The following is a 71,675-nucleotide window of genomic DNA, read 5'->3' as shown; positions in this document are numbered from 1 at the left end:
GCATTGTCAAGGCTGTGGCCCAGGCTCGATCCCTGGACCTGGAACTTCCACATGACCCAAGTGCAGCCAAAAAAAAAACAAAAAACAAAAAACAAACATACCCAGGCTGAATTACCAGAGGAAGATGGGTTCTCAGTGGATACTTTAATTGAGGCACGTGGAAAGATGAAGGATCTGTTGGCTCTGGGGTATGTTGGTGGCTCACACCCCTTCCTGATTCCCCATTACAGCCCTACGGGACTAGAGGCACACCCCTTGGTGAAGTGTACATTCTCCGGCACCAGAAGATGCTGGCAGGAGACGGCAAAGAGGGGTGAATGCTCCTAACTTTTGAATATTGTGCCATGTGATATTTACATATTAAAAATATGAATCAGAAGAAAAGCAGTGCTCCCAAGATTTTTTTTTTTTCCCTTTCTGTTTCGGCCACCTAGAGGTCTATGGAGTCCCTGGCCAGGGGTCAGACCTCAGCTACAGTCATGACCTACGCCACAGCTGCGGCAACTCCAAATCTTTAACTCACTGTGCCGGGCCGGGTATGGAACCTGTGTCCCAGCACTCCCAAGTCGCTGCCCATCCCATTGCACCACAGCAGGAACTCTGAAGAAAAGAAGATATGTTTGAAGGGTGAGGATTCCAATATACTTATTGTATGTGTTGAAAAGAAAAATTCAGGCAATTAGTATACATTAAATCTGTGGGGCTGACACATGGCTATCTGTTAAAATAATCTCTGTAATTTCCTAGGACTTTTTAAAAGATTCTGATGTGGTGAGGAGGGAGCGGATGTAGCAGTGGCAGTGGATGGGGAGGAGAAGGTGGTGATACCAGAGGCATAAACCAGCTGCCCTTGGTGATTGCTTCTAATCAGAGGTTAGGAGGCATGAGTGTGGCTGATTTTGCCATGGAGACCTCAGCAATCTGGCTCGGGCGGTGGTTCCCAGGATTGAGAAGAGGAACTCAGGAGACGTAGTCTGAAAGGAGACGGGGATGTGTTTAGTTCAAGTATGCCGAATTTATGGTGCCCGAGGGCCGAGGGCCGTGGACACAGTCCTTTTTTTGTTGTTGAATCATCATCATCATCATTATTATTATTATTGCTTTTTTTTTTAGGGCCACACCTGTGGCATATGGAGGTTCCCAGGCTAGGGGTCAAATCAGAGCTACAGCTGCCAGCCTACACCATAGCCACAGCAATGCGGGATCCGAGCCACGTCTGTGACCTATACCACAGCTCGTGGCAACGCCGGATCCTTAACCCACTGAGCCACAGGCCAGGGATCGAACCCACAACCTCATGGTTCCTAGTCGAATTCACTTCCGCTGCACATGGGAACTCTATGTTGTTGAATTATAATTGACCTAAAATGTGATATTAGTTGCAGGTGTACAATGTAGTGATTCAGTATTTTTATATGTCGCACAATGATCACCACGGTAAGTCTAGTTACCACCTGTCACCGTACAGAGTTATTACAGTGCTATTGACTATGTTTCCCAGGCTGTAGATTGCATCCCTGTGACTTATTTAATTTAGAGCTGGAAGCTTGTACCTCTTCGTCCCCTTTCCCTTTGTGCCTGTCCTCCTCCCCCTTGTCCCCCCTCAGAGAGCCACCAGGGTGTTCTCTGTATCTACAATGTCTGTGTTTTTGTTTGGTTTATTAATTTTTTAGTTTTTCAGATTCTACATATACGCAAATGCATAGGGTATTTGTCTTGGTCTGACTTATTTCACTGAGCATAATACCTTCAAGTTCCATAAAACTCCTAGAAGAAAACCTAGGCAGTTGGCTTTTGGACCTCAGTCTTAGCAATATTGTTTGGGTACATCTCCTCAGGCAAGGGCGGCAAAACACAAAAGAAACAAATGAAAACTACATCAATGGAAAGGCTTTTGCACAGTGATGAAATAAAGTTTATATTTTAAGGCAGGACAAGAAAAATTAGGGAGTTCCCATTGTGGCACAGAGGAAACAAACCAGACTAGGATCCATGAGGATGTGGGTTCGATCCCTGGCCTCACTCAGTGGGTTAAGGATTCGGCATTGCCGTGAGCTGTGGTGTAGGTCACAGATGAGGCTCGGATCCTGTGTTGCTGTGGCTGTGGTGTAGGCTGGCAGCTACAGCTCCAATTTGACCCCTAACCTGGGAATATCCATATGCCATGGGTGAAACCCTCAAAAGCAGAAAGAAAAATTAAACATAAAATTCTCTCTTGTTGTTCCATTTGAGCTTCTTCCCTCCCTAGTGTGCAGTGTGCATCTGCGTTAACATTAACAAAACCTCCTCAAAAAGATGGGAGTGCCTGCTCTGCTGGACCATGAAACTCAATTCTTTTCCTTTCTCCTGACCCCAGCACTGTAACTTCTGAAAAGAGCAGCTTTCTTTCCCAGCTCTGTAGGGGGTCACGGTTCCTTGCTGCTGGCTTTGTACACGCTTACCTGGACTATGCGTCTTTGGTGAACTTTATGTAAGTATCAGTATGTCATCTTGACGAATGATCCTTTGTTTCAAAAACATATATGTCTGTGCTTTTGACTTTTAATAGGGGAAACAGTTCTTAGCTCTTCTAAAGGTCTGTCTCCTGGCTTATAATCTTCAGTTTGGCCTGAATACATTTCCCATTTTTATGTCAAGACTTGATTGTTAATTGAATTTTCCTTGACAACAGGGAAGGAAACTGTCAACCAGACAAAAAGGTGCCCCCCCCCCCAAAAAAAAGCAGAGTTCCCATTGTGACTCAGCGGAAATGAATTTGACTAGGATCCATGAGGATGGAGGTTCGATCCCTGGCCCCACTCAGAGGGTTAAGGATGTGGTGTTGCCATGCCCTGTGGTGTAGGTCGCAGACTCATCTCGGATGTGGTGTTGCAGTGGCTGTGGTGCAGGCCGGCGGCTACAGCTCTGATTCAACCCCTAGCCTGGGAACCTCCATGTGCCACAGGTGAAGCCCTAAAAAAAAAAAAAAAAAAAAAAGACAAGAAGGTGACCTACTGAATGGGAACAGATATTGATAGCCAAAATATATAAAGAATTCATACAACTCAGTATCAAGAAAAAAACAAAGTGGGTTAAGGATCTGGCTTTGTCATTGCTGTGCCTCGGATGACTGCAGTGGCGCAGGTTTAATCCCCTAGCCCAGGAACTTCGGCATGCTTCAGACAAAGCCAAAAAAAAAAAAAAAAAGAAAAAAAGAAAATTCAAAGCGTTTGGCATTTCTTCCAAGACTCCCCTTGTGCCCCCCTCTGCTGCATGCTGTCCCTCCCCTAGCCAGATCCTCCTCCACCCAGTACTAAGCCCTCGTGTCCCCAGGTTTGTCCACAACCCCCTCCACAGTCTATGCTCTCTTGCAGGCAGTCCACGCTGGTGCACGACTTCAGTCACCCACACATTCCCCCTGCTCCCCGTTTTACCTCTCTTCTGGGCTCCAATCCCTACATCTAACTGTACCTGTGAAATCCTAACTTGAATATACCACAGACATCTCAAGTCTGAACTAATGCTCTACTGTCCCCCAGATCCACTCTTGATCTCAGCAAATGATTCCGCTCCTCCTGCCCCCCACCCCCCCCTTCAGCTAAAACCCTGAGCTCTGTCTCTGACCAACCCCTCCTCTGAAACCCCCCAAACCAGTTCCCCACCTCGTCCCCTTAGCTCTACCTACGCTCCAGCATATCTGGAGGTCCTCCTTCTGGGCCACCTGTCCCCGCCACCACACTGGTCCAGGCCCATCTTCTGATGCTTCTGCCTGGACCCCGGCATCCACCCTGCTGCCCTCTAGTACGCTCTCCCGCGTGACTTCCAAGATGCAAATCTGACCATGTCCCTCTCTTAGAATCATTCTCAAGCCACGCATTGTTCTTAGAATGAGGGCCAAGTCTTGATGGAGGCCTTCAAGTCATGCATGTCTGACTCTGCTCACGCTCTGGCTTTATATCCTGCCACTTCCCCCTCCACCCCTGTCCTCTTTCACCTCCTCCTTTACTATATGGCTCAGTACTCAGGGCCTTTGCACATGATGCCATCGCAGTCTGCTCTCTCCCCATGCTTTGCCTGCCTAGCTCCTTCTCACTGTAAGTCCCCGCATGTCACCTCCTCTGGAAAGTGTTCCCAAGTGCCCGCATCCTATTACATTCTCCATGGGTACCTTCCGCCTCTGCATCATGACAATGCAATTGTAACCAGGTGCCGTGTACACAGTTCTTGAATATAACTCTAACCCACTGGATTATGAATTTTGTGAGAACAGAGACTGTTTTCTTTATTCACTGAACCTACGGTGGGAACTCCGTAGATACTTGTTAAACAACATGTGTGTGGTGGGGGCAGGAGAGAAGTGGGGGGAGAGGCATCTATGTGTATGGATGGGGACGAGGGAGAGACTGACAGCGTGAGAGGATTATTTGTCATCCTACATTATGTAGGCTCTGGGGCATATGAATTACCAGGCTCAGGATAAGAGAAGAGCGGACACCAACAGTTGGGGTCCCCTCCCCCTTCCACAGTCAGAGATGTCAGGTCATTGCCCTGCAGTCTGAACAGCCAGGCCCTCTTGAGGCAGGTCATCCAAGGAACATTAGCAGTGGCCGTGGCAGGGCAATTATGGTAAAGGATACCCAGGACTCTCGCCCCACCACTGCCTGGCTGACCCTTTCCAATGAAAAATTCATCAGCCTTCGGGGAGAAGACAAGATGGATCACAGACAGAGACTGAGTGGCCTGAGATTTAATATCAGTCTCTCTCCCTTCCTATCACAAGCTCAAAGCTTTTAAAAAGTCTTAGAGCGCTCAGCCTTTCCTCTCTTTTGTCTGCTCTTCCCATCATGGGGGGCACAGCTTACTTACATTAGAAGCGCATCCCATCTGGCAGACAATGCTGAGGTTTGGAGCTGGGAGTTAGAGGATGTTGGGTGATAACAGCAGTGCTGGGATCTGCACCCTCAAACCCAACCCTGAGGGGGATGGACATGCCCAGGGAGAAAACAGGGGAGTGAAGAGTCCTTCTCAGAGTCGGGGTTCCTTATGGCTCTAGGGGACCCTGGGCTCCTGGGAAGCATCCTTGCTAACCCACTCAGGACGGGGGAGAATCAGGAACCACAGACCCAGGATCGAGACTGTGAGAACGCTGTGAAGTTCCAGAAACTCTGCACTCCGCCCGCGCCCAGCCATTTGTCACTGCCTTATGCTTGCCCAGAGCATCTGAGGAAGTTCCTTACATCAACAGGAAACGCTTGTGTCTGGACGTAAAGCAGGACGGAAGCTAAGGATCAGTCCTGTTCCAAGAGAAAACCCAAGAGGCAAAATTAAGGTGAGGAGGCCAAGTTCCAAAGGAGAAGTAACTCCAGACTCCAGCAAGGATGGAAAAGAGGGGCCTTGGCAGACGACGGCTCTGTGGTACCCGGGCTCCTGTGGGGCATCGCCAAGTAGAACCGAATGTTCCGAGAGTAGGTTCGTCTCAACAGCTCCTCTCAACAGACCCCCCTCCATACACACACACACACACACACACACACACACACACACACACACACACCACACACACACACACGGGGGTGGGTGCTGAAGGAGGAGCCCAGGGGCCCAGGGCTTAGAGCGATCTCTATACTGGATGATGCAGTCCGGAGAAATCAGACTCTCCCGGGCTGAACTTTTAAACTCAGTGGTCCTCAAATTGGCAGGGACCGTGCTTGAACAAAGATAGCTGGGGCCCTTATGCAGAGTTTCGGATTCAGCACATCTGGGATAGGGCCTGATAAATGTGCACATCTAACAAAAATGAGAATTCCCAGGTGATGCTGATGTGGGGGTCCTGGGCCCACCCTTTGGGCTCTTGGGGACTGCTACGGTTGGGCTGCAGGAAGATCAATGTGGGAATGTGGACAGATGAGAATAGCCTTGGGAAAGCCTGGGATAAGGAGGAGGAGTCATGGAAATTGGTGTGTGGCATCCTGCTGGGGGCCCAGATGAAGGTTGTGACCCCAGCAGAGAATGGAAAAGGGTCGGATGGAGAACAATTTCCTCTGTTCGGAGAATCCTAAACAGCCCCTAAGGCTCCACGAGGCACAGGCTGTTTTGTGCTCCCTGAGAACCTGCTCGAATACCTCAGAAAGTTAAACATAGAATGACTCTGTGACCCAGAAATTCACCTTCTGGGGAGGCCCCTGAGGAAACTGAGAACACAAGCCCACACAGAAACTTATCTAAGCTAATGTTCATGGTAGCGGAATAGTCAAACAGTGGGAACAACACGAGTATCCATCATCTGGTGAATAGATTTTTAAAAGGGACTAAAAAAGCCCTAAAAAAGAATGAAATGTTGATACATGCTACAACATGGGTGAACTTGAAGGCATGCGAAGTGAAAGCAGCCAGCCGCAATAGGCTCGTGTTTTGTCCTCCCAGTCCTATACCATGTCTAGAATAAGCATTTCCATGGCAACAGAATGCAGATTCATGGCTGGTGGGGCTAGGGACACAAAGGAATAAGAACTATCCGTTTAATGGGCACGGGGTTTCATTTTGGAGGGATGCAAATATTCTGGAATTAGAAAGTGGGAATGATTGTATGATACTATAAAGACACTAAAAGCCACTGCACTGTACATTTTTAAATGCTTTAAATGGTGTGTTTTATGTTATGGCTATGTTGATGAAAAAAATATGTAATAACCTGCTTACATTTTCTATCTATCTATATCCCCTTTGGGAGGGCGAGGCTTGAATTGAGGACTTAGGAACGTTCACATAGGGAAGAGCGGAATTTGAGAGAAACGGCTCAGAGTGAGTGCTCTGTCTTCACTTTCCACAGCTCAGTAATGCCTGTAACTTTAGGGCATGGAGAACCATTGCTTCCATTCCATATGATACTGCTCCTATCACACAACAGGAAAATGCAAACTTTCTCTCCAGCCTCTTATGTTGGAAGCAAACATATCTTACAAACAGCAGCCTTGCTCCCAGCGGCAAAAATCAGCCCAGGAGACCATGGCTGCCTGACTTGACTATGAAATCAGCAGGAGGGGTAGGCAGCTGGCCGCAGGCATCATTGAGACCGCAACCCAACACAGGCTTGACACAGACAACATAGCCTTCCCTTCACCCTGATCTCACCCCTGCCAAGGTGCTGGGTCCCTGGGCTTAGCACGGGCACCCTGAAAGGGACCACACCCTTCCCTCATGTGCTGGTTCCTTCATTCACCTTTTCCTAAGCAACTTCCAATGTCAGGGGCTGTCCTGGGTGCTGTTCCAGGAATAAATGAGAAAGGGGCTCTGCCCTCTTGAGTCAAGTCAGGGAACCCTCTTCAATTCCTGGATACTAGAGAATGAAAACAAGGGGCTACAGTGGCTATTTCATCATTCGTTATTCCTATGGTCCAGTAAACCAGAGGACACAGCTCCTAGATGAAGTTTCATACCTGTTTAGCACCACGTCCTGGGGAGGTTGCTTATCTCGCTGTGTCTGGGGTACTTTATATGAATTTGAAAGTGCTTTGTGACCGTACGATTTCATTTAACTCAACCTTATGTTGCACTAGGATATTGTTGAGTTCTCCAATAATATGGCCACTTTTAAAGGTCATTCTAAGCAATTTTTATAAATTTGGCTTATTGGTAGTTATTCTAACGAGGGGATGACCTCTTGAGGCAGAACAATAGTGATTCTAGAGATCTTAGAAATGTTCTCTTTGGAGTTCCCGTCGTGGCACAGTGGTTAAAGAATCCGACTAGGAACCATGAGGTTGCGGGTTCGGTCCCTGCCCTTGCTCGGTGCGTTAACAATCCGGTGTTGCCGTGAGCTGCGGTGTAGGTTGCAGACTCGGTTTGGATCCCACGTTGCTTTGGCTCTGGCATAGGCCAGTGGATACAGCTCCGATTCAACCCCTAGCCTGGGAACCTCCATATGCCGTGAGAGCGGCCCAAGAAATAGCAAAAAGACAAAAAAAAAAAAAAAAAAAAAGAAATGTTCTCTTTGTTTTTGCTCATATCCCTCTGGACATCAAAAATAACCTGAAGTTAATTATACTTTCAAAAGAATCTCAGGGATATAAGATGAGAGATTCAGGAATGGACAGGTCCAGGCATATTTGGTTTCAGCACCCAAGATTCTGGACAGCAATCCCCTCACTCTCTACCACTGAAAAAGCCTCTGTTAAGGTTAATTTAGCACCTCTTTTTAACACAAAATAATCTCAGTTTTAGGAAGGTGACTGTGCCCTTGACTTCGGCAAGCCAGTGAGGGTTGAAGAGCAGGGAGAATGAGGTACTCAGAGGACAAGGCTGGAAGGAGGGGGTGCACTTCGGGCAACAGGACAGCTGGACCCACATCAAGGCCAGCAGCAAACATTCACGCCATAGCTCTTGAATTCCCAGCTTGCAGGAAGACCCTAACTTCCTCAGCACCCCACAGTGAGGCTGACTCTCTGGGCAAGGCTGGACCCTGCTATGCATTCTCTCCCTTTCTTTTTCACACCATTTCCGCCAAAGCCTGAGTATCAGGCAGGGAGGGGGAGTTCTTTAAACCATAGGCTGAAGATAGAAAATTTTTAAATTTTTTTCAGTCCAGAGGAATATGGAAGAGCGAGAGGTAGGAGCCAGGAAGAAGTGAGGACCAGGTTTGGGTCAGGTCCTCTGCCTCTGTTAAGATACAGGGAGACTTGGGTCAGGCATCTGCCTGCCCACTTCCATCTCAGGAAAGCACTTCTGCATACATTTTTGCAGGCAGCAGAGACTGGGACACAGTACAGGCTGGGTTGCGCTGTGCAAAATTTTAACCAACCAATCTCAGGGGTTGAATGCTGCAAAATCTGTTTCTTGCTCAAGTTGTCCATGACCAGTAGGGGTCAGCAGAGGGCTCTGCCCTGCGCGGTCCTTCAAGAACCCTGATTGATGGAGGGTGTATCACACTGGGGCTGTACTATTTGGCGTCCATGGCTTTCCCCATCGCTTGGCAAAAGAAGCAGGTGCTAAGAAGGCTTTGCACTGGCAATTAAAGGCCTCGTCATGTCCACAACGCATTAACCAGAAAGACTGAAATATAATCTTCCCATGTGCCCAGAAGGGGAGAATCACTGTGGATGAGCACGAGAACGTTCTATCACCATTGCCTCCAGGGGAGAGCACCTGGAAGACCCCCCATTTTCTGTGTACTCATTGTACACAATTATAATGACAATTTAGGAAGTGAAAACTGGGATCTCCCATTATGGCTCAGCAGAAACTAACTCAACTAGTATCCATGAGGATGTGAGTTTAAGCCCTGGCCTCACTCGGTGGGTTAAGGATCCGGCGTTGCTGTGAGCTGTGGTGTAGGTCACAGATGCGGCTCAGATCTGGCATTGTGGTGCTGTGGTGTAGACCAGCAGCTATAGCTCCAACTGGACCCCTAGTCTGGGAACCTCCATGTGCCGCAGGTGTGGCCCTAAAAAAATAAATTAAAAAGACATGAAAAATGGAAAAGAAATCAACCATTTTTTCTCTCCCATTCTCTATCCATCTGTATAAATAATTGCACATTGTTTAGTGTTTTTCTTCATGTTTTCCTCATCAGATGACAAACATTTTCCCACGTTGCCCCATAATCTTCATCAACCTTTTACTCTGATAACTGGCAGCCATTTCCATGTCTGAGTCCCTTTTTGATGACTTGACTGCTCTCTCGCTCTTGACATTGAGCCCTCACTCTACACCAGGCTCAGCACTCATGCTTTACATGTGTAACCTGGTTCAGTTCTCACAGTGCCCTAAAACGCACATACCCATTATCCTATGTCCAGGCGAGGAACCTGGGACATGGAGACGGTGAATAAAAAGCCCCAAAACCTCTCAGTGAGGAGGTAGCAAACCCAGGATTTGAACCCATGCCTCTGACCCCAAAGTCCACCCATGATGACAACCAGGTAATCTCTATTGTGGATCTTGCTGCTAGAAGCCTGCCCAACGTCTCGTGCCACCGGCGTCTTTGCTCTTGCCCTGTACCCCCACAGGACCCTGCCCCCATTTTGGCCAGCACTGTAAGACCATCTGCAAAGCAGGTGCCCAAGGCATTCCGGGTAAATGTGGGTCTTTACCAAAGATTTTCCCCAGTAGGTTACAATGGATACCACGCAACAAGGCTGTCTAAACGTTTGTTTTAAACGTGTCTTTCTGGAGTTCCCATCTTGGCTCCTGTCTTTCTGGAGTTCCCATCTTGGCTCCTGTCTTTCTGGAGTTCCCATCTTGGCTCCTGTCTTTCTGGTGTTCCCATCTTGGCTCAACACTAATGAACCCAACTAGTATCCATGAGGATGCAGGTTTGATCCCTGGCCCTGCTAAGTGGATTAAGTATCCAGCATTGCCGTGAGCTGTAGTGTAGGTCACAGACATGGCTCAGATCAGACATTGCTGTGGCTGTGGGGTAGGCTGGCAGCTGTAGCTCCGATTCGACCCCTAGCCTGGGAACCTCCATATGTCGCAGGTGCGGCCCTAAAATAAATACATAAATACATAAATAAATACATAAATACATAAATAAATGGCTTTCTCTCTTCACAAAATATCAGCTGTTTAATATTCCGTCCCTCCACCCCCTCCCTGTCACTCAGCTCTAGCTGCAGCTCCACAACCTCCTTAAGAGTCACCTCCCTCCTGACCAACTGGTCCTCTGCTTCCCACTCCTCTCCCAGATGGAGTCCTCCGGCTGCGTCTCTTTCTGGGGTGGGATGTCGCACCACTCTCCTGACCCTCCAGTTCTCCCCACCTCCCACCCCCACCTCCTAAAGGAAGAGGCCATCCTCGGTGCTCACCCCAGATGCAGGCTGGCTACAAGGCCTTCCCCGGCAAAAGGTAACCACAGGGAGGGCCCCATAGTCATGGGGGGGGGGCTTCACGCCATACCCTGCCCCCAACCCATCAGCGTATTTCCTGAGGGCATCTGGGTACCGTCTGGAAACAGGCTGCAGAAGAGCCACGCCTCCCTCTCTGGCGGACCATGAGTACAAGGGAGAGGGCCGTGGGCTGAGCAGGAACTTCTCTCCTGCATCTCCTCCGACGGCACTCTGTTCCCTTCTCTGCACCTTGGGCCCTGAGGGACACCACACTGTGACACCCTTGAGTCTTCCCCTTCCAGCTAACTGCCCTGAATCCTTGGTTTGCAGAACCTAGGGATGCAATAGACCAGGTGCCTGCCACTCGGCCACACAGTAGCAATTACAATTGAAGAGTGCAAATGTGGCCCTGTGGCAGGTGAGGCAGTTGGACACGGCAGAAACTGTATTAGACAAAGACTCAGGAGACAGATTCTAGTTCCGGGATTTTTTTTTTTTTTTTTTATTAAGGCCGCACCTACAGCACATGGAAGTTCCCAGGCTAGGGGTTGAATTGGGGCTGCAGCTGCCAGCCTGTACCACAGCCACAGCAACATGGGATCCAAGCCACGTCTGTGACCTACACCACAGCTCAGGGCAACACCGAATCCTTAACTCACTGAGCAAGGCTAGGGATGGACCCTGCGTCCTCATGGATACTAGTCAGGTTCATTACTGCTGAGCCATGATGGGAACTTCCCATTCTGGGGTTTTAGACTGAAGTCTCCTGACGTTGGACCGGCTGCTTCATCTCTCTGTTCTCCGTTTCCTCATCTGCAAAATAGTTACCACTTCCTGTCTCCTCCACCCAGTCTGTGTGCATGGTTACAGTACAGATGGTGTATGAGAAAGGACCCTGCACTCCCTGAGCTGGTCCAGCTGGCAGGCACCATCTCCTTCCCCGGAGCCTCTTCATGGAGGACTGGGTCATCCATCAGCCTTCTGCAAAATGCAAAGCAGGTTTTGGCTGTCACCAAAACCCGCTGCCTGCTGCCCTTCTAGTTCACTGAGAGCGTGAATCAGCCTGAAGTTTCTGGCCCTGAAGCTCTGGGTATGGGGAGAGCAAGGGTGAGCTGACCCCACGGCAGGGCTGCATCATCAGCAGAGGCAGGGAGCCCAGAGCAGAGGCAGAAATGGCATCATGGAGCCAACAACAACCAAGAGCTGTGGATTTTCCAAAGCTTTCCTTCAAAAGCTGCATCCTCAGCCTTTGCACGGATAGCACGCCAGAGCCGATGGGAAGCTTGGGGTGCTTCTGTGCTCTGGTCCAGTGGAGAAAAGGTGACCAGAGAGAGCAAAGGGCTGGTCCAAAGTTGTGTGCAGAATCCTGTCTGGTGTGTCCTTTCTATGCTGCCTTCTCAGGTTCCCTCCCGAGGGTCTTTGGGTCTCCTCTTTCTGGGTCTATCAGGCAACCCAGGGCTAGGACACGGCCAGACAGGGAGATGCCCATGGCTGAGCTTTCACAGGCAGACCCTCCCTCAGCACCTAACACCCAGCAGGCAGGGGATCTCCCATCCTGCCCAGCCTGCAGGCTCACTTCCTGCACCAGGCACCCCACCTGAGCATCCATGTTCTCAACTTGGGCCCATCATTAAAGACACAGAATCTAACCAAACACTGTCCTGCTCTCATGGACATGCACTCCAATGAAGAGAGCTGGACCACAAGCCAATATACAGGTAAGGACCATGGGGGATAAATGCTACAAATAAACAAAGCAAGGTAAGCGAGACAGTTTCTGTTGTGTAGAGAATGATCATGGAACTTAATGGACAGTTGAATGAAGGAAAAAGGGAGGGAGCTGTCATTGTTGATTTCTGGTGGGAAAAAATGGTCCTAGCAGAAGGAGCTGGATATGCAAAGGCCCTGGGGCAGGAATGAACCAGAGATGCTGGAGAAGAGCAAGTGGACTCATGCTGGAGAAAAATGAGCAAGGAGGAAGAGGCCACAGAGGAGGGTGAAGAAGGACCAGCGTGATCTCCCAGGGCTTGTAAGCATCAAAAGACTTTGTATTTCACTCTGAGTAAAATTGAAAACCAGGGAAGATTTCTGTAGGTTTTCAAAGAGAGTAGCTCTGGGTATTTCCCTTGTGGCACAGCGGGTTAAGGATCTGGCATTGCCACAGCTGTGGTGCAGGTCGCAACTTCAGTGCAGGTTCAATTCCAGGCCCAGAAAATTCCACGTGTTCTGGGTGCGGCCAAAAAAAACCCCTGAGAAAACAAAGAAATTTTTGTTTTGGAAGCATGGTCAAATTCTGAATATTTTCAGCAGATAGAACCAACTTACTTAACTAGTAAGTGGACAGTAGGAGAAAGAGCCTCAAAAATGACTTGAGGATTTGAGGCAGCGTAGAAGCTGCTGCCTGAATCTCCTTACCCATGACAGAGCTGGTTTCTCTGGCTATGCTTCCCTCTGTGGGACTCAAGAGGAAGCCACAGTTGACTGGGACCACGAGGCTACCCTGCCAGAGAGAGCAAACTGTCCCTCCGGGGCCCAGGGCAATCAGGACCCTTGGGCCAGCAACAAGTCTTGGAGACTGACCCGCACAACCTTCCCCAGCCTCAGCTAGAGCTCAGACCCCTTGGCAGCCCTCCAGGCAATGGCTGTCCACTGTGCTGTGCTGAAACTATCATGGGTGATTGCAAGCCCCCAGTGGCTTATACACTGGCTTGAAAATTCCTGAAATTTTTAAATTTTATGTATGTATTATTTGGGGGTTTTTTAGGGCCACATCCTCAGCATATGGAAATTCCCAGGCTAGGGGTCGAATTGGAGCTGCAGTTGCCAGCGTACATCACAGCCACAGCAACTCGGGATCTGAGCCTCATCTGGGACCTAATCCACAGCTCACAGCAACACTGGATCCTTAACCCACTGAGTGGGGCCAAGGATCAAACCCTCATCCTCGTGGATACTAGTCGGATTCGTTACTGCTGAGCCACAACAGGAACTCCCAAAATTCCTGAAAATTTTAAATTGGCTCTTGCAAGCTAATACAGACTGGCTCTAGGGCACCACCATCTTCCACTCTCTTGCTGAATATCTCCTCATGCGGAAAACCTATTGCTTTCCTCCATAATCCTTCCCATGCTGAGTTTGAGCCAAAGCCTTTGGAGATGCTTTTCCCCAGCTGTCACCTTATGAATCCCATCATTGAAATAAAGGAATTCCCGGGGCCATCAATAGAAATTGGCCATGGCTATATGTCTAGTGAGTTGCAGAGCCAGAACTTGTACCCAGAGTGGTCTGATTCCAAGTCCAGAATTCCTTCAGGTGCACCCCAACGTCCCCCGGGGGACCATTTAACCCACTGCCAGCATCACAGAGTGTTAATGACCACTGCAGTCAAGAGGTATCTAATTGACTGCTTCATGTTCTCACCCCCTTTTCTCTGGACGGAGATGTGTCAGAACGTGGCATCACTGTCTGTTCCATCCAATAGTCATGATGATTAATGCCGTATTCTGTTATGGCCCCATCCCCTTGGGTTTACTGGCTATGGGGGTGCTGTATTATTGCTCTGGAGGATCTAGAGACTTCTTCCTCCACTGTCGTTAGGCTTGGCCATGTGACTTGCTCCTGCAGCAGGTTTAAGAGCTGTGTCCTCTCTTTCCCTCTGTTATCAAGCCAGAATACTCCATATAGAAACTGCTTTTTCAGCCTGGGTTCCCAGCTGGACTTCCCAACATGGTACCAAGCCACAGCCCACCCATAGCAGACATGCAGCATGAAAGCTAAACTCTGCTGTGGAGAGACACTGAGATTTAGGGTTGGTTTGTAACCACAGCATAGCCTCATCTACCTTAACTGATGCCCCAGCTAGCTGGCCTTTGTCCCAATCTGGGTTAATGAAGCCATGACTTGGAAATTTAATAACTGAGAACCAAGAAAATTCGTCTTTTTGGGTGATGGTTACATACAACTCAAGAGACTGCTGTGTTTTCCTGGATGGAGGAGGAATGGAAGCAAGGGTCAGATGAAGAAGGAGAAGAAGCGGAGATGGTGAGGAGAGAGAGAGAAGCCCTAGAAGCTGAGGTTGTCCAGCAGCTCTTGAAGCTAATTTGCGTCTCAGTCCTTACTCTGCCTTGGCTGTCTTACTCTCCTTGCATTCTCTAATCCTTCCAGGGAATATGCCTTTTTTTTTCAAGCTAGTTTAAGTTGATTTCTGTCCCTTGCAATCGGAACCCTACCTTATCTATTCTCATTTCACAGAGGAGAGGCTGGGGCCCAGAAAAAGGGTGGGACGTCCCCAGGTTCTCAGCATCCTTTGCGGCAGTGCCTAGACTCTACCTGATGGAGTCACGGCACTATCCTCCTTATTCCACTAGAGGGCAGGCTGGAGGTGCACAAGTTGAGGCTTGGGCTTAAACTGAGGCTCAGCCTGGGATCTGAGCTCCCAGAATTTTCGGAGAGAGAAGCTTGGGAAAAGCCTAGAATATGAGGATGCCGAAGGACTGAATCATAAAATGGGAATTTTCCCCCAAGATTTTTTCTTTTTTTTTCTGAATGCTTAAGTAATATATGCTCATAATTTTAAAACCTGAGTCATTTTGTAAAGTATAAGAAGAGTTAAAAACTCACCTGAAATTCCATCATTCAGAAAAAAAGCCTGTTGATATACTAGTTGATTGCTCATCCAGTGATTTCTCTAAGCTTATATGTATAGCCATGTGTACATGGAATCAGTTGTACATGAATGAGATTATGTATGTGTGTTAGTTCATTCAGACTGATTCAACAAAGATACCATAAACTAAGAGGCTTGCAGGCAACAGAAATTTATTTCTCACAGTTCTAGAGGATGGATGTCCAAGATCAAGGCGCCAGCAGATTTGGTGTCTGGTGAGAGCCAGCTTCCCGCTTCACAGATGTGTTACTTTCCTGCTGGGTCCTCTCATGATGGAAGGGAGGGGGGACCTCTCTGGGGGGTCTCAGTGACAAGGGCATAATCCCATTCTTGAGGGCTCCACCTTTAAGACCTGAGCACCCCCCAAACCTCCCACCTCCTGTACTCTCACAGGGGTTAGGTTTCAAATTATGAATTTTTCGGGGACATGAAACATTTCGTCTATAGCAATGTGGTTTTCCAAACGAACTTCTTTTTTTCTTTTTGGTCTGCGCCCATGCGGAAGTTCCCAGCCAGGGATCCCACCCAGGGACTGAACCCATGCCATAGCTGTAACCAGAGCCATAACAGTGACAATGCCAGATCCTTAATCCACTGAGCCACAAGGGAACTCCTTGAAACTTTCTTTTTCACTTAACAATATGTCATGAACAGGAGTTCCCGTTGTGGCTCAGTGGTTAGCATCCATGAGGACGTGGATTCAATCCCTGGCCTTGCTCAGTGGGTTAAGGATCCAGCGTTGCCATGAGCTGCGGTGTAGGCCACATCTGTGGCTTGGATCCCGTGTTGCTGTGGCTCTGGCGTAGGCTGGCGGCTACAGCTCCAATTGGACCCCTAGCCTGGGAACCTCCATATGTCGCGGGTGCAGACACAATATGTCATGAACACTTTCTTTGCCAGTAAGTACAGAGTCACTTTATCATCATCCGAGGCTACAAAGTTCTCCTCGCTATGGATGGACTCATCCTGGCATGTCCTCTGTGAGCTGCCATTAAGTTCACAACATATCACCAGAGCTGAGAGCATGTCCTTTGGAGTTAAATTGCCTCTATTTAAATGCCGGTCCCCCATATTCCAGCTGTGAGACTTTGTCTAACCTCTCTGTCCTGTTTCCCCTTCTGTAAAATGGAGATGCTATCTTTCTATTCAGGTGGAGCCGGGTGAGAAAGGAGGGGTTTGTTTTGTTTCACTTTCGAGAATTAAGCAAATGAATACACAGGAAGTGCCTGGAACAGTGACTACATCACAGTAAATCTCAATACATGTCATTATTTAATTAACTTGCCCCCAGCTAGAGACATTTAGGTTGTTTCCCATCTTTCACCATTATAAATTATTTCTGCAAAGCAGTAAATGCTCACTGCCTGCATTTTGTTCACTTGTCAAATTATCTCTTTAGATAAATACTTGAAAATGGATTTGCTTGGTTTATTGCTATGCACATAAAGTATTCAATTTGATATTTGTTTTCAAACTTCTTTCTGGAAATATTGTACTAATTTACATTCTCCTCAACCATGAGAAGAGAATGCATTTTTTGAGGCCCCACACCAACACTGAATTTTGTCAGTATTTTAAAATTTGCCAGTCAAGAAGGTAAAAAAGCACAAAGTCCCAAACTTCTTATTGGTATTTATCTCATTGCAAGGAAGGATGGTATTTTGTCCTCTATATTGGATATTTGTGTTGCATCTCTTGTGAGTTGCCTGCTCGGCTCTTTAATTCCCTGTTTTATTGAGGTGATTGTCTTTTTTGGTAATGACTGTAAAAGTTCTTTGTAAATTATGTACATTAAAATGTTTCTGTAATATTAGGGCTTCCAGATAAAATACAGGACATCCAGTTAAATTTGACTTTCAGCTAAGCAGTTAATGGGTCACACTCATATGAAAAAATTATATGCTGTCTACCTGAACTTCAAATTCAACAGGGTGTTTGTATTTCTATCGGTCAAATTTAGCAATCTCTTATCTTTTCCATTTTGTCTTTTACAACTCATTTTATGGTGTCTTTTTGGGTTTTTAAAAATTAATTAATTAATTAATTTTTTTATTTCGCTTTTTATGGCTGCACCCATGGCACATGGAGGTTCCCAGGCTAGGGGTTGCCAGAGCTGCAGCTGCCGGCCTACATCACAACCACAGCAACATCAAATCTGAGCCCCATCTGCGACCTACACCACAGCTCGAAGCAACGCCAGATCCTTAACCCACTGAGCAAGGCCAGGGATCGAACCGACATCCTCATGGATACTACGCGGGTTCATGAATGCTGAGCCACAATGGGAACTCTGATGTCTTTTTTAGGAAAGAAATGTATTTGAATTTTTTATGAATCATATCTATCAGTCTTTCCTGTATGGTTTCATAATATTTTTGGAAAGAATTTCACAATCCCAGGTTTACAATAAATATTCATTTATATATTCATCATCTTGTTATTTTTTGGCTTTACTTTTTTTTGGAGGGGGTGGGGAATGCCTGCATCATATGGAAATTCCTGGGCCAGGGATTGAACCTGAGCCACAGCAGTGACGGTCCTGGCTCCTTAACCCACTAGCCCATCAGGGAACTCCCCAATATCAATTTTTTTTTAAAGTCTCCTATTCTATCACCTTGAAGTGCCACCTTCTTTGGTTTTTTGGGTTTGTTTGTTTGTTTTTGTTTTGCTTTTTAGGGCTGCACCTATGGCATATGGAGGTTCCCAGGCTAGGGGTCTATTCAGAGCTGCAGCTGCCAGCCCACACCACAGCTACAGCAACACGGTATCTGAGCCACGTCTGTGACCTGCACCACAGCTCACAGCAACACCAGATCATTAACCCACTGATCGAGGCCAGGGATCCATCCCTCACGAAGGGAACTCCCAGAAGTGCCACGAAGGGAACACCCAAAAGTGCCACCTTCTAACACAGAAATTTCCTGTACACTTCTAAATTTGGGCTTTTCATCCTGCTCCATTGAACAGTCATCTCTGGGGCAGTAGCATGCTGTTTTAATTACTGTTGCTTTGTGATAAAGGCGGTGTAGTGTGACAGAGGTTTAAGCACAGATGCATAGTCATGAAGGCACAATACTTGCATCAAATCCCTAATCCCCACGCTACCGGCTGTGTACTTAGGGTGCGATATGTATTCTACTGGGCCTCAAAGTGACAGCAATATTCATGTCTGCATCACAGGGTTGTTCTGAGGATCAAAATGTGTTAATACATGTAAAGCACTTCCTTACACAGTAAGCCCTCTATCAATGTTGCATTTTATTTATTCATTCATGCGTGCAGGCAGTCTTTCCTTTTAATATCCAACAGGGCTCCTTTTTCATACGCCTCTTTATCAACATTTTGTTGACTGTTCTCTCATTATTCTCCCACAGGAGGCCTCAAATCATTATGCCAAGTTAAAAAGAAGATTCTTCTTGGAAGTTGATGAAGATTGTATTGAATTTACAGATAAAGAGGATTTTAGAATTTGCAGACCAAGAGGTCACAACGTTTGCTTTCTTTTATCCAAGAATAAGGATTGTGTCTTAATAGATTCCAGTCTTAGGTGCCCTAGTAGACAGTAGAAGTTTTTGTTTGCAAAGTAGAAGATATTTCTGGTAAGTTTATACTCCTAGCTTTTTATGGTTTTGCTATTAGTAAGAACAAGACTTTTTTTCACTGGCATTTCTAACCGGTTAGTAGATCCACAAGTACACTGTTAATTTGGTATGTTTATTTTGTAACCGGCCAGTTCCTTGCTGTTTCACTCAATCTTCAGTTTGGATTTTCTAGCTAGGCAATTGCATCTGCTGTGTATAGTAATTGTTTTTCTTCTGTTTTCCAATTCTTTAAAAGGTCTCCCCAATTTTTTTGTTTTACAAAAGCACAACTTCAGTGTTTTTGCTTTTTTTTTTTTTTTTTCTGCCTTAACCAGAATTTCCAAACCAGCTTCCTGGTCTTGCTCCTAACTTTGATGGAAATGTTTGTCTCGCTATGAAGCATAATGCAGGCGGATGCGCTGAGAGAGGTATTTACTTGAGAAAAAGGAAATATCTGAAGGGAGCGCTTTGGAAGAACAGATCCGAAAAGCCCAGACTGGTTTGTTCACCGGCAAGGGGCTCTTGGCCCACGCTCTGGCCCGGGGGCTGAAGTTTCTCCCTGCGTTTCCGCTTGAACAGCATCCAGCTGCCTCGCCTTTAAAATGCCTGGGCGGCCGCGGCTCCGCTCAGAGCCCCCTCTCGGCGGCTGGCCCGGGCTCGCCCGCGCCGCCGGGGCGCTGACTCAGCCGCAGCCCGGCCGCTGCCCGCCGAGCCGGGCCTGGGCAGCGCCCCCCGCGCCCAGCGCCCCGCGCCGGCACGCGCCGCAGGGAGCGATCGGCTGCCGCCCCGGCCTCGGCGCCGGGCGGGCCGGGGCCCCGGGAGCGCACGGACGGCCTCGCCAGGTAAGGACTGCGGGAGCATCCTGGGACCCGTCGCAGCGGCGCCTGCGGGCTGGGGCGCAGCAGGGTCGGCAGTGCCGGGGCTTCGCTCGGGTGGGTCGCCGGCCGCGGAGACAGCCCGCCGGCCGCAGGCGGCGGATCTGCTGGCTGCGGTCCCGCCGAGCCCCGCCGAGCCCCGCCGCCGCCGCCGCGAGGGGATCCGCGGGGCCACCCGAGGCCGGGACCCCCTCCAGGGCGGCGCGGCGCCCCGGGCGCGCTTCGGTCGGCGGGAGAGGGCCGTGCGGGCGCCGGCAGGTAGCAGCAGCCTTGGGCTGCCCGGGTGGGAGCCGCGCCGGGCTCCGCGTTGCTGCAGCCCCAGTTATGCTGTGGGGCTCTGGGCTCTGAACCTGGACGAGCGGGGAGTTCAGGAGGTCGCTCTGCTGAGCCGTCCCCTCTCCATTTGGGGCCCTCGGCCCCTCTCCGCTGAGAGGGATTTAAGGCGTCTGAGTTGCAACTGAATCAAAGTTAGAAATTCTTTCTCGTCGAGTTCAGTGCCTAAAATTCAGTCTCTTGTGGCTCACCGTAACCTAGAGCAGATTTTTCTGTGTAGCTGACGAAGGTCACATTTCATGTAACTTCTGGGGAAAGTTCTGTTGGTGGCAGCCTTTCTAAAATGTCAAGCGTCATTGGGTTTTGTCCTGATCTGCTGCGAAAAGCCTAATACAACCTTTCAAATATTTTTTGCCCCATGTCAGCGAAGAAGTGCAGAAAGGCTCTGGGTGATATTTTGGGGAATGCATAATGGAAGGGAATTTGATAACAGTCTCTGTTGCCCATAGCGAAAGTTCTAGAAAGGAAAAACTGTCAGGAAAGACCAAGGTGAGACACCTTCTCACTAGCTGTTCAATAAAGGTCACAATGTGGCTTTGGACCCAGAAATGAAGTCCCAGGCAGGGCTTTCATTCTGTCTTCCCTTCTAACCCACTTTGGCATCTTGCAGGATCTTCTTAAGCACTGTGTGAGTTTCCCTGAGCCTCCCCAGAGTCCAGCCAGAAAATCAAAGTGTCTAGGATGTGGTCTTAACTCCTTTACATAATATACACATCCGGTGACCTAGGGGTGGATGCGCAGCTACGGGGGGAACATGGGTCTTCCCTCCCTTTCCTGAAGCCACCACTTGAGATGAACTGTAATACTCTCATCTGTGGTCTTTGGAAACCTGAAAAGTGTGTCTGGACATCAGAAAACCAAGCATCCAAGCCCTTAGATGTGATTGACAAACTGGATTTGAATTAAGGCTACCTTTTCAGGGATGGCTCAGCTTAAGACCCGTAGCAGCTTTGAGGACACACGAGAAGGGAAATTGCCAACCTGGAAAACTGTTCTGAAACCAATGACTTTACATTTCTCCAAAAGCAATATCATGGGTAGGCTGTTAGTTGCTTCTATATGATCTTTAATGTGTTCTTATTCCAGAGGATGAGTTTCCCAAGTCCCTTTTTTTTCCCAGTTGTATTTAATGTTTCTGAACAACATTCAAGTAATGAGTGCATGGAGTATAATGTGTCTCTGAGCTCATATATGTTTGGAAATGTGTAGCAAATTTCTGGTCATTAGATAAGATGTAAATTTGAAATAAACAAGGTTGTGGTAGACTAAAGGGGTTTGGGTTTTTTTTTTTTTTTTTGAAATCGTGTGAGCCTTAATTAGCCTGAAAAAAAAAAAGTTCTATTGATTGCTCATTGGTCGTGATTTTGAGGAGGGCATATCTCTCCCGTTTATTTCCTTACAGGGTTAATGCAAACGCAGCCATTCTGAATACACTGCCCTGCTAGTTAATCTTTCTCCAACAAATATTTACACTACCAGGCCACACTGTCACAGCACAGCCTCAAAATCTGCAGTCCTAAGGTGGTTGGTGTGTTGTATCATTCAAATCTGACCATCTTTCCATGATTTCAATGGAAAACAAAATGGTATCAAGGAAAATGTCCCTAAATTATCTTGTCCGGGCCACAATGGAAAGTACAGTGTTTATAAAATTGACAAGGTTCCAAGATTCTGAGGCCAATGCTTTAATAAGTCCTGATGCAGAGGAAGACCATAATGGCTCTGGATTTTGGCATCGAAGCCTCTGGAACTGGTCCACGTCAGGGAATTTTTTTAGATAACTGAAGTTCACATTCAAACATTGAAAGTGGCAACGTTTTCGAATATTTGACTTGTTTTGAAAGGAAATGTTCCTAAAGTGCGTTCAGTGTTTCCTACAATCAAGAGAACCAGCTCATGGGAATGAATGCATTTCCTGACTACAGGGAATTGGCCCTGTGAAAGTCAGTTATCTTGTGTCCATAGGGGAGAAAGAGCCCTGATGTTTGCACCTGACAGATCAGCGTTTAGCCCTGGCTCTGCCTCTGGTCAGATGACCTTAACTTCCTCAAGTTGCCTTTGTGAGCTTCCGTGCGCCCGTTTGTAAGACCCCAGGAGAACCGGGACCTAAAATCAGTACGATTTGCTAAGCACCTACTGCATGCTAAGCATTTTATACATGCTGTGATTTAATTCCTAGAGTAGCAATTACCATCCCCATTTTCCTGATGAGGAAGCTTTTGATCAGAGAAGCCACTTGAATCACCCAAGGGTAATTCAGGGCAGGAGAGCTGATCTTCTAAACTGGGATCATCTGATTTTGAAACCTATGTTCTTCTCACCTATGAAGCTGCTGAAAGGAAAATATCTCTGATGTAGAGGCAGCACGCAGAAAAAAAAAAAAAAGTGGCTGCACTTGACTGTGATGACAAGATCCACTTTGTGAGGATGAAAGTATGTGAAATAATCCATGTTTGATCTAGGGGATGGTCCCTCTGTAATTGGTCGCTTATTTCATGGAAGCTTCTGACTCCTTCTGAGACTCAGTTTCCCCCTTTTAAATTTAGGAAACTATTGCCTTCTTTGCTGGGTTGTTGTGAAAATCTTTGTTGGTGAGGTATAGGAAAGAGCTTAGCATATAGTATGTGTTTTTACAAGCAAAGTCCTCGTGGGCCTCTCCTTCTGGAGTCTGCCCCATCTTCACCAAGGACATTGGTACTCAGTAGATTTCCTCTGTGTGTGTGTGTGTGTGTGTGTGTGTGTGTGTGTGTGTGTGTGTGGTTTTTTTGTTTTTTTGTTTTTTTTGTTTTTTTTTTGTCTTTTTAGGGCCGCAGCTGCAGCATATGGAGGTTCCCAGGCTAGGGTTCCAATCGGAGTCATAGCCACCAGCCTACACCACAGCCACAGCAACTCAAGATCTGAGCCACGTCTGCGACCACAGTTCACGGCAATGCCAGATCCTTAACCCTCTGAGCAAGGCCAGGGATCAGACCCGTGTCCTCATGGTTGCTAGTCGGGTTCATTAACTGCTGAACCATGACGGGAACTCCTTCTCTGTGTGTATTTGAGCACATGCCCCTATGCTGGCCATTCCTGGAGCTGGTTCCCCCCAAAGATCATGACACCTTGGGCCCTCCTGATGGAGACCCCTTGGAAAACTTATTTCAAGGGAACAGAGAAGGACAGCATCCTAGACAAGAAGAGGTTGGCTTGGGATCTCTAATCCCAGAATCCTCAGCCTGCCACAGATGTCTCAGAGGCCCCTGTAGTACAGAGGGGCTTCCATACAAACCAGCATCCTTCAATGTGCCCTCAGCTTTGGCCTCAAGCCCCTTTAGTCACATCCTGCCCACTTGCTAACCCAATGACAAAAGAGAGAATGTGACCCTGGGTCTCAGGAAATGACTGGCCTCAAGGCACACATGTCATGTTCAGTGTATAGTTGACACTGTTCTTATGGGAAATAAATTTTTTTTTACATTCTTAAATATTTTATTCTACTTCTTTTTTCTTTCTTTCTTTCTTTTTTTTTTTTTTTTTTTTTGGCCACATCCTTGGCTGGTGGATGTTCCTGGGCTGGGAATTGACCCCAAGCCATAGCAGTGACCTGAGCCATAGCAGTGACAATGCCAGATCATTAGCCTTCTGAGCCACCAGGGAACTCCTTGTTCCACTTCTTCATACCACTTTGTTTTAATATAAAACAAGGCCGCCCACCACCACCACTGCTCTGGGGGGGGGGTTGCCCTTCTACCCCAGGCTACACTCTTGTACCCTATGTGGTTGGCATACCCCAGGTGGGGAGGCCAGGCCCTGGGGTGTTCCGACCCTTCCTCTGAAAGGTCTGACGCCTAGTGCCTAGGCCCATAGAAACCCACAGACTCCAGAATGGCATTTCATCCTTGTCCTTGGGGTGGCGAGACAGAAAGGAACTTGAGTTTCCCCGACAGATTGAGCTGGGTCAGAAAAGCAGGCAATCCTGCCACCACTCCTGCAATCTAGGCTTGTGGCCGAGGTTGGGGATTGCAATGTGATGTTCTTTCCATAGGTATGAATAGGGACATGGATTTCTATGCTCAGGTGGCCGTGACAAGTTGACCAGAGGTGGCAGGTGTGATGACATCTATTTGTCATGCAACAGTGGCATTGATAGCCAAATGTGCTGGAAGTGTATGGCCATCTCTGTCACATCCTGCTCTCTCTGGAGACACTGTCTTCTCCTTGGTGCAGGTGGAGCTCCCTGTGTTCCAGAAGACCGCAAATCGACTGGACGTATCTGTCATGCCTCCCCCACTTGCCCAGAGCAGATACGGCTGATCAATCCTGACATTCTTTCCCACGCAGTCAGAATCCTCAATAATTGCCTGGAGTGGGCTCATGAAATGGTGTTTTGTTGGGTGTGTAGACAGTAAGAAGATGAGGTGTTTTAAGCCACAGGAGTAAGATGACGGCCCCCTCACCTTTCTGCATGCCCCTCCTACAAGCCATAGGGACACTGATAAAATCTGTCCTGTGCAGCCCAACGTGTCCCCAGACTTGCTAAAGACAGTAGTGCAAGCAAGCTCTTTGTTGTGACCTCCAGGTTGTCCCGATGCAGTGTTGCCAGTGGGCCTCGGGAGCTCACCTGTGCCCACCTGGGGCTGCCTACATTGAATCAGGTGGAACTTGTACAACCAGGTCATCTGTATTAGTCTCTTGGGGCATCGAAACAAAGTATTATAAGCTGAGTGGGTTAAACACAGAAACTTATTTTCACACAGTTCTGGAGGCAAAAGTCAGATAAAGGTGTCAGCAGGGTTGGTTTCCTCGGAGGCATCGCTCCTTGGCATGTAGACGGCTGCCTTCTCCCTGTGTGCTCACGTGGTCTTCCCTCTAATTGCGCTTGTGTCCTAATCTCCTCTTTTATTTATTTATTTATTTTTTTGTTCTTTGTTTTTGCTTTTTAGGGCTACACCCTCGGAATATGAAGGTTCCCAGGCTAGGAGTCCAGTCAGAGCTGTAGCTGCCAGTCTATGCCAGAGCCACAGCAATGCCAGATCCAAGCAGCATCTGCAACCTACAACACAGCCTATGGCAATGCCAGATCCTTAACCCACTTAACCCATCAGGGATCGAACCTGCATCCTCAGGGATGCTAGTCAGATTCCTTAACCACTGAGCCACAAGGGAACTCCCTAATCTCCTCTTCTTACAAGAACTCTAGCCATTTTGGGTTAGGGCCACCCTTTGACTTCCTTTTACCTTGGTTACCTCTTAAAAGGCCCAATCTCCAAATATGGGCATATTCGAGGTACTGGGAGTTAGGTCCTGAACATATGAATTGAGGGGAGTGGGAGACACAATGAAGTCTGTAGCAACAACTGCAGGAATGAGACTTGAACTTGGCCTGTTTGAGGGGGTATGGTCCTCCTTTGCAATGAGGCCTCATGCAAAGGAACAGCCATGAGCACCAGGTCCCTGAAATGGATGGTACTGCCATCCACTTGCTAGGATGGATGGACCTGCCATGCAAACTTCCATCAGTAGTACAGCTGTTCAGGAGTTCCCATCATGGCTCAGCACTGACTAGTATCCATGGACGCAGGTTTGATCCCTGGCCTTGCTCAGTGGGTTAAGGATCCAGTGTTGCCATGAGCTGTGGTGTAGGTCACAGATGCCGCTGGATCTGTGGCTGTGGTGTAGGTTGGCAGCTGCAGCTCCAATTTGACCCCTAGCCTGGGAACCTCCATATGCCACGGATGCGGCCCTAAAAAGCAAAAAAAATGAAAGGGGGGGGAGGGCTACCTCTGTGGGACTGTGGCCAGGATGCTGGAAGGATGGTAAAGAAAGGTGACCCAGTTATCAATACCTTGGCTCGTTAGACTCACAAATTAGGGGATCTTAGAGATATTCTCCCAGTGGGGGCCAGGGGAGGGGGGACATGAGAGCCTCTGGGTTGTCCAATCCCCCTTTCTTGGCTCTAACTCTTAACTCTACCGCTTATGGCTGTGTGACTGCTGATAAATCACTCCAACACTCTGAGCTCCAGTTTTCCCATGGGTAAAGTGGAGGTGGGAAGGCTGACCCCCAAAGCTTTAGGAGGATCTTACAGAAGCAAACATGGGAAATTAACTAGTGCCATGCTTATTTCACACCAGGCCTACAGCGATGTGTGAGGGATCTGAATCTGATTCTAGAAGCATACCTTATGTTGCAAGAATGAAACAGAGAAATTCCCAAAGCATCATCTGGGAGGCTCACAGTAATATTGAGATTCAAAGGCCCAACCCTGAACTCCTGAGCCAGCACTTCCTGGCACAGAGCTGGCAATGCACTTTTTTTTTTTTTTAAGCTTTTTAGGGCCGCAACTGCAGCATATGGGAGTTCCCAGGCTAGGGATCGAATTGGAGTGGTAGCCACTGGCCTACACCACAGCCACAGCAATGCCAGACAGATCCGAGCCACGTCTTTGACCTACACCACAGCTCATGGCAACGCCGGATCCTTAACCTACTGAGCAAGGCCAGGGATCAAACCCGCATCCTCATGGATACTAGCCAGTTTCGTTTCCACTGCGCCACAACAGGAACCTCCCAGTGCACATTTCAACAAGCCCTGAGAGATGGCTGGTACACTCAACTAAAGTTTGAGAATCACAGACCCGGCTTGGGGAAATGAGCATCATTGGCGCCCTTGCAAACTGTGGACTCATCCAAGTCCACAGCTCCTTCTGTCTGGACAGGAACACAAATGCCCTCATTCTCCTTCTAGACCTGGAGAGACACACCGTCACTCCCACAGCGGGCTTCACTCAAGGGTGTCTTGTAATTTCCTGGTTTCCACAAAAGTCACGATGCAGGCAGCTGTCAGCACTGCCTGTAGCCAAAGCTCTGCTGTCCAGGCTGATGTGGCCTTGATCTCCATTGCACCAGCCCTGGAAAATCACAGAAGGACAAACAGCCAAGGCCGTGTCTGGAAAGAAACCTGTGCTTCCAGGTCTAAGGCGACTGTCTTTAACCACTACGTTTTTTACCACGAAAGTTCAGAAGTGCTCCAGTTTCCATCTATATGGTCACCTTTGGTATGTCTTATGGTGATTTTTTTTTTTTTACCTTTACATAGAGTGAACCTTGTGTGGGAGGAAAAAGATGCTAATAGCATAATAGCTGAGTCCTTTGGGTTCAGAGCAAGAAAGGTTTACTATCTATTTTCGATGGTTATTTGTTCCGAAAAAAATTTTTTTTCTGATTATTCAAGTTACAGATACACTTTGTAGAAATTTGGGGAAATTCTGAAACATCCTAAAAAGGGAGGAGTTTCCATCGTGGCACAGCGGAAATGAATCTGACTAGGAACCATAAGGTTGCAGGTTCGATCCCTGGCCTCGCTCAGTGGATTAAGGATCTGGCATTGCTGTGAGCTGTGGTGTAGGTCACAGTTGCAGCTTGGATCCCGCATTGCTGTGGCTGTGGCGGAGACCGGCAGCTGTAGCTCCAATTTGACCCCTAGCCTGGGAACCTTCATATGCTGTGGGAAGCAGCCCTCAAAAAAAAAAAAAAAAAAAAAAAAAAAAAAAAAAAAAAAAAAGGCAAAAGACAAAAAAAAAGAAAGGGGGGAGGGAAATAACAACTACATATGCTCCTGGCCATATATTATCATTTTGGTAGCTCCTCCTGTACATACCTTATTTCCCCTAGACATACCTTTTTGGTGCTACTGTTTATTTGTTTGTTTACATAACTGGAATTTGTGAGCACAAAACCCAACGACTGTGATCATGAACTGAGGCTGTCATGGGGTTTGGCAGTGCCCTGGGGCCGGGACAGGAGATGGTCGTGGATGAGGAGTCTGATGAGGGCTTTGGGCAGGATTTGAGCAGCACACGTGGGTGGAGTGGCATCTCAGGTAGAGAGAGTGGTGGCAGAAATAAACAGGGGCAGAAGGGAGAGACCTTTGCAGTGGTTTTAAAACATATCTGCAAGATAAAAGACCCTTCTTATAGGTGCAGTAAGAATGTAAATCAGTGCAGCCACTATGGAAGCAGTATGGAGGTGCCTTAAAAACTGAAAAGAGAGTTACCGTATGATCCAACAATTCCACTCCTGGGCATGTATCTGGAAAAGACCAAAACTCTAATTTGAAAAGATACCTGCATTCCCAATGTGCATAGAAGCACTGTTTACAATAGCCAGGACATGGCTTGAGGTTACATAGAGAAGATGGGGTACATATATGTGATGGAATATTACTCAGCCATAAGCAAGAATGAAATAATGCCTTTTGCAGCAACATGGACAGACCTAGAGATTATCATCCTAAGTGAAATAAATCAGGCAGAGAAAGACATATATCACTTATATGTGGAATCTAAAAATATTAATACAAATGGACTTATATACAAAACAGAAATAGACCTACAGACATAGAAAACAATCTTTTGGTTACCAAAGGGGAAAGTGGGGGGTGGGAAGATAAATTAGGAGTTTGGGATTAATGTATATTATACATAAAATAGTTAAATAACAAGGACCTATTTATAGGGAACTATACTCAATATCTTGTAATAACCTATAGCGGAAAAGGATCTGAAAAAGTGATATTTATATGTAAGTATATAAGTATATATATATATGAACTTCATATATATATATATATATGTAATGAATCATTGTTGTGTGCCTGAACATTGTAAATCAACTATACTTCTATTTAAAAAGAGAGAAAAAGAGAGAGAATGACAATTGGAAATAGTAAAACAAAGCATGTCTACAAATTCTTTGACACTCATTCCGGCAAGAGTTGGGGTCCCCGGTCCCTCCCCTTGAGCCCATGTGGGCCCTTGTGGCTGCCTCAGGGAATGAAATTAGGTGGAAGGGACACTTTGTGACTTCTGGGCTGGGTTAGAAAAAGTCACTCACCTGTCCTCTGTTGGGACACTTGCTCTGAGATCCTTGAGCTGCTTGAGGTCACCATGTGGAGAGACCACGTCATTGAGATCTGATTAACACTTTCTTACAATCAGAACTGTGCACAGTTCCCCACTCCTTGCTGACCAGCCCACCTGCCTCACTCTTTGCTATGAGCCCTTCTGCACAGACTCAGAAGGGAATCTCTGGAACCTTCGACAAGGATGATCCTTTCCGTTTCCCCAAACAGAGCCCCCTTAATATGCTGCATGTCCTTCCAGGAGAGTGCGGTTTGGCTTTGCCCAGCCATGTCTCATCTGGGCAGCAAGCAGCTACAAGCCCAGCCTCCCACAGTCGACCCTGTGTTAGCTGCCCCTTTGCAAGCTTCAGTTTATCAAGAATAAGGCAAGGATGATTGCGGGGTCTACTGATTTTTTTTTTTTTTTTTTTTTTGTCTTTTTGCTATTTCTTTGGGCCGCTCCCGCGGCACATGGAGGTTCCCAGGCTAGGGGTCGAACTGGAGCTGCAGCCCCTGGCCCACGCCAGAGCCACAGCAACGAGGGATCCGAGCCGCGTCTGCAACCTACACCACAGCTCACGGCAACACCGGATCCTCAACCCACTGAGCAAGGGCAGGGACCGAACCCGCAACCTCATGGTTCCTAGTCGGATTCGTTAACCACTGCGCCACGACAGGAACTCCGGGTCTATTGATTTTAACACATCTTTTACCAGTGCATCCCCCACTGTCCTGAGCTTTCTCAGGCCTCGTCTCTGTTCACTTGCATCTGCCTTGCTGGGCTCTGAAAAAAGGAAGCATTCGCCAAGCATGAGAGGATTGCTTTATGTTCTGCAGAAAACAAGCCGACATTTTCAAGGACTTGAAACAGAGAAGGGTAATTAATAATAACGGGCTGGACAGATCTTCCCATTGGTAACAAGGATGTGACATTCAGCCAGGTGCTGCAGGACCATCTCTGCAGAGATGCAGAGACCCAGAAGACGTGCGCAGCGACGTACTCCAGCAGCGCCCGCTCTTCAGAGGGCCCAGAGCATCAGATGCCTCCATCAGCCACAGCTTCCCCCCAGGAGCTGCTAACACAGATCTTTCCATGTATGGGAAACGCTCTTCCATGTTTCCTGCTCCATCTAAGCCAAGAGCCCTGAGAGATGGGTATCACTGCCCCATTCTCATGAGGAAGCCCAGAGACACCCCTTCCCAAGCCACCTCTTGGCCACCAGTAGGCCACGCCCAGGTCGAGCCTGCTAAGTCTACACTCTGCCTCATCTCATGGGCTTCCAGTTGGGAGGTATTATTTTTCCATGGGGGTAAGAGAGAGATGGTTTTGCACTGGAATTTTGCAGGAAAGGCAGGAAGGGAGATGATGACGCGAAAGATTCTGTTGATGTGTCACTACATGCCTGGCCTTAGAAAATAGCTCCAGCCTTTTGTCCAGGGCGTTTGCTGCCACTCTTGGGCCCCAACCTGTGATGACTCTGCCTTTGCAGGACTGGTCCATCCCTTCTCCTCATCACTTACTTGCAGTGGCTACCCATGCCTTCCCTCCTAGGGTTCCCCGGGGCCTGGCCCAGAGAACCAGCCAGGGCGAGAGTGGACAGAGGGACTTCCTGGGGTGGTAAAGCATCTTGGTACCCATTGGAGGAGCCTGATGTGTAACTTTTCCAGCATACCTGGAGAAATCTCACTGTGCATTTACCAAGCTGGCAGGACTCACAACGCCCATGTCCCCCCTCAACGACCAAGCCACATAGGACACCCCCGAGACTTCCGAAGCCAGGCCTTGCTGGCTGCGCTGACCCACATCTGTTCTGGGTGGCAGGTCCAAGGAAACAGGTAAGTGCACTTTGTACAGCCTCCCTCCTGGGTGCAGAGGAGGTAGTTGAAAGGAATCTGAGGACTGGCAGATGGAAGCTGCAGCTCACGTGGTCACAGACGAAATCTGTAACAAGCCCAAGGTTCTTGACCCCCCTGTGTGACGAAGGTTGCATGTTCCAACTCACGGCCTGCTTCTTTAAAGCAACACCAGACTGGGAGAGCAAACTCAAATACCTACAGAGGCCAGGCAGGGGACACGAGTGCCTGAAGCAGGCTGGGCCTAAGACGATAGGGAGTGGTGGTGACTGTGGAAAATGAGACCCAGGAACAGTCTAACGGGGACACTGGCAACTTAGCTCCAACTACACATCAGACCAAGCAGAAGTGTAGGACCAGGGTAGCAGATCTGACAATCTTCCAAAAGCAGAAATTCTGAATCTTGTGTAAAAATCCCCCAATGGCAGATTCTGTAAAATTGAAACAAAATTAAACTCATAGCCCCCCTGCAGCCCAAGCATAACGTATCTTTGCCTAAATCTACAAAGGAAGGTCCATTTTGTGACCTTGGATGTAGACACTATGTTGGCATCGTCTAGCGGAGTGGAATATGAGGCCCGATTTAGAAAACAGACAAGTCAGAGCTGTTCTGGGGCAGAGCAGCCAGATGGGACCACATCTTGGCCGCCCTTTCCAGCTCCAAGGTGTTGGCCCCAGACTTTCTAAAGTGACAGTTCTTCCCCAGGCTCACGGGAGCCCCCTGGTGGGAAAGAGGTTTTCCTGCAGGTTGCAAACTTGCCACCAAGTCCCTGAAAGAGCAGAGTGAAGGGCATCTGGGGGGACAAGAACTCGGATTTCAGGACACCTCCGTCTCTCCTGTGTCTCCGCAGAATCAGGCACTCGAGTGACTGTGACACCAAGTGCAGCCTCTCTCTCTTTAGGGTGCCTCCAATCTTCTCAACCTATGTCATATAAGAGAGGTGTCTGCCTGGACCAATCTGAGCCTCGCTTTCCTCCTCTACAAAATAGGAAGAGGGGTCCGTGCTCTGCCCACCTCACAGGGGTGTTTGTCACAACAATGGAAACGGGGTATGGACGTGTGAGCGTTAGGTGTGGATCAAGGCAGAAGATAGGGCTTATTATCATTTGCCACATCTGGGTTCTGAACTAGCAAGACAGGAAGAACTTGACTTTGGCACGTCTCTCCTCATTCCCCAGGCTCTAGGCAGACGTCCAGGAGGTGGGCCCAGCGTTGTGGATTTCTGAACGTCCTGATGATCACGACGCCGTGGCTTTGCCAGCCCGCAGCGTGCGTCTGTCGTGCTGGGGGTAGAAGCAGGGCAGCCCACAGGCAGCTCTGCTTACTCCTGGGTGGGCTGGTGCAGAGAGTCTCAGCCACCTCTGCAGCCAGAGAACCCGTCCAGCCCTCCAGACCCAGGGCGATGGCAGAAGGCAGAGCAGGGCTGCCCCCCTCAATGTGCATGTCCACTGGGCACCCCCACTGCACCAGAACAGAGAAGCAGGGGTGAACGGGGGTCCCTGCCCTCAAACGAGGGGAGGAGGGGAAGATGGGCCCTCGGCTGTGGAAGCCTTTCCACATTCGAGTAGAGCAAACGCATCAAGAGTCCTAAGAAACCCTGTAGGAGATCTTCAGTTCAGATCAGAAGGGGTGGTTTTGAATTTGGCCTGAAAGATTTCTAAGGGGTGTGGGCTTTATAGACAGAAGTATCTGTGTGAACAAAGGCAGGAAAGTAGAGAAAACCCATAATGTGTTCGAGAACCTCGGTGATTGGAGTAGAATATATGAGAGGAGGAGAAGCTGGAGGCAGGAACAGAAGGGGAGAGGCAGGGAGGGAGGAGCCTGGAAAAGAGGGGGAGGGGAGAGGGGAAATGAGGAGGGGGAGGGAGAAGGAAGGGGAGGGAAATAAAGACCACCCTTCTACCTGGATGCCCACTGCCTTAGGAAATCTGAATTGTTAAAACAGAAATTGGAGTTCCTGGTGTGGCCCAGCAGGTGAAGAACCTGACTAGCATCCATGAGGACGTGGGTTTGATCCCTGGCCTTGCTCAATGCCGTGAGCTGTGGTGTAGGTCACAGATGCGGCTTGGATCTGGTGTTGCTATGGTGGTGGTGTAGGCCTGCAGCTGCAGCTCTGATTTGACCCCTAGCCTGGGAACATCCATATGCCATGGGTGTGGCCCTAAAAAAATAAAACAACATAAAATAAAATAGGTAAAACCGGGAAGGCTTTCTTGCTAGTTCTAGCTGTCCCACCCCCATCCAAACCCCACTCTTTGGGTGTGAGGCAGGGTGGGTGGGGGAGAGTTTCTTGGAGGGAGGGGTTCCCAGAAGACATCCTTGCAGGCCTCCTGCTGCCCTGAGCTCCTGGCCCCTGGCCCTGGGGAGTGGTCTGGGGGAGCAGTCCCTTCCGGGCTCCACTGCCTGTAGATGGGAATTCAGCTGCCAGCTCCCCTTGTGGTTGCTCTTGGCTAGGCCATTGCTCGGTTTCTTGATTTCTAAAGCGGAGGGACCGTGACCTCCTCACCAGCAAGGCCTTGGCCAGGGGCAGTGAGCGAGCCCTGAGGCTTCTGGCTACAGCAGCTGGTGCTGGCTGGATTCCAGCACTTTCACCCCAAAGCCCTTGTGTCCCAGTGGCTTCTCCTTGGGCCCAGCATGAAGCAGGACCAAAAACCCCAGGAAGAAGCCAGGCTTCTCCAGGGCCTTCCCTGTCCCAGGACTTCTGGGTGCCTTTGTTCAGAATCGTGACGCTGCCTGCTGAGAAGAAAATAATGCCCCTCGTTCAGAGCCACCTGAGCGTTTATTCACTGGCTTTATTTTCACCTAATGTGACATTTGCTACTGCTTTTCATATCTTGAGCAAAGTGTCTCCAATAAACAGGTGTATTTTAAAGAGCTCTTATCAATGAATCAGTGAGACAAATTAGTTTCTAAAATCCTGTTCCCCCGAACAGATGTCTGGAAATTTCTCAGGACTTCCAGAAGGGAGTCTTTGCCATGAGACTTTCTACTTTGCGTGGTGATTAGGAACTGATTCCACTGCTAAGAGCTTATCATTTGATGGGAGAGGGGAGTTGTTGGCAGGAAGTTGAGCGTGCAGCTCCGTGTAACAGTGAGGCTGGCAGATCAGTTCAGCCTGCAAGTTAAGCCATGGCCCCATCGGGGTCTCTGAGTGGGTCAGGCAAAACCAGAGTCAGGTAGAGAGACGGAGAGCTTGGTCTTCCCTGGGGATGAGGGGCAGAGCCAGATGCAGGTTTTATGAGCCCTAACGTTTATGCAGTTTGGGGAGCCCTCCTTCATAAAACAACATGAAATTATGAAAGCAAAATTAGGCACAAAAGCGAATCTGTATTTCAAATGAGGAACTAAGTCACAGCCAATTACAAACAATAAAAACATTAAAAAATTTTTTTTACTTAGGAATTCCCTTTGTGGCTCAGTGGTAACAAACCTGACCAGTATCCATGAGGATGCGGGTTGAATCCCTGGCCTCGCTCTGTGCTGCTGTGGCTGTGGTGGAGGCTGGCAGCTGTAGCTCCAATTTGACCCCTAGCCTGGGAACTTCCATGTGCCGCAGGAGCGGCCCTAAAAAGCCAAAATAAATAAATAAACAATCAAATAAATAAATATTTAAAAAGATAAAAAACCCCACAGACATGACAAAAATTCATTAAAAATGAACATAATTTCAACTCAGCCATCAAAAAGAACGAAATACCAGCATTTTTAGCAACATGGATGGACCTAGAAACTATCATGCTAAGTGAAGTCAGCCATACAATGAGGCACCAACATCAAATGCTTTCACTGACATGTGGAATCTGAGAAAAGGACAGACAGAACTTCTTTGCAGAGCAGATGCTGACTCACAGACATTGAAAAACTTATGGTCTCCAGAGGAGACAGTTTGGGGGGTAGGGGGATGTGCTTGGGCTGTGGGATGGAAATCCTGTGAAATCAGATTGTTATGATCATTATACAACTACAGATGTGAGTTAAAAAAAATGGACATAATTTCAAAAAGTCCATTGCTCGACCTGCCCGGATGATATTTTTATTCCCACATTTTGGGGGCTGAATTTTGCTGTCCTCTGTCATATTGCAACTCCTTTTGCAAAAGCGTTTCTCCAGAAATCAAAAATGGCTCCAATTTTCTTTCATAGTTGGCTAAACTTTGATGTTTTGGGGGCTTAATTTTGAATGTTTCTTTTAGCTTCACCATGCCTTGCTGATAGTGTCATAAATTACCGCGTATGTGAGGAACCCTCTCTTACGGTGCTTGCATTTGTCAGCGGGAAGATTTCAAGGCTTTCCCCCATCGTCTCGGGCACAGACATCCTCTCCTCTCTGAATTGATGACACTCATTAGGCAGCTGCCTCTGCTATTCACGCTGTTAGTGATGGATTCAGAGCTTCAGTGCATCCTCACGGGTGTCAGTATTTCATGCCGATCCAGTATGAAATCAATAAGAGCCACAGCGATGGTTGGGCTAGGACATTTCTGGCTGAGGGGAAGGGTCACACTTCATAAGACAAAGGTGAAGGGCCCACTTTGGGGAAGTGGGGAATCCAGGCAGCTCCCGGGGCAGGGGGAGCCTTGAGGCTGGAAAGCACATGAGAGCAGACGAGAGCAGGAAAACAGTGCTGGCAAGCCTCTGAAAAGAGACTAACCCGCCTTGGCTTAAGGAATTAAAATCCTGTCCATGCCTCTCTCACCATGTGACAGCCAATGCAGTGGATTCTAAAGATCGGGTCAGACAAGCCTCGGTTTGACTCTTCCCTGGCACTTCATGGCCGGGGAAAACTTGCCACACACGGCCTCGTGGTACTCAAGTCATTGTGGGCTGGATACATTTATACCCATCACCCAAACTGAATGTATTTCCAAAGGAACTTTTCCTTGGCCTGATCCCCAAAATGCTGCTGATCCTTGAAGGCCTCAGACTGGAGGGGCATTGAGCCCCATGCTGGGGAGCTGGAGTAGCAAGGGGCCGATTCTGAATCATTTGAAGTGACTGTAGCTTGCTTTTGCAAGTTTTGCTAAAATATATGACCATGAGAACATACCGTTAGAGCACACACCTCCCAAGACCTGAGAAGAGGCCTGGGTAAGCCAGGGGTCCTGAAATTTAAGCCCAATTAGCCTTATGGCAGATGCACCTCTGGGAAGGCTGCCTGGAGGAAGAGGCAGGTGAGCCAGGCCTAGGAGTCTTTGGCTGGACCTTGAGAGTGGACATTCCAAGTGCAGGGATTAAAGTGAGAAAAGCTGTCCAGGGTTCCCGAATGGAGAGAAGCCTTGACTGCTTGGCTGAAGGGCTGACTTGATCCTGGAGACGATGGGGAGCTGTAGCATGTAGGTGATTAATACGGTCCTTGGGGAGGGTTAGTCTGACAGCAGGCGTCAGACAAGAGATGAGCAGCAGCCCATGAGGAGGGACCTGGGTCAGAGTACTAGGACTTTTGAAGGACCAGGAAAGGGAGGTCTGATAGGAGAAGGCTTTAGAAGGCAGAGCCACCAAGGCTGGGGTGTGGGGATACAAAAGACCCAGGAGAACCCAGGCAGCACTGCTGTACTGACGGCTCAGGATGTTAACAGGTGTTACTTGAAAGAAAAAGAATGATATGGCCAAATACATCTTGGAAACACTGATGATAATATAACTGCACAGGGAGTTTCTGTTGTGGCTCAGCAGTAATGAGCCTGACTGGTATCCACAAGGATGAGGGTTCAATCCCTGGCCTCGCTCAGTGGGTTAAGGATTCAGCATTGCTGGGAGCTGTGGTGTAGGTCGCAGATGTGGCTCAGATCCCGCATTGCTGTGACTGGTATAGGCTGGCAGTGGTAGCTCTGATTCGCCCCCTAGCTTGGGAACCTCCATATACCAAGGATTCGGTCCTAAAAAGCAAAAAAAAAAAGAAGAAGAAGAAGAAGAAGAAGAATTTGAACATGCAGGACTTAGCATGGATCTCAGCTGCTGCAGTTTGAATGTTTGCATCTCCCCCCACAAATTAATATACGGAAATCCCAGCCTTCAAATTGATGGTATTAGGGGGTGGGACCTTTGGGGGGTGATGAGGCCATGAGGGTGAAGCCCTCATGGACGGGATTAATGCCCTTAGCAAAGGGACCCCAGAGAGCGCCACGGTGTGAGGTCCGTGGGCTGGCAAAGGGCCCCACCCGATCCCAGTCTCAGGCTTCCAGCCTGCAGGCGTGAGAAATAAATTTCTGTTATTTACAAGCCACACAGCCCGAGATGTTTTGTTACAGCAGCCCAAACAGACCGAGATACCTGCAAAAGGCCAGTCCAGACGGACCACTGGTTGAGGGATATTATGCACAGCTTGCTATCAACCAGACACCTCTCTAAGTGCTTTATGTGTATTAATTCTTCCTGGTCCTCACCACCACCCATCCCTGTAAGGTAGTTACTGCTGCTCTCCCCATTTTGCAGATGAGCAAGCTGAGGCTTAGAATGGTTCCGTGATTTGCTCCTGACCATCATTGCAAGGTGGGCAGGGCCAGATTCAAGCCTATCGAGGAGAGGAAGGGGCTGACAGAGTGGTACAAGGGGAGGGCTCCAGGTCTTAACTACAGAACTGACCCTGTGCAGCCAGGAGTGACATAGTGGGACATCTCAGTGAAGGTGTCCAACGGGCAAGACTGGCCTTCAGGAGCGAGGTCAGGCTGGAAATAGAAACTGGGACTTCCCCTGCAGCCTGCCCTAGTGACATCATGCCACTCCTGGCTGCTCCCTGCCAGACAAACCCACAACTGGGTTATGCGAGTGAGCATGATGATTTAGGGCAAGCTCGTTCGGAGATGCTGAGCTGAGGTGGTCAACCAGCCTGATCAGTTTCCCCCTCGGGGGACACATGGGTACCTGGGCCCTTGGATCAGGTGGGACCTGTCCTGCATCCATCTACAGCTCGTACTGAGATGAGCTTTGGGTATCCAGAGGGAGAATCTCATCCTCGGGGCTTCTGCTGCTCAGATTTCTTACCAGGTCCCTGCCAGTTAATCCCACAGGAGACCCTAGCTGGAGGAACACAGGAGGCCTGCGCACTAGTGCTCCGTCGGCTTGGCCAGCTGAGAGGGGCTTCTTGCAGTCCCTTTCCCTGCCTCATCCTCTCCCCATGACTCCACAAAGGAGAATGGCTGAGGATCAGGGGAAAAACTCTGGTTGCAAAACAGAGAGGTCCTACAACCTGACCAAGGTCACACAGCCACCAGGAAGCAGAGGCATTACTCAAACCCTCAGCCTGCTGTTCTCTGCATCTCACTGTCCCTGCTTCACTGAAGAAGGCCACAGCCGAGAAGCAGGCTTGTATCCAGAAGTGGCCTCTGGTACCCAGAACACAGCAGGGTGGGCCACTGATGCAGCGGTTGCTGTGATGAGGGAGGCATTTTGACGGAAGTGATGTAACACAGCCCCATCCAAAGAGCACAAGGTGCTGAGTCCCAGTTTTCACTTCTAGGTGTTATGCATCTTATCCTGTCCCTTACCCAACCTATGCCCAGACTCTCATCCATCCCTGATCCCCATCATCCTACTAATTGAGCACAGTGCCTATTTTTACAAAGAATGTTTAATGATTTGTTTCCAAGGTTCATCCTAATGCCCCTGGTCTCAGAGAAGCAGCCTCCGAAATGTCAGTTTCCTATGATCAATCCCCGTCCCCAAACCCTCCCCCCCCAAGAAGTCTGCAAATGCATTGAAGTAAGAAGACTGGTGTTCTTTGGCTTCTGCAAGGTACCCTACATGCAAGGACGCAATCCTCCAAAACAACATGCCCCTCTTCCTGGTGAGGACTCTGGGCTCGGTGACTCGCTCAAGGTCATTCCAGTTTCCCACAGCAGATTTGCTCCCGTTCTGAGGGCCACTCTGCTCCTGTGTTTGTGCGGGCAGAGGAGGTGGGCAGGGAACCCTGTGATGGCGATCCATTCCTGAGCACTGTTGGAACCCATAGGGAGCCCCTTAAGTTCTCAAGAGCCAAGGGCACCCACAGGGTATCCTCAGTCCCCACAGACACCTTTGCATATGCAGATGAGTCTGGATGTGCACAGCTACTGTGGCTGCCAGCTTTGGAGGGGCCATTAATTTCAGGGAGATCAATGACTCCCAACAATTCTCAGGGACAGCCAAGTCTCCTCTGTTGGTCTGAGTCATTGTGGGGAAGCTGGCTTGAGGAGCTCCCCTGAGCCCCTCGTACCAGCAGGTGCAGCCCCAGCCCTCTGATCCAGCTTGGGGTGGGTAAGGGAGATACTCCTTGGGGTATTCAGTCATCATGGAATGTGCCCCATCAGAGGACACCAGGTGACTTGCCGTGTGCTCCACTGGGATCTGGGGAAGTCAGCCATGAGCCAAACAGGTGTGCGGGCTGAGGGGATGGGAGCATTTTGACTCCTGCCGTCGGCTTGGGACACATCTGGAGGGAAACCATCAGAACAAAAATAAAAACCACGGTGAATGTTTTCATGGCATGTTCACCCTCCGTTGGGCACATGTATCCTCGTTTATTCTTCTCAGCGATCCAGTGAGACTGATTGGGATATCACCATCCCCATTTTAAAGATAAGGAGACAGAGCTGGAAGAAGTTACAGGGTATCCAGTGTCACATGGCTGGTCAGCCAGGTGGCCAGAATCTGAGCCATCATGTCCCAGGACCTGAGCTAGGAACCACTTCACTCCCCTCCTAAGAAGATAGCATTCCAGGGAGTTCCCATTGTGGTTCAGCAGTAATGAACTTGACTAGCATCCGTGAGGATGTGGATTCAATCCCTGGCCCCACTTAGTGGGTTAAGGATCCAGTGTTGCTGCAAGGCTCAGCATAGGTTGAAGATGTGGCTCAGATCCCGCGTTGCTCTGGCTCTGGTGTAGGCGGGCAACTGTAACTCCGATTAGACCCCTAACCTGGGAATTTCCATATGCCACAAGCGCACCTTAAAAAGCAAAAAAAAAAAAAAAAAAGAAAAGAAACGAAAAGAGGAGAAGAAAGGAGCAGTCTGCAGGTGTCCAGTTTCTATTTTCGTATGAGAAAGGGCTTTGCGCTTTGAACTCATGGTGATGGGAGATAAAGGCAAAGGCTCAGTATACATGAGCCAGCCTGAGTGTTTGTGAAAAGACACCTCTGCTGAGGCTTTTGGGAGATGGAGAGTTTTCTTTGGGAGGGCAAGGGGGCATGCACAGAGTGATGTGGGTCAGGAAAGGCCTCTACCTGGGGTGACCGTCAGGGCTGGGAAGAGCGGCTTGAACAGAGCCACTCACTGCTGGGGGACTCATTGCTCATCCGCATTGTGCAACTCAGTTTCATTAGGAGGAGAAAAACACTGATTCTCTCTATTTAAAAAAGCAATCTGGGGGAGTTCCCGTTGTGGCGCAGAGGAAACGAATCCCACTAGGACCCATGAGGTTTCGGGTTCGATCCCTGGCCTTGCTCAGTAGGTTAAGGATCCGGCGTTGCCGTGAGCTGTGGTGTAGGTTGAAGATGTGGCTCGGATCCGGCATTGCTGTGGCTGTGGTGTAGGCCAGTTGCACCCCTGGCCTGGGAACCTCCATATGCCTTGGGTATGACTCTAAAAAGACTAAAAATAAAAATTAGTGTACGCTGAATTTCCTAAACATCTCTTGACCACTGGTCCGCTGTAAGACCTTTGGACAGGTCCAGAAGGAGGAGATTTGTAAATGAGTCCTCCATGCATCAAAGGATGGATTTTCCCTTTTACACCCTGGCAGCCTTGCCCACATCTTGCTGGTCCTCACTGCCACCACTGTCCTTCACCATCCTCCTCATCTCTCTATTTGTTGATCGCACGTCTCCAGGCATTCAGTGCCCCAGGCAGATCCCACTCCATTCCCATAGGCTGGCTCTCTCTACGCCCGCCCCAGGTACCTCCCTGCCAACACCGGGATCTCATTCCCCAGAGTCATCATGGACCTCCACACTCCAGTCCCACGGTGGCCCCAGAAGCACCGCGCCATCTGGATGCCCAAGCCTGGGACACCACAGTCTCACGAAGCTGGCTTAGCTTGGTAGCCACAGCCACCGCATTGTCCTTGCTTTGGCAACACCTTCGATGGAAATCCTTTTCCATAATATAAAGTGCGCACCATTATCAGCCATGGCTCTTCCCAAGTGTGCATAGATCTTTCCTGTCTTGCAAGATGGGCAGTATTTTTACAGTTAATGGGCTTTTCTCTTTCACCTTCACCCGGTTCATCCTGGGCAACAGTCTGCGCGGGAAGCGATTAGAATGCTACAGGCGGCACGCAGAAAGGCCGTGCTAATATTCAGTTCCTGACAATCAAAAATATGATTATGCTGCAGAATAATAGCCTTGCAAGCCAGGCTATTTTCCTGAGAAGAAATTTTCCAAACTCCCTTATTTCTTTCTTTATTTAGCATATCACAAACCAATTTAGAAGAGTTGGCTCATAAATTTCTCCTGTGGTTTAGAGCCTTGCCCGTGTTCTTAATGAGATATTAGCTGCATTCAAGAAGGAGAAATAGACCCAGGGGAAGGAAAGCGGGGTCGAGAGGGGTGGTTTGCAAAAAATGGCAGAGAGTATGGGAAAGAGAAAGAGATTGAAGGTAATGAGAGCTGTGATGCAACTTCTCTTGCAAGGTACCTTAGGTACGTTGAGGGGCCACCTACGACTGGGGACTGTGGGACAGACACAAAGTGTTGTGGGCAGAGCCAAATTAAACTAGATAATGATAACAAGAATGCAACCAAAGAGTCTCTAAATGTTTGGAAACAAAAGAACACACTTTTTTTTTTTTCTTGGCCATGCCCATAGTATACAGAAGTTCCTGGGCCAGAAATCAAACCCCCGCCACAGCAGTGACAATGCTGGATCCTTAACCTGCTGTACCATGAGGGAACTCCTAGCAACACACTTTTAAATACCTGTAGGTCCAAGAAGAAATCTCAGTGTAAGTGAGAACATGTTTTAGGTTTGTGGGTTACAGCTCAAGCACTACTCCTTGGAAAATGTATAGCTAGGTTGAAAAAGAAGAAAGGTCCAGTGTCCATCAGTGAGGGATGCTTCCAACTGAACAAGGTAGAAAAAAGGGCAAAAATCAAAGGAAGGAAATAGAAAAATAAGGGTAGAAATCCATTAGGTAGAAAGCAAACATACCACTAAGCCAAGAGTTAGCTTTTGAAAAGATTAGTAAAATTGATAAACTGATGTAGGAAAAGAAAGAAAACACAAATCACTGAGATCAGGAAATAAAGGACAGTATTAGAGTAGATTCTACACACATTAAAAAATAGTAAGAGATGGAGTTTCCATTGTGGCATAGTGGTAATGAATCTGACAAGGATCCATGAGGATATAGGTTTGATCCCTGGCCTCGCTCAATGGGTTAAGGATCTGGTGTTGCCGTGAGCTGTGGTGTAGGTCACAGATGCGGCTCGGATCCCGAGTTGCTGTGGCTGTGGTGTAGGATGGCAGCTACAGTTCCAATTTGACACCTAGCCCGAGAACTTCCATATACCACACCTGCAGCCCTAAAAAGAAAAAAAAAAAAGACTTCTCATTTCACATTAGGGAAGTGCAAATAAAACCCACAATATACCCAATAGGATGGCTGAAATTTAAAAGTCTAAAAATACCAAACGCTGAGGAGGATGCAAAGGGATTGGAATTGCTGACGGGAATGTGGATTTATACGTCTACCTTGGAAAACTCTTTGGCCATATTTGCAAAAGCTAACTATGTAACTACTGTATGGGCCAACAACCTGACTTCCAGGAATGCAACCAATAAAAATAGGTACATATATGCACCGAAAGATAAACAGAAATTTCTTAGCAGTACAATTCATAGAAGCCCAAGCTGGAAACAACCCAAATGTCTGACAGTTATAGAGTCAATAAAAAATCATGCTATGGTCACACAATAGAATACTTCACAGCAATAAAAAAGAACTATTGAGGGAGTTCCCTAGTGGCCTAACAGGTTAAGGATCCAACGTTGTCCCTGCTATGGCTTGAGTCACTCCTGTGGTGTAGGCTCGATCCCTGGCATAGGGACTCATCTCTTCCCTGTCTCTCCCCAACACATGTATCCCTGGCCCCCAGCACATCCTGTACTCCATAATAGAGGAGTGTGGGGTGGGGCAGGGCCTATTCATTTCACCCCAGGAAGCCATCCTCTCCCCAAGTCAAGGACATTTTTAGAAGAAAAAAAATGGGGGTTTCGCATCTCCCCTAGATCCTCTTCAGTTCAGCCAGATGTTTCCTATATAAAATGTTTTATTCTGCCTGTTCATTTTGGTGGGTGGCCTTTCCTCCCTCCCCCACCACCCAGGCCCTTCCCCATTCTGTCCTTGGCCTCCAGCCCCTGGGGGCAACTGGGATGGGGTCCCTGGGTTTTTCCTACCCTTCCCCTTTCTGTTTGTTGTCGCTCCAGCTGGCTGTATTGCTTTTTAATATTGCACCGAAGGTTTTTTAAATAAAATTTAAAAAAAAAAGAGAAAAAAAAAAAAACTATTGCTAGATGCAGAATATGGATAAAGTCATAGACGAAAATTTGAGTGAAAGAATCCAGACACAAAAGAGTATGCACATGATTCCATTTATATAAAGTTTAATATAACTTTATATAAAAAATAGGTGCCATCCTAAAAAGACAAAAAAAGGAGTTTAAAATATATATATATTATCTTTAAAAAATGGGTTTTTTAAATTTTATTTTGTCTTTTTGAGGGCTGCACTCACAGCACATGGAGGTTCCCAGGCTAGGGGTATAATCGGAGCTGTAGCCACTGGCCTACACCAAAGCCACAGCAATGCCAGATCCAAGCCGCATCTGCAACCTACACTACAGCTCACGGCAACTCCAGATCCTTAACCCACTGAACAAGGCCAGGGATAGAACCCGTAATCTCACGGTTCCTAATCAGATTCGTTTCCACTGCGCCACGATGGGAATTCCTAAAAAATGTTTTTAAAATAAATAAAAGTTAAAATGCCTACCAGATGAAGAAAAAATGAAAACAAACAAAAATAGAAACAGTAAAAATCTTCTCTTCTGAGGGGTTCCTGTCGTGGCTCAGCAGGTTAAGAACCCAACATAGTGTCTGTGAGGATGCATGTTCGATCCCTGGCCTCACACAGTGGGTTAAGGATCCAGTATTGCAGCAAGCTGTGGCATAGGTCGCCGATGTGGCTTGGATCCCATTGCTTTGTGTGTGGCATAGGCTGGCAGCTGCAGCTCCTATTCAACCCCTAACCTGTGAACCTCCATATGCCACAGGTGCGGCCATAAAAAGAAGGAAAAAAAAGAACAGTGGTTTCTTCTGAGCAGCAGAAGTTATGCTAAGTTTAAAAAATATTAAATAGTCATAACCTTCTCCATCATAAGCAAGTTTTTCCCAATCACCTCAAAGAAAAATTAACTGTATATATTAAGCACTCAGAAATAAGTAGGAAATGTGCATTTTTTTCATGGAAAAAATGCTAAATTGTGATGAATGAACATGAATGAAAGCCTGAATACTTTTGTCATAAATGGAAAGACTCTATATCATAAAGATGGTAAGTCATTACTAATTAACATAAGAATTCAGTGCAATTCCAATCAACATCCCAACAAATTGATTCTAACACATATGAGGAGCCAAGGTACTCTTTTTTTTTTTTTTTTTTTTTGCTTTTTGCTTTTTAGGGCCACACCCGTGGCTTATAGAGGTTCCCAGGCTGGGGTCGAATCAGAGCTACAGCTGCCGGCCTGCACCACAGCCACAGCAACACCAGATCCAAGCCGCGTCTGCCACCTACGCCACAGCTGACGGCAACACCAGATCCTTAACCCACTCAGAAAGGCCAGGAGACGAACCCCCATCCTCATGGATCCTAGTCAAGTTTGTTAACCACTGAGCCATGAAGGGAACGCCCCCTGAGGAGCCAAGGCACTCTTGGATAAAATTACAAAGTGGGGGACTTGGATTAGCACATATCAAGATGTACTAGAAAGTCACTGTAATGCAATTTAAGACAGCATCCTATTGGCACAGGAAGAGACAATAAAGAAATTTAAAGGGACAGTGAGCACAGAAATGGACTCTGTGTTGATGGAAACTTGAGGCTGCACTACAAATCACCGAGGAAAGGACAGACCAGTCAATGAATGGGGATGCGGTGGTTGTTTATCCATATGGGGAGACATAAATCTAAACCTCCCTGTCAGATAACCTGAAAATCAATTTCAGATGGATTATAAACCTAAATAATAAAAATAGAATTTTGAAAGTCTAGAAAATATTTATAGAATACATTGATGACATCAGGATAGGAGAGGATTTAAGAAGTCATGGAAATCATAAATTATAAAGGAAAAGATTAAGGAGGGTGACTCTACTGAAATTTAAAAATTTGAACAAATATAAACAAGATTCTATGAAAAGCTGTGGTGCAACAGAATCGGCAGCATCTTGGGAGCACTGAGACACAGGTTCAATCCCTGGCCCGGCACAGCAGGTTAAGGATCTGGTGTTGCCACAACTGCAGTGTAGGTCGCAACTGTGGCTCAGATGTGATCCCCGGCCCCCTGGAAATTCCATATGCCGAGGGATGGCCAAAAAAGAAAAAAATTTTTTTTTTAATTTTAAAAATTCTATGAACAAAGTTAAAAGACAAACCATAGACTGGAGGCAAAATTTGCAAAACACAGGGCCAACGAAGAAATGATATCTAAACTGAAGTTCAAAACAAACAAACAAGTAAACGGAAAGTCATCCAACAATTCAAAAAGAGAAAAATGAAATGCCCAATAAAGTTATGAAAATATATTCAACATCATCAGAAATCAGGGGAATGCAAGTTAAATCCACCATGAGGTACCATTCACTCCTGCCAGAATGGCAGTCATTCAAGTCTGACAACACTCAGACTTACCAAGGATGTGCATGGCAGGAGCATCTAAGGACTGTTGGAGAAAGTGTGGATTGGAACAATCATTTTGGAGGAATAATTGGCAATATGCAATAAAGTTAGAGAAAGGCTTATCATAGGACTCAGGAATTCCATTCCAATTAGCACACCATAGAAAAACCTGGCCCAAGTGTACATGCATAAGAATGTTCAATGAGGAGTTCCTGTCGTGGCGCAGTGGTTAACGAATCCGACTAGGAATCATGAGGATGCGGGTTTGGTCCCTGCCCTTGCTCAGTGGGTTAACGATCCGGCGTTGCGGTGAGCTGTGGTGTAGGTTGCAGACGCGGCTCGGATCCTGCGTTGCTGTGGCTCTGGCGTAGGCCGGTGGCTACAGCTCCCATTAGACCCCTAGCCTGGGAACCTCCATATGCCACAGAAGCGGCCCAAAGAAATAGCAAAAAGACCAAAAAAAAAAAAAAAAAAAAAACATTCAATGAGGGGTTCCTGTTCCCGTTGTGGCACAGTGGTTAACGAATCCAGCTAGGATCCATGAGGTTGCGGATTCGATCTCTGGCCTTGCTCAGTGGGTTGTTAAGGATCCGGCATTGCCGTGAGTTGTGGTGTAGGTTGCAGACATGGCTCAGATCCCACATTGCTGTGGCTCTGGCGTAGGCCGGCGGCTGCAGCTCCAATTTGACCCCTAGCCTGGGAACTTCCATATGCTGAGAGAGTGGCCCAAGAAATGGCAAAAGAAAAAAAAAAAGTTGAATGAAACACTGTTTTCAGAATTTAAAATTTGAAACAATGTAAATGATCGTTATTTGGGGAAGTCTTGGTCCAACCACAGAATTCTATGCAACAGAGAAAAGGAATGGACTAGCATGTATTAGCATGGGGAAAAGTCTCAAAGTTATCACGTTGTTTATTTTTTATTTTTTGTCTTTTTAGGGCCACACCCATGCCACATGGAAGTTCCCAGTCTGGGGGTCAAATTGGAGCTGTAGCTGCCGGCCTACATCACAGCCACAGCAACACAGGATCTGAGCCGCATCTGCAAACTACACCACAGCTCATGGCAACGCCGGATCCCCAACCCACTGAATGAGGCCAGGGATCGAACCCATTTCCTCATGGATACTAGTCAGGTTCATTAACTGCCAAGCCATGATGGGAACTCCTTAAAGTTATCATGCTGAGTGACAAAGCAAATAACGAGATGATGCAGAACTCATAATAGCATGCATTTAAAGTTTTAAGACCACAGGGAATTCCTGCTGTAACACAGTGGGTTCAGAATCTGATGGCACGGCTTAGGTTGCTGCAGAATGGCAGGTTCAATCCCTAGCCTGGCATAGTGCCTGCAGCTTGGATTTAATCCCTGGCCTGGGAACGTCCATATGCTGCAGGTGTGGCCATAAAAAAAAAAAAAAAAAAAAAGGTGCATAGGAATGATTCATAACAACTTCAGGTTAATACTCACTTCTATGAAGTAAAATGGCAAGTGGGGTGTCTAGTTGGAATACATAGTTGGCTTCCATGACACCATAATGTTTTATTTATGTTGAAGAAAAAAAACAAACAAGGCAAAACATAAATATTGGTGAAAACTGCATAGCGAATACGTAGATATTCTCTCCTACATGCTTAACTCCTGCAATAAAATATTGACCAAAAAAAGATAATAGATATTAATGAGGAAAAAACTAAGAAGAAAACAATTCACTGGAAAGCAAGAGAAGACCATAGAGTTGATCACTAAAGTCAATAGTTTCAAAATACTAACAAAATGGAGAGTCTCACCAAGAGGAAGCACAACTACATACACGCAGTGAGAAATCAGCAAATAACCGCAGCCAGGAATGACCCCAGAAAGTAATAAGAAAATACTATGTCACTGAGGCTGAATATTTACATAAATGGACAATGCTCCCCCCCATCACAAATTTCCCAAATCGCTATCAGAAGAGGTAGAAAAAGCTCAACCCATTGGCCTCCGTTAAAGAAACTGACAAGAGTGTTTGTTGCTCACCATCCATTTAGACCCCGTTGCAGGCTGAATTCAAAACACTTCTCACAGAGTTCCCGTCGTGGCGCAGTGGTTAACGAATCTGACTAGGAACCATGAGGTTGCGGGTTCGATCCCTGCCCTTGCTCAGCGGGTTAAGGATCCGGCGTTGCCGTGAGCTGTGGTGTAGGTCGCAGACGAGGCTCGGGCCCTGAGTTGCTGTGGCTCTGGCGTAGGCCAGTGGCAACAGCTCCGATTAGACCCCTAGCCTGGGAACCTCCATATGCCGCAGGAGTGGCCCAAAAAAGACCAAAAAAAAAAAAAACACTTCTCAGGGGGCATTCCCGTTGTGGCTTAGTGGGTTATGAACCCAGTTAGTATCCATGAAGGCGGGTTCGATCCCTGGCCTCACTCCATGGGTTAAGTAAGGATCTGGAATCACCATGAGCTGTGTTGTACGTCGTGGACGAGGCTCAGATCTGGCATTGCTGTGGCTGTGGCATAGGCCAGCAGCTCCAGCTGGACCCCCAGACTGGGAACTTCCATAGGCCGCAGGTGTGGCCCTAAAAAGAAAAAAAAAAAACAAAAACAGATAATTCTTCTTCCTATTAAAGACAGAATTATACAGAAATCTTCCCAGTTTGTGCTTAGAAATTTGTATCACAACCTTGATACAAAACCCCAACAGAATAGCACACACGCAAAAATAGATATTCTTTTACTGAGTAATGGTTGTAATAACCCTAAATAAAATATTAGCATTTGAACCCAGTAGTGTTTTGAAAGCAGCATACCAAGTAGAATTTATTCCAGGATGTAAATTTGATTCCCCTTTAAGATATTTATTCATAGACAATGAGAAATACATATGTTCATCTTGAAAAAAATCTTGAAAATCATTAGAATATTAGAAGGAACAAAAACAGCTAGCGTTTATTAAGCATTTACTAAATATCAGGCACTGTGTGGAGAATGCCCCATGCTTTATGCAATCCTCACAACAATCCTTATAAGGCCAGAATTATTATCATCTCTTTTTCTCTAGGCAAGGGACTAAAACTTAGAGAATTGAAGTACTTTGCCCAAGTTAAAACCTTTAACTTGGTGGAAGTTACCTACCAGAACCAACAGCCAACAGCGTAATCATTGACATAGGATCCCCCAAAGAGTTATGCTGCTATGTCGTCCATAATAGAATCGAGCCGAGGCCCAGCTTATAACTGGCACAGACGAAAAACCCAAGATGAGTTTTTCCCCCTCTCATCCTGGCACTAGAGCCTGCCTTCTGCCATTGGAAGGAATTCAAGGAAACCAGAGAATTTTGTTGGCGATACTATGGATACTGGCAAGTCGCCGCACTCCCCAGCAACCAGAATTCAAGGGTTCTGATCCCCCAAAGGGGTCTTTGACCACAACATTTGCCTTCTCTGAGCCTCAGTCTTCCTAACTCTAAAATAAAGGCATTGGCCCAGAGGAGGTTCCAGATCATCTTTTTTGACTCTATATTGACAAAAAAAGGCTCAGATGACTTTTGCAAATTACTGCAAAGTACATGTCAGCTTGTTGGCCCTCCTGCTGCTAGATAACACTTGTAAAATCTTTAAGAAGGAAATGTGAACCTCTCCATTCGTAGCTGGAAGCAAACTGTGTTCTTTAGAAAAGAAATATCTCTTCCTAGTTTGCAAAACTTTGGGCTCTTGTCAGTTTAACCTTCAAAGACAGGAAAGCAAATGCGTGTAGCTCTTCAGAGGGGATTTGCATTAATTTGGGGGAAATACTATCAATAGAAAGTGTTCCCTTTTGCTGTATGTGTAACACGAGTAGAGACAGAAAACATATGCTTTGTGCAGTTCAGTGGAGCCCCAGACCCAGCCAACAGGAAGACAGCCTTCAAAGTTTTCTAACGCAAGATGAAATAAAAACAGATGTTTTTAAGTATCACATTGGGAGTTCCTGCTGTGGCGTAACAGGATCCAAGGTGTCCTGGGCACACTGGGATGCGGGTTCGATCCCTGGCCCGGCGCAGTGGGTTAAGGATCTGGCATTGCCACAGCTGTGGCTTAGGCCAAGACTGTGGCTCAGATCAGATCCTTGGCCCGGAAGCTCCACATGACGCAGGGCAGCCAAAAAATGAAATGAAATGAAATGAAATGAAATGGAATATCACCTTGGTTCTGCGCAGCAGGGTATTCAAAGGTGGAAATTCAACATTTCTTTCTGGGAAATAAACTACTGGTGAGCAGACCTGGGGAGATGCAGGGAGAGGTGGGCACCTTTGCAGGAAGAGCCTGGGAATCTCAAGAATGGCAACTAGGGAGTTCCCATCATGGCTCAGTGGTTAACGAATCCAACTAGGAACCATGAGGTTGTAGGTTCAATCCCTGGCCTTGTTCAGCAGGTTAAGGATCTGGCGTTGCCGTGAGCTGTGGTGTAGGTCACAGATGCAGCTTGGATCCCGCGTTGCTGTGGCTGTGGTGTAGGCTGGCAGCTTCGGCTCTGATTAGACCCCTAGCCTGGGAACCTCCATATGTCGCAAGTTGGGCCCTAAAAAGACAACACACACACACACACACACACACACACACACACACACACACACACACACACACACACACACACACACAGAAACTAATTGAGGCCCTCTCCCTTTGTCCCCGAGATTCAGGTTTCAGAAATGTTTCGGTAGTTCATGGTTTGTCTGAACCATACCCAGAGGGAGGAAAGAGCAACGATGCCTATGAAATAAAATCGTGAGGATAAAAGCATTAAGCTTGGGGGCAGATTTCTGCCTGGAGCTTGGAGTTGGGTTTTCTGGAGAGAGGAATAATTCAGAACCCTGAGGCTGTGGATCCTGGGCTTAGTTGCAATCCAGCCATCCTGGTAGCTGATTAGGGTCACAGGAATGGGGCCTGAACATGTGAGTGAATCAAAGGAGCTGTGACGTGGGGTCTCTTGACGGAGCACTTTGGAAGGTTCTTCCTACACCTGGAAGAGCCATCTAAGCTATAAAGTAAATTCTCTAGCAACTTCCCAAGGTGACATGGCATCCTTTGGCCACAAGGGGTCACTCTATCTGGAAGGCCGGCTCAAACTGGCTCTCTTGTCATACATAAGCACCTTGGGGACTTCTTAGTCACAGGAAACATATTCAAAGTAGGTGACACTGGAGCTTGAGTTGCTCAATAGAAGTATTAGCAAGAAATGTGTTCCTGTTGTTTTGAAATCCCAAAGTGGCTAAGAGGAACATAGATGTTCAAGAGGAGAAGAATCCCAGTGGTGGCCACCAGGCTCCCCCAGCTCTCAGAACAAGGAAGGGTGTCCCCAGTCCAGGGGAGCTCCAGGTAAGCCATGATGCCCTGGAGGACTTTAGGCAGCTTCATGGACTTGGCCTTGGTCTGGCTGCTGGACCCCAGCCCAATTTGGGCTAAGTAGACGCTCTTCAAACACTTCGTGGAGATTTTCATTTTCCAATACATTTTGAGTCCATTATGACCATTTACATTCTAGAAACATCCATATCATTGAATTTTTCAAATGTATTGGAGTTTTATATGGCACTGCTTCATTATGCTTTTAATCTCTTTGGTATCTGTGGTGATAGCCCCTTTCTCATTCGTAAAGGTACATGTCTTTTCTCCTTATTTCTAGATTAACCTTGCCAGAGGTGTGTCCAGGTTCAAACCATTACAGAGACCTTTCTCTATGATTTACTTTTTAATTCTATCAGTGCTCTGTTTTGTGAATTGTTAATGTCTGCTTTTAATTTTACTATTTTCATCCTCAAGATTTCCTTGATGTGTTTATATAACTATCTCAGTTGATTTCTTCTTTCCCTGCATTTAATTCTTTTTTTTTTTCTTTTTTTTTTTTAAGGCCGCACCTGCAACATATGGAGGTTCCCAGGCTAGGGGTCCAATCAGAGCTGCAGCTGCCAGCCTGCACCTCAGCCATAGCAATGCCAGATCGGAGCTGCATCTTCGACCTACATCACAGCTCACAACAATGCCAAATCCTTAACCCACTGAGCAAGGCCAGGGGTCGAACCTGCATCCTCGTGGATACTAGTTGGGTTCTTAACCCACTGAGCCACAACAGGAATTCCCTCCCTCTTTTTGTTCAATGATGAAACTTTGAATTTAACCCTGAGAATAGTAAACAGCTTTCACTCATCTTACCGCATAACTTCTAATATGTGACACTCTCATTAGAGTGATTTTTCTAAATATTCTGTAAGGGTAGCTTAATTTTCTCATTAACTCAAAAAATTTTTTTTGATGTTTTAAAATCAAATAGCTTATTGGTTTGTTAATTTGTTTAATCATTTGTGGTCATAAAATACAGCCTGTAAAATTTCTACTTTTTAGAATGTATGGATGTTTTCTTTGTAAATCTATACTAAATCAATTTTCATAAATGTTCTGTGAACTTTGGAAAATAATGTATATTCCCTATAGGCAATAAAAATGTCTATTCAGCTGAGTAATTATATTATTCAATTATTTTATATCATTCTACTAGCATTATCGCTAAATGTTCAAACACATATCTTAACCTACATTATTTTATCAATATTAAAATATAATTGACATTAAATTATTTAGTTAATTAAAATTATTGAAATATTTACATCACCAAAGTAATAATTAAAATGTATTATATTCTAGGAGTTCCCACCGTGGCTCAGCGGTTAACAAACCCGACTAGTATCCATGAGAACACAGGTTTGATCCCTGACCTTGCTCAGTGGGTTAAGGATCCAGGGTTGCCATGAGCTGTGGTCGCAGACATGGCTCGGGTCTGGCATTGCTGTGGCTGTGGTGTAGCTCTGCAGCTACAGCTCCAATTCGACCCCCAGTCTGGGAACCTCCATATGCCACTGGTGGGGCCCTAAAAAGACAAAAAGACAAAAAAATAAAATAAAATGTATTATATTCTAATGTCCTTCCACCTTCCCTCCATTACTTTTTTTGAAATAATATGGAATTTTAGATACAATTTTTTTTGTCTCTCTTTTTTTTTTTTAAGGGCCGCACCCACAGTATATGGAAGTTCCCAGGCTAGGGGTCCAATTGGAGCTGTATCCACTGGCCTACTCCACAGCCACAGCAATGCCAGATCCAAGCTGCGTCTTTGACCTACATCACGGCAATGCCGGATCCTTAACCCAGTGAGCAAGGCCAGGGATCGAACCTGCATTTTCATGGATACTACTCTGCCAGTGAGTGAGGCCAGGGATCGATCCTGCATCTTCATGAATACTAGTCTGGTTCCTTACTGCTGAGCTGCAACAGGAACTCCTACAAATTGTTTTTATAAAGCCTTTGTGTTATGTAACTTTTATTTTTAAAATTCTTTTTTTAACATTTGCATTGTTTTAGACCTATTTTTTAAATAATTATTTACACAGTAGATTATTTTTATTGCTTTTATTATCCTCTACATGTTTTCCTTTCCCTTGAATCCTTCACTTTGATTCATTTATTGGTGGTCATGGTACCTCTTCAAGCAAGTTATTTTGGCTGGAAGGGTTGTGTGCCTAACAAGTTTTCTTCAAATCCTTTACTCTCTGAAAATATCTTTCTATGGCTCTCACAGCTGAATAGCATTATTTTGTATAGAATTCTTTGTTTTTCATCTTCCCCTTTAAAATCTTGGAGCTATTGCTCCCCAACCTCAGAGAGTTAACATTTATGATGGAGAGAGGCTGAAGCCAGCCTACCGATATTATCATCTTACCCTCTGTGAATAGCCTGCTTTTCTCTCTGTCTCTCTTTATGGCCTCAGAGTGGTTTTTTTTTTTTCCCCATTATCTCTGAAAATCAGAGATCCCCAGGTAAAAATGTAAGAGTGAGTCTCTTTCCATTAAAAAGCCCTTATGTTCACTTTGTCCTTTTGAGCTACAGACTTAAGGCTTTCTTTAGCTCAGGGAACTTTTCTTCTATTATCCTCTGTTCTGTTCTCTTCTGTCACCAAGTGTGACTGAACGCCCAGATAGGCCAAGGTACTTATTGCTGAGCGATCATATTCATCTCTGTTTTCCTTTACTTCTGGGATAAGATGAGGTCTCTTTGCTGGTTCCGGCAAGTGTGACAATATCTGGGGCACCTGATGGGAGCAGGTTGCAGACAGGACTCTGCCTCCTCCTCCCAGAGGCCTGAGGAGTCAGGGGCCAGGTGTGGAGTGGAGCGGTGTGGCCATTTCTTACCTTTCAGTGGAAAGCACAGGCAGGAGTCAGTGCAGGGAAGATCCCAGGAGGAAGTTTTTTGTTTGTTTGTTTGTTTGTTTTTTAGGGCCGTGCCCGTGGCATATGGAAATTCCCAGGCTAGGGGTCAAACTGGAGCTGCAGCTACCAGCCTATACCACAGCCACATCAATGTCAGATCCAAGCTGCATTCCCAACCTACACCACAGCTCACAGCAATGCCCAATCCTTAACCTACTGAGCAAGGCCAGGGGTTGAACCCGCATCCCCATGGATGCTCATGGGGTTCTTAACCCACTGAACCACAATGGGAACTCCACCAGCAGGAAGTTCTTACCTGTGGGGAAGAGCAGAGACCTTCCCCAGCCAGACTGGGGCCAAGAGTGAGGGACCGATGGGGCACAGCAGTAGTTACTCTCAACACAGGTTGGGTGGCTAAACCTCAGATCCTCATAAACATACCTAATCCATGAGCCAAGCAGGTGACTCCAAGCAGGAACATGGGCTGCTGCCAAACAGAGAGGAGACTAAAAGCAAGCCGAATCCAAGCAGGCTCGGGTCCCTATCTGGGGTTATCAAAGGAGGTGAAAATCAGAGAGCAGGCTCTGAGCAGACCCAGGAGCAACCTGAAGCTTCCACAGTGCGTTTGTCCTTGAACTCACAGGAGAATGCGAAAGATCTGGGTCAGAAAAGGACCATCTTTCCTTTGATCCACATGAAACCTCACGAGATAGACATAATTAACCCTATTTCAAACGCAAGGAGATAGAGGCTTAATGGGGGCAACGTTTCCAAGAGTCTCCACTAGTAGACAGTGAACTCAGAATTTTTTTTTATTAAAATATAGTCGATCTACAATGTCATGCCAATTTCTCCTGTACAGCGAAGTGACCCAGTCACACAAATATATACATTCCCTTTCTTATAATATCTTCCATCACGGTCTATTCCAAGAGACTGGATGTAGTTCCCTGCAGTTACAGCCAGACTTCGTTTCTCTTCCATTCTACATGCAAGAGTTTGCATCTGCTAACCCCAAACTCCCAGTCCATCCCACTCCCTCCCCTCTCCCCATGAACTCAGAATTTGAACCCACATCCACGTGTCGCCAGAGCCTGAGTTTTCCCATGGTACCACATCACCTTACATAGCATCATGGAGTAACCATGTAGCGTTATCTTTTTCTTTTTCTTTTTTTCTTTAACCTGCTCCTCATAACGAGCAGAAAACTAGAGCCCTTCCTGGCACTGCCTTCCAGAAATGAAGATGATTTTTTTCAAGGGTTCTATATTTGAGAGTGATTCTATATGGAACAGTTCCCTAAGATCACCTCAAATAATGGCTCTTCCAGCATGAGGACAAGAACAGCTTTGGCCTTGTTCTCATGTTTCCTCCCATGGCCTCTACTGATGCTCTTGCTCTGGCTTCTCTTGTTGCTGCTTTTGCCAGGACCAGAGCTGTGACTATCATGCCTGTTGGCCCAGCAGGCTGGAAAGAGCGGGAGTTACAGCTCCCACTGCACCAGGGTCCTGGCCTCAGTTCTTCTTCTTCTTCTTTTTTTGGTCTCTTGTCTCTTTAGGGCCACACCCACGACATATGGAGGTTCCCAGGCTAGGGGTCGAACAGGAGCTGTAGCCGCTGGCCTATACCACAGCCATAGCAACACGGAATCAGAGCCACGTCTGTGACCTACACCGCTGCTCACGGCAATGCTGGATCCTTAACCCGCTGAGCAGGGCCAGGGATCGAACCCAAAACCTCATGGTTCCTAGTCAGGTTTGTTAACCACTGATCCACGATGGGAACCCCAGGCCTCTGTTCTTGATGCTCTAGCCACAGCAGGACTACAGATGAAGCTCTCCGTATCTCTGTCCAATCACTTTCTTCTCCCTTTCCCCACCTCTCTGGCTGCCTTTGTCTGACTGCCTCTGTGTCCAAAGCTGGTGCACTTGTGTTCCGCCTTCGTTTTGGTTTTCAGTTCCTTTTAAGGTGCATTTTTTTGACAATCTGCCCAGGAGTCATCCATCTAATAGTCAGACATCATGTTCTCGTGTGCGCTTGATTGATTTGCTTCCCTTTCTCCAAATCTGGAGAAATAGAGAAAAATACGCTGTGTCTTTTATGGATTGAATGTAAGCATCAAAAAATTATGTGCATGAGTGCATTTAGCTTACATGTCTAGAGCGACTTCCTGTTGCCTGTGTAACAAATGCCCGCAAACTTAGTAGCTTAAAACTGTTGCCAAAGAGCTCTCCTGTGGCACAGTGGATTAAGGATCTGACATTGTCACTGCTGTGGCTTGGGTCACTGCTGTGGCTCGGGTTCAATCCCTGGCCCAGGAACTTCCACATGCCAAGGGCACAGCCAAACCAATCAAAACTATTGCTGAAACCTGAACTCTGTACACAGCAGCCAGATTGAATCTCAGAGAGTTTTAGGCAAAGGAGAAAAAGATAGATTTATTGTCTTGCCGGGTGAAGGGGGACACAGCAGGCTTATGTCTTCAAAACTTGTCCCAACAGGAGAAGATTTGGTGAGGAATTTTATAGCAATGGTTCAAAGGCTAGATTGCTGCTAAGGGTATGTTAGGGTCCTGCATTCTTTCAGTCTGGCCTCAGGGGTTCTCCTCCTGAGCTCCTGTGGTTCTCAAGGTTATCAAACTGTGACCTTCTCTCTGGAATGAAGAAGCCTTTACCAAGTCGTTAACATCTTCCAGTTGTTGAGGGTTTCAGTTCTGCAGGAGAGCTCAAAGATACTGTTATGTGTATCCACGTCCAGGAGATCCGCAGGGTCCTGCTCAGTTTCAAAACCACAGAAACGTATTCTCTTCCAGTTCTGGAGGTCAGGAGTCCAAAATGAGCCTTAAGGGGTGACAATCAGGGTTTCAGCAAGGCTGAAGTTGGAAGCCTCCAGGGGAGAACGCATCCATTGCCTCTTTCACTTCCAGAATTCTTTGGCTCCTGGCCTCATCGCTCCAGCCTCTGCTTTTATAGTCACCCTCCTCTACTATTCAATCTCTCTCGGTCCTTGTTGCGGCAGCTGTCAGCAGCCCAAGGCCAGGGTGAATCAGCTCTGGTAGCAGCCCTATGGCCAGTGTACCAGCTCCAGCAGCTCTTTCACCTGGCAGGAAACCAAGCGAGCACTCGGAAAGTTGGAGAACTCAGGTTTATTACGCCGGTGGGCTCAGAGGAGATTGCTCTCAGGAGTCTGAGCCCCAAAGAGGGGTTTCACAAGGCTTTTATGGGCTAGTTCTTCCAGGTGGGTGCTTGGCGGACCAGAGTGAGAACTGGCAAAGTAATAGATGTGGGAGCAAGTTTACAGAAGCAGATGTGTGGCAGAGGGATGGTTAGGGGCAGTTGGCCAGATTTTGCTTAGTCATCATGGCCGGGGTGTCTCCTTTCTACCTTTTTGTCAGGACATTTTCCCCTACATCCTTATTCTCCTAGGACACTTGTGATGACCTTCAAGACTCAGCCAGAGAACTCAAGATAATCTCCCCACCTCAAGATCCTTAACTTAGTCACCTCTGCAAAGTTCCTTTTGCCATGTAAGACAACATTCACTGCTTGCGTAGAGTCAACTGTGGACCTTTTTTTTTCCCCCACACCTGTGGCATGTGGAAGTTCCTGGGCTAAGGATCAAACCCACATCACACAGCAACCTGAGCCACTGCAGGGATGACGCCAGATCCTTAACCCCCTGCACCACAAGGGAACGCCTTGAGGATATATTCAAACTACCAGAGTCTACTCTCTGGCTTCCAAAGAGTCATGTCTATGCTATATACATTCACCCCATTCCAACATCCCCAAGAGTTTGAACTATATGGTATCATCTCAAAGTCCGAAATTTCATCATCTAAATTATCTAAATTTGGCATGCATGAGACTGCATGTGATCTGGCAAAATTCCATCTGTGGACTTGAAAGACAAGTTATCTGCTCCAAAAATACAGTGGTGGGATAGTCATAGGATGACAGTTGTACACGGTCCCATTTCAAAAGAAAAAAAAAAAAAATGAGGAAAGGAGTCACCAGTCTCAAGCAATTTTGAAATCCAACCAGGAAAACTCCATTACTTTTCAAGGAGATTCTGGGAATAAATCTGTGGCCTGAGTCTCCACACAGTCATTCTTCAGCTTTCTTGAAGCTTTTAATCTTATCAACCTGCTTCTGCCTGTAGAATGTTTAATCTTTAATTTTATCTCGTCTCTGTCCCTTCCCATTCTAGCTGGCAGTGTTTCTAATATAACATTATCAAAACCTTTGTGTGTTTCCCATGTATGTCACAGGGATTCTTTCCATTAGATAAGAGAGTCCTCCAAAGATCTTTTCTTGATAATCTCGTTTCTATTCCTGGCTTCTTCTGAGATGACCAGTGACACATCTAATCTCTTCAGCACTCTCAAAAGGTTTTCCAGTCCTACCCTTGTTCAGAACCTTCTGTCCTGATAATTAATCTCCTAATTTTAGCATCTTATGATCAGAATAGGCTAAGTAAGGGTCCTTGATGTAAAGCAGGGCATGGGTAAAGCAGGTGCCCAAGGGCGGTCTTCTAAAAAATGGTAGGTGTGAGCTGCTAGGATCAAAACATGCAGAGATGGAGTTCCCATCATGGCGCAGCAGAAACAAATCCAACTAGAAACCATGAGGTTGTGGGTTCAATCCCTGGCTTCACTCAGTGGGTTAAGGATCCAGCATTGCTGTGAGCTGTTGTGTTGGTCACAGATGCGGCTCAGATCCTGTGTTGCTGTGGCTGTGGCATAGGCCGGGGCTGCAGCTCGGATTGGACCCCTAGCCTGGGAACCTCCATATGCCACGGGTGCAGCCCTAAAAAGACAAAAAAAAAAAAAAAAAACAGACAAACATGCAGAGGCTATTCGCACATCAAATAGTTAAGGGGACAGAGGGGACAGGAGATTTGCGTGAGACCAATAGCATCAGCATCATATCATAAAAATGATAGAGCAGAAGTTCCTATTGTGGCTCAGCAGTTAATGAACCCAATTAGTATCCATGAGGACATGGATTCGATCCCTGGCCCTGCTCAGTGGGTTAAGGATCTGGTGTTGCCTTGAGCTGTGGTGTAGGTCAAAGACTCGGCTCAGATCCCACATTGCTGTGGCTGTGGTGTAGGCCAGCAGCTACAGCTCCAATTCAACCCCTAGCCTGGGACCCTTCATATACCACTGGTGTGGCCCTAAAAAGACAAAAGACAAAAAAATAAAAGATACAGCAGAATTGGTAAGGTGGTTTAGAGAAGTATGATACAAAGATGATGCATTCTCTTGGCAGAAATCCTCTCTTTTATTTTATCTGAAATGGTGCTACTTCATACTGTCTCCTTCTCTGGAAGGTCTCTTAGAGGTTAGAGCTGTTTCAATGTTGAAAGATAAGTTCTCACCTCAATTTCCCTTAATCCCATCCCCCCATGCATCTTTCCAGCCCTGGGAATGGTCATGGTCTTAATCATTTCTTAACACATACTCGGCATCTCCCTCTGGCAAGTCTGTTAATTGCTCTGATAAAGGAATGAGGCCACCAAGTGCAGTCCCACAGGACAATGTAATCGGTGTCGGGTTATGACACTGAACATCCTCTGTGTCCTGAGCAAATGTCATCCACTTAACCCATCTGTCATCTAGGGACGAGATTCTGACAGGTCACCTTTCATGATGGCTCCTCTCCTATTTTTAGCACCACTGGGTTATGACACGTGGTGATTTTTGTTACCCAGTTGAATTCACAATGTTGAGAGAACCTGTTGTTTATCCCTGAAGTGATGGCAAGACGCTTTTTCAGTCTCCTTGCCTTCCTACCATTGGTGTCTGAAGGGCAACAGCCGAGCTCTGGTTTGCATCTTCTCTAATGTTTAATGTGAGCCCACAAGGCAGGGGCCTGGCCTGGCTCCAGGTTGGTGGTACCACTTGGTCAGACTTGGACCCGGCCGCTGAGGAGCTTACACACTGCTATGGACTGAATTGTGTCTCCACTAAAATTCATATGTTGGGGAATTCCCATTGTGGCTCAGTGGTAATGAATCCAACTAGTGTCCATGAGGACATGGGTTTGATTCCTGGCCTCCCTCAATGGGTTAAGGATCCGGCATTGCTGTGAGCTATAGTGCAGGTTGCAGACATGGCTCAGATCCAGCATTGCTGTGGCTGTGGCTGTGGTGTAGGCCGCAGCTCCATTTGGTCCCCTAGCCTGGGAACCTCCATATGCCTCAGGTGCGGCCCTGAAAAGACCAAACCAAAAAAAAAAAGGGAAAATCATATGTTGAAGCCCTGATCCCCCAGTGTGATTGTATTTGGAGATGGGGCCTTTAGGAGGTAATTAAGGTCAAATGAGGTCATAAAGTTGGTAGGATTGGTGGCCTTACAAGAAGAGGAAGAGAGGGTAGTCCCTCTCTTTAGGCACATACATTGAAGAAAGGCCATTTTGTGAAGACATTAAAAAAAAAAAAAAAAAAAAAAAACAACCTGATCTGGAACGTCTATCCTCCAGAATTGTGAAAGAATTAATTTCTGTTGCTTAAGCCGCCCAGTCTGTGGCATTTTGTTATGGCAACCCTAGCAGATAAGACACACCTATGTACAGACACAAAGAGACATCTCAGCACAGAAAGCAAGGTCTTGACCACTCCGCCCCCCTGTATACATTCGTACCCAAGTCCTATATTTCTGTACCTTTTGAACCGTGACTGCTTCGTTGCTTCTTTCTCCTAAAACCCTGACCAGGGTACTTATTTCCAGGACCCATATTCGGGCCATTCACACTGTCCTGTGGTATCCCACGGCATCTGGCAGGATCCCTTTCCATCTGGATCTGCTGCACCCCAGCCCTAGAACTGCTCACTTGGACAAGGATGTTGGTCAGCTCAGCAGCCATTTCCCTCCATTCATTCGCCCAGATCAGAATCCCTGACTCTGAAGCAAGTTCACCTGCAGATGCCCCGAGCAGGTGGCAGATGGAGCATCTGGCTTGCGCAGCAGGTTCAATGCTGAAAGATGGTTCAATTATGTTGGGGACCAATGAGCTGGCCCCTGGGAGGGCGAGGCCCTCAGCTCCCGGGAAACGGTGTCCCGTTCCTCCTGGGTGTCACGTCCTCACTGGGAGGCGGGGCTGGAAGGGACTAGTGTCTGCCCGGTAATTAAGGTTAATGAGCACCCTCCATCTGGAGGGTGGAAAGGCGAATCTGTTCTTTGCATCCACATTCTTGGCATTCAGCCCAGCTGGAAGGATCCAGAAAATGTTGTTAACCTTCCTCGCAGGCATGTTGCCAGCTTATGGGACCCACGCCTGGCCCCAGACAAGACAGGGGAGGATCACAAGACAATCTCTTTGGGGTCTGTGCGGGGTATCTGATATCAACTTAAAGCAGACTCTGGGTGAGGGATTTCAGAATCTGTGTTTGAGAGACCAGCCTGGGTCCTGCCGTGAAACACGAGAGCATGAAACTCCAGCACATTCAGCATCTGTCCCTGAGAGCCACGGAGGACCATGTGACACAGGCCTGGCTGGGGTCAGAAACATGAGTGTGCCCCAAGGTCAGCTGGGCCAGGCCTCTGAGATGCTGAGAAAACCCCTCCCCCTCTTCAGTCCCATCTCTTCGTCTACGAAATGGAGGGAGGTGGACTGAATCGGTGTTTTCAGAAGTTCTGTGGGTCCCCAGTGTGGAAAGTGCATGCTGCACTCAAGATAGTGTTAACCGCTGAACAGAGTGAGAAGAAGTGGTTCTTTACACTCTAGCAGTTACACCAGAAGCATACGTTTCTGAAAAAAGGAAAGACAAAGCAAACGTGATTAGGTAATACAGCTGTCCCTCAGGATCTGTGGGGAGTTCCAGAACTCCCTTGGGTACCCAGGAGTTCCCACTGTAGCTCAGTGGTTGATGAATCTGACTAGCATCCATGAGGATGCAGGTTCGATCCCTGGCCTCGCTCAGTGGGTTAAGGATCTGGCATTGCCATGAGCTGTGGTGTAGGTCACAGATGCAGCTCAGATCCTATGTTGCTGTGGCTGTGGTGTAGGCCGGCGGCTGCAGCTTGGATTCACCCTCTAGCCAGTTCCACTCCATATGCCATGGGTACAGCCCTAAAAAGCAAAAAAAAAAAAAAATTAAAAATAAAAAAGAATTCCTGGGGAGTTCCCATCATGGTGCAGCAGGAACAAAATCTGACTAGGAACCATGAGGTTGCAGGTTTGATCCCTGGCCTTGCTCAGTGGGTTAAGGATCCAATGTTGCTGTGAGCTGTGGTGTAGGTTGCAGACGCGGCTTGGATCTGGCTTCGCTGAGGCTGTGGCACAGGCCGGCAGCTATAGTTCTGATTAGACTCCTAGCCAGGGAACCTTCATATGTCACGGGTTCGGCCCTAAAAAAAATAAATAAATAAATAAAGAATTCCCGGAGTTCCCGTCGTGGCGCAGTGGTTAACGAGTCCGACTAGGAACCATGAGGTTGCGGGTTCGATCCCTGCCCTTGCTCAGTGGGTTAACGATCCGGCGTTGCCGTGAGCTGTGGTGTAGGTTGCAGACGCGGCTCGGATCCCGCGTTGCTGTGGCTCTGGCGTAGGCCGGTGGCTGCAGCTCCAATTCAACCCCTAGCCTGGGAACCTCCATATGCCACGGGAGCAGCCCAAGAAATAGCAACAATAACAACAACAACAACAACAACAACAACAAAAAAAGACAAAAGACAAAAAGAATTCCCTTGGGTACCCAAATTCACAGATGCTCAAATTCCTTATATAAAATGGCATAGTATTTGCAGATAACTTACACACATCCTCCTGTAAACTTTACATCATCTCTAGAGTCCTTACAATACCCAGAACAAGGTAAAAATCATCTCTAGCGTCTTATGCCCAGAACAAGGTAAATACTATGTAAATAGTTGCACATCCAATGTCTCTGCATTGAACATCTCCAGATGAGAAGGATGAATGTGGATCTCCTAACAGTAGTTTTCTCTCTGGCGGTGAGCTGGATCTCTGGAACAAAGGTCATTAGGAAACGGCTCTTCGTGGTTTTCTGCCTGTAGGGTTTTGAATTTGGGGCTGTGTTTTAAGTATTATTTTACACAAAAATGTTACATTTAACCCTCAAAAAATGAAAAATAGAACTGTCTTTGCTCCAGCAATTCTGCATGTGCATATCGACTCAAAAGCATCAAAACAGGGTCCCAAAGAGGTATGTGTACCTCCATGTTCACACCAGCATTATTCCCAAGAGCCAAGAGATGGAAACAACCCAAGTGTCCATTGGCGGATGCCTGGATAAACAGAATGTGGTATATTCCTACAGTGGAATATTTATTCAGCCTTCTAAAAAACCAGTTGCAAAAAGATAAATCCTGTGCTGTTCCACTTATACGAAGTACTTAGTGTAGTCAAGTTCACAGAGACAGAGGTGGAGTTTGTGGATAACAGGGACTGAGGGGAGGGGGGCTGGGGAACTGTTGTGATTTTTTTGTTTGTTTGTTTCCTTTTTCGCCGCTCCCGTGGTGTAAGGAAGTTCCTGGGCCAGGGATCGAATCTGTGTGCAAGAGGCGTGACCTACCTACACCACAGCCAGGGCAAATCTGGATCCTTAACCCACTGCGCTGTGCTGGGGACTGAACGGGTGCCTCCACAGAGACAAGCTGGATCATTAACCCACGGCAGCACAGCGGGAACTCTGGGAGATGTTGTTTGATAGGCACAGCGTTGGGGTTTTGCAAGATTAAATGAGTTCTAGACATGGATGGTGGGGATGGTTGTGCAACAGTTTGAATGTCGTTCATGCTACCGAACTGTGCACCTAACCACGGTCACTATGGTAAATTATGCATTATGTCTATTTTACCACCTTTTTCTTTCTTTCTTTTTTTTTTTTTTTTTTGCTTTTTAGGGCCAAACCTCGGCATATGGAAGTTCCCAGCCTAGGGGTCGAATCAGAGCTACAGCTGCCAGCCTACGCCAGAGCAACGTCAAATCTAAGCCACATCTGCGACCTACACCACAGCTCACAGCAATGCCGGATCCTTAACCCACTGAGCGAGACTGGGGATTGAACCCACATCCTCATGGATACTAGTCGGGTTCGTTTCTGCTGAGTTACAATGGGAAGTCCCTTACCACAATTTTAGAAAATATTATTTTTTGAAAGAGAGAAGGAAAGGAAAAACCCTAAGAGAATAAAGTATGGCAGCTCCCACCACGGTGCCCAGGGAGAGCTGCCCAGGCCAGACCTTCCTGCCAACCCAGCTCACACCGCGGACTGGGCAGCATGGGGAGTAACCAGCCTTTTTCTGTCCTGTTCTGTTTCAGCTGCTGCCACTGTGGGTACTTGCCCTTGAGTGAAAGGCCACTACTCTCACTGGCTCCCAGCTGTGACATCCCATCACTCCCCCTACGTCCTGGAACAGCCTGACCCAGGGTGCGAGCCCACCCAGCGGCCCTTATGTAGTGGTGACCACTCCAACCAGCAGGTCAGTGCCCTCTGGGAAGGGGTGCGGAGGGAGACAAGGTCTGAGGGAGGGGAAAGCATAGTTCCCTGTGGTTATAGATGTGTCTGAACCAGCCAGCCCAAAGCTCGCACAGCTGCCCTCCTGAAGCTGCAGAGGCAGTGGGGAGACAGAGGCCCACTTTGCCTTCCACCAGAAGAAATGGAGGCAGGCAGAGGCTTAGGATTTGGGATGTGGGACCCTGGGGAAGTCACTTCCCTTTTCTGTGCCTCAGTTTCCATGTTCATAAAATGGGCATGTTGAGAAGTTCCCTGGTGGCTCAGCGGGGTAAGGATCCAATGTTCTCACTGCTGTGGCTCTACTTACTGCTGTTGCATGGGTTTGATTCCTGGCCTAGGAACTTCTGCATGCTGTGGGGACAGCCAAAAAAATTAAAAATTAAAGTAAAATAAAATGGGCTTTTTTTTTTTTTTTCCTTTTAGGCCCATATCCATGGCATATGGAAGTTTCCAGGCTAGTGGTTGAATCGGAGCTGCATCTGCTAGCCTACACCACAGCCACAGCAATGCAGGATCTGAGCCACGTCTGTAACCTACACCATAGCTCATAGCAACGCAGGATCCTTAACCCACTGAGTGAGGCCAGGGGTCGAATGCACATTCTCATGAATACTAGTGGGGTTTGTAACTGGCTGAGCCTCGACGGGAAATCCCAGAATGGGCTAGCTTGCCTCCAGGGCTGTGAGGATCAAATAATAAACTGGATGTGAAAGCACAATATCCAGTTCAAGTGCTCTGAGAGTTCAGGGGTGATGCTGATGATGACTGTTCACTGAGGGGAGAGGGAGCTGGAGGGGGACCCTTCACCTCCACCTTCACCCCCCACCCCCCACCCCCTACCAAGCTCGCTGTGATGGCTGGGCTGCAAGGACCTGCCCTGCCCTCCTGGCCTGCTTTGGGGAGCCCTCCTTCATTCAGGGTATTGGCTGACCACCCCCAGGGCGGGACCATGCTGCCTTGACCTGAATCTTTGCGCCCTTGTGATGCAGCCTCACGCCCTGTATTATCACAAAAGGGAGGCATAGGCCTGGCAAAACGATAATCTTGCACTGCCAGGCGGTGGCAGAGCCGGGGTCATTGTCCACCTGGCTGCCCAAACTGTTCTTCCCATCACACCTGCAGCGGTTTTCCAGCCATGTCCCTAGGGCTCAGAAGTCCCATGGGAGTCCCAGGAGGCCCCCATGGGCGGGGTGGGGGTGGGGAAAATGCCTCCCACCACATTCAGATACAGCAGTTCCTCTTCACTCAACTCATATATTGGTGTTCAGCATTCATTTTCATTTGAAATATAGGTTGCTTAAAAAATATATATTAACTACCTAATTCTTTTAATGCTTTCTGGTCGCCCTCAGTCAGTGGCTTGGCAGAGTTGAAAGCATTATGTATTTATTTATTTTTGGTCTTTTTTTAAGGGCCGCACCGCATCATATGGAAGTTCTCAGGCTAGGGGTCGAATCAGAACTGCAGCTGCCGGCTTATGCCACAGCCATGGCAATGTGGGATCCGAGCCGTGTCTGCAACCTACACCAAGGCTCACAGCGGCACCAGATCCTTAACCCACTGAGCGAGGCCAGGGATCGAACCCACATCCTCATGTATCCTAGTTGTGTTCTTTAACCGCTGAGCCACGATGGGAACTCCTGAAAGCATTATTATAACTTTCTTGCTAAAGGGTTTTCAGGCAGTGGAGGCACCTGCAGGGGCTTCATCCCCAAGAAGCCCCTTGGCCATGTCCTGGCCCTGCCCCTGCTGGCACTCATCTGTCACCTCCCACCACCTCACCCCCACCCCCCAGGAGGCACTGGCTTGTTGGAAACCTTGGTGGCCTACAAGGTTCAGGGCTGAGACTACATGGGCCCCTGGAAGGAAGGCAAGAGTCTGTTCTCACCTCATCCTCAGGTCGAGGTGGGAGGGGTGGGGCTCACAGCAAGCTCCCAACCCAAGGGAGCATATAAGAGGGGGAAGGGGTTGTGCGCTGTCCCCACCCCAGGCAAGTGGGCCCTCCCCTCCCCTCCCCACAGCCATGGCTCTCTGCAGGAGTGGAAGATGGTACCTGTCAACCCCAAGGCGGAGGAGGAGCCCGCAGCCGTTGCCGAGAGATGGAGGACCCCACACCTGAGCCCGTCTATGTCGATGTGGACAAAGGACTGACCTTGGCCTGCTTCGTCTTCCTCTGCCTCTTCCTTGTCGTGATGATTATTCGCTGTGCCAAGGTCATCATGGACCCTTACAGCGCCATCCCCACATCCACCTGGGAGGAGCAGCACCTGGACGACTGAGGCAGTGGCGAGGGAGCGAGCCCCAGTGCTCTCTGAGCAGGGGAGGCCCAGGATGCGCTCTGTGTCCCCTGGCCATCGGCTGCCAACCCACGGAGGCGAGAATGGATTCGGCCACCCGGGGTTGGAGAAGGCTCACCTTAGTCTTGTCCACTCTCACACGAGCAGCAGAGTGAAAGGCTCGGGGTGCTGGGGGTGTTGCGGTGGTGGCACAGTCTGGAGATAAGAGCAATGGGCCCAGAGTCAGGAGGTCCCGGGTTCTAGTCTGGGGAATCACTCTGAGACTATGGGGCCATCACCTTCCCTGGGTCCTGTGCACCTTTTGGAATTGGATACAGATCCTACCATCGCACAACGGGGGTCTCATTTTGGAGAGACTCTTGCCCTTGACATGCAAAGCAGCACACGCCCTAGCCCTGGAGGCTCCCAGCACAGATGTCCCATGGGAGCCCCAGCCCCTTCCCAAGGAACCAGCAACGCAGCAGGTGGTAAAGTGAGAAAGGAGAGGGGAGGCACGTCACCTCAAAATTCACAAAAGGCACAGGGACAGCTTCCCAGCAGTGTTTTTTTAAACGAAAATCTAGATGGAGTGTATTTTTCCAGGTATAAATGAAATGTGCATTTTAGAAGTTTGGGGACATACAGAAAAAATAGAAAGAAAGGAGGGAACTAACACTTAGATTCCCATTTCCTGGAAGCCACCACATTGATATATTTTCTCCCAGGCTTTTTTACTGATATATTTTTAAATAGTCAGATTCATGCTGTTTGCAGGATGTTGTATCCCTTCATATTCGAGCACAAACACTTTCTCAGTGCATCAAACTCTCTTGATAGCCGTCGTTTTTACTGGTTGCCAAGTGTTCCATGGGGTGGAGAGATCACAGTTGAGTAATCCTCTCTTTGGTCATCCATTTCATTTTTTTAATGGGCTTCCCCTCCCATAAAATTAGTTCACTCCGTGACCTCTTGAGAGTGCATGGTCCCCGAGATGAACATTGGACAGGAAGACCTGAGTTCTAGTCCTGTCAGTCACACTAAGGCTGTGTGACCTTGAGCAAGTCGCTTAACCTCTTGGTGCCTCAGTTCTTTCATTTGATAATGAGGGGGAAAAGACTTGCCTTTCTTGTTCTGTGTAAGCCTCCTGGGAGTGAAGGGACAGGAAGGGGGGGTGCTTTGAATGTAAATGTGCTGTGGGGGAGGGGCAAGGAATAAGTTGTTGATAATGACTCTTCTTGGGGGGACTCCTTCTCCTTTTCCCACTCCTCTGAGCCCCTCTCACTGCATCACCTGTACCTATGACCTTGCAGCCAGAACAGGTAGGGGGTTCCCATCGTGGCTCAGTGGTAATGAATCCGCCTAACATCAGAGCTCACAGACCTAGTCCCGAGTCCCTCTGAGCCCCAATGGCCTCATCTGCAAAATGAGAGAATAACATCTACCTCACAAGGTTGTTGTGAGGATGAAATGAGAGAACATAGGCAAACATTAGTGTCTTTTCTTGATTCCACCATCTCAGGAGAAGTCAGGGGCCTGAACTAGGAGGAGAGGTGCCATATTCCCCCTTCCCTGCAGAGTCTCGGACCCCAGGCTTTCCCCAGCTTCCCAAGACCACTTCTTTTTTTTTTTTTTTTTTTGTCTTTTTGCCATTTCTTGGGCCGCTCCTGCGGCATATGGAGGTTCCCAGGCTAGGGGTCTAATCGGAGCCGTAGCCACCAGCCTACGCCAGAGCCATAGCAACGCGGGATCCGAGCTGCATCTGCGAACTACACCACAGCTCACGGCATCGCCGGATCGTTAACACACTGCGCAAGGGCAGGGATCGAACCTGCAACCTCATGGTTCCTAGTCGGATTCGTTAACCACTGCACCACCACGGGAACTCCCCCAAGACCACTTCTGAAAGGCCAACTCTCCCAGCCAGGACTGCCGGTCAGAGGAATACTCACAGCAATCTCTCCTGGCACCTGACCACAAGGGATAGGGTGTCTATTAATTTACATAATTGTCAACTGTCGCCAGTATTCTCATGCACATCAGGTGAAGATAAATTAGACCACCTGAACTCCCCCTTCTGAATGCATTTATTCCATCCCTCCAAGGCATGGCTGCCATCCCCATCAGAAGTGACCTGCAGGTCTGAAGAAGCTCAAGGCTTCCTTTTCATCTCCTGCATCCCAACCATGAGTCCCCTGCCATCTCAGGCCACACAGGTTTCCAAAGCACTGTCAGGACCAGGTGACCCCTGAAAGTGAACAAGGCCACAGCTGTTCAGGCAGCATTCCAGGGCATATCCAGCTGTTGCCTCCGACTCCCGTGTGAGATGCACAAAGGGACCTCTGGCAAAAGCAGTGGACTGAGGTGCACCGGAGGCTCTGTGTGGGAGCAAGGACCTGGAACATTGCCTCAGGTCCAGCAGCAGCCTTCAGCCTGCAGCCTACTTCAGAGATCCCAAGCACTTTTGTGAAAGCCTCATCAGCATGGGTTTGCAATGTAAATCAGAGCCAGCTCCCAGTCGGTTAATAAGAGATCCCAAGGAATAAGAAGTGATCTTGAAGACCTCAGTTGGAAATACTTAGCGCTTCCAGGAGTGAAAAACAGGGTGCCAGGGGCCATACTACTCAAATTGCAGTGAAGGATGAATAGCATCTGCCACATTGAGGCTCTTGTTAGAAACCCCAAATCATGGACCCTGTCTCCAAACCTACAGAATCACAACTGGCGGTGGGGGGGGAGGGCCCTCGAACCTATTAGCAAGATCTGTCAAGGGATTATTCGTATGCACATTAGAGCTTGAGAAGCACTGCCCTGGAGATTCTTTAGTCTCTCTCTCTCTCTTTTTTTTTTTTTTTTTTTTCTTTTTAGGGCCACACTTGCAGCATTTGGAGGTTCCCAGGCTAGGGGTTGAATCGGAGCTGCAGTTGCCAGCCTTCAGCAATGCTGCCACAACATTGTGGGATCCTTGCCACAATGCGGCCTATACCACAACTCACAGCAATGCCGGATCCTTGACCCACTGAGTGAGGCCAGGGATCGAACCCGCATCCTCATGGATACTAGTCGGGTTCATGACCACTGTGCCACAATGGGAACTCCAGGTTTCAAATCTTTCTTTTCTACACTTAAATTTACTAATATTTCCCACCTTATCTCAACTCGTTTTTTGGTGGCCAAGAGAGATACTAACATTTCAGAAAAAGACGGGAAAACATAAAAATCGCTCCTAATCCAAGCCTCCACAAAACATTGATGTCCATTGTGTGTCCATGTGTTTCCTTCTAATCCTTGTCCACATGCAAGATATATTTTTTCCATAAAATCCGTTGGTTACATCATTTAAATTGACAGCTCTGAATATTACATCATTTAAATTGACAGCTCTGAATATTACATCATAAGCATGTTTCTGATACTGTCTCCCTATTTATCATTTCAGTGGCTATAAACCATGTCATCTAATGCGTGTACATAATTATCCAGATTCTTGTTAAGTACTTGGATTTCTTTTATTTTCCCTATTACACGTGTTCCAATATATAAAAAATAAAGCTAAAGACAGACACAGTAACCACCCCCCCCAGGGCTTGCTCAGGATGGTGGAGAATAAACATGTAAATTATACCCCCTCTGCCTTAGAGACACACATGGGGGAGGGAGATCCATCTAAGCATTTGATCATATCAACGAGCTTATATGATCAAGAAAAAACAACTGAAATTTCAAGCTTCTGTTGTTGGTTTATGCTGCTAAAAAATGGAGGAGATGGTTCTTTGTCATCGGAGCACCTTACAGTGTCCAGCCAGCTGAAACGAAGTGTGAGGCTTTGGACTGAAAAGATCAATTGGCCAGCAAAAGAAATGAGAATTTTGGAAGACTGGAAACTGGAAGAGAGCAAATGAAAAGCATCAGAGAAAGAGAGAGAGAGGTCTGTGGTGTTGGCCCTAATCCAGGGTTTAAAACAAAACGTGATCAGAGAGAAACTCCCCGCTGCAGGCAAGGGGTGATGGATTTTCCAGACAGCAGTGCCTCATGGCTGAATTTAAGTTGTTGCCTGTTCTGTGCTCTGCTACAGTCCTTTCCTGTTACTCCAAACCCTCAGTAAAGTCTGATACACAATCCATTTTGTGGCTGTGGTATCTGGGGGCAGTAAAGATATCTGGGGGAGGTGGTCGATGTGAAGGAACGTGATCTGCAAAAGGAGAGTCGTCCCCGGGACAAGAGAGGCAGCAGAAACAGGCGGAGGCGGAGTTCCCGTTGTGGCACAGCGGAAACGAATCCAGCTAGGAGCCATGAGGTTGCTGGTTTGATCCCTGGCCTCTGTCAGTGGGTTAAGGATCCGGTGTTGCCATGAGCTGTGGTATGGGTCGAAGATGAGGCTTGGATCCCACGTTGCTGTGGCTGTGGCGCAGGCTGGCAGCTGCAGCTCTGATTCGACCCCTAGTCTGGGAATCTCCATATGCCATGGGTGCAGCCCTAAAAAGCCCCCCTCCCCCCAAAAAAGAAAGAATAAATAAATAGGCAGAGACAGGAAATCAGAATGACCGTCACTAGCAGAAATGTGACCCCCAAGGAAGGAAGCTCAGACAGGCTAAATAAGAGGACACTAGTTTTACCAGCCTGGTAGAGCAAAACTTCCATCATCTCTATTCCATTTTTCCCAATTAGTTGCTCAAATATTTACATGTTCTTTTTTTTTTTTTTTTTCTTTTTTCTTTTTAGGCCCGCACCTGTGGCATATGGAAGTCCTTAGGCTAGGGGTCAAATCAGAGCTGTAGCTGCCGGCCTACACCACAGCCACAGCCACAACCACAAGGGATCTGAGCCGCAT

The 71,675-nt window shown here is 47.6% G+C and overlaps 1 protein-coding gene across 4 annotated transcripts; it reads left to right on the top strand.

Annotated features, from left to right (window-relative positions):
* The first annotated feature begins 19,636 nt into the window (after positions 1–19,636).
* Positions 19,637–70,963, top strand: LOC102157546 (cortexin domain-containing 1 protein). 4 transcript variants are annotated; one of them, XR_002345774.2, is made up of 3 exons: positions 19,637–19,891; positions 64,376–64,536; positions 66,609–70,963. XR_002345774.2 is itself a non-coding variant. In XM_084968456.1 (2 exons), exon 2 carries the CDS (start codon positions 66,671–66,673, stop codon positions 66,848–66,850), a length of 180 nt encoding a protein of 59 aa, XP_084824582.1. In that variant the 5' UTR covers positions 64,400–64,536; positions 66,609–66,670; the 3' UTR covers positions 66,851–70,963. The 4 variants fall into 4 exon arrangements, 2 of the variants coding, with proteins under 2 accessions (XP_084824582.1, XP_084824583.1); XR_002345775.2 differs by having other exon boundaries at positions 66,593–67,572; XM_084968456.1 differs by lacking the exon at positions 19,637–19,891 and having other exon boundaries at positions 64,400–64,536.
* The last annotated feature ends 712 nt before the right edge of the window (positions 70,964–71,675 follow it).

This window comes from Sus scrofa, chromosome 7, assembly GCF_054392235.1.
Source record: "Sus scrofa isolate SSC_HxYL_T2T_F1_AM1 chromosome 7, Sscrofa_HxYL_maternal_Yorkshire_Landrace_v2.0, whole genome shotgun sequence".
NCBI lineage: Eukaryota > Metazoa > Chordata > Mammalia > Artiodactyla > Suidae > Sus > Sus scrofa.
This window is presented reverse-complemented; position numbering and strand designations above follow the sequence as displayed.

Coding starts and splice junctions, on each gene's coding strand:
- LOC102157546 (XM_084968456.1), top strand. CDS start 66,671: ATGGAGGACCCCACACCTGAGCCCGTCTATGTCGATGTGGACAAAGGA.